The sequence below is a fragment of the Pseudophryne corroboree genome, unplaced genomic scaffold, assembly GCF_028390025.1.
Source record: "Pseudophryne corroboree isolate aPseCor3 unplaced genomic scaffold, aPseCor3.hap2 scaffold_745, whole genome shotgun sequence".
NCBI classification, from domain to species: domain Eukaryota; kingdom Metazoa; phylum Chordata; class Amphibia; order Anura; family Myobatrachidae; genus Pseudophryne; species Pseudophryne corroboree.
Genome location: NW_026970325.1, coordinates 61,784 through 132,649, shown reverse-complemented (window position 1 = coordinate 132,649; position 70,866 = coordinate 61,784). Strand labels below are relative to the sequence as shown.

Genomic DNA, 70,866 nt, shown 5'->3' with positions numbered 1-70,866 from the left:
TGAAAAAAGCGATACACAGCACACAGTGACTCAGTCACATACCATATCTGTGTGCACTGCTCAGGCTCAGGCCAGTGTGCTGCATCATCTATTATCTATATATAATATTATATATATCTGTCTGACTGCTCAGCTCACACAGCTTATAATTGTGGGGGAGACTGGGGAGCACTACTGCAGTGCCAGTTATAGGTTATAGCAGGAGCCAGGAGTACATAATATAATCCGTTCTCTGCCTGAAAAAAGCGATACACAGCACACAGTGACTCAGTCACATACCATATCTGTGTGCACTGCTCAGGCTCAGGCCAGTGTGCTGCATCATCTATTATCTATATATAATATTATATATATCTGTCTGACTGCTCAGCTCACACAGCTTATAATTGTGGGGGAGACTGGGGAGCACTACTGCAGTGCCAGTTATAGGTTATAGCAGGAGCCAGGAGTACATAATATATTATATAGTGAGTTACCACCAGACACACAGTGCAGTTTATTTAATATATCCGTTCTCTGCCTGAAAAAAGCGATACACACAGTGACTCAGTCAGTCACATACCATATCTGTGTGCACTGCTCAGGCTCAGGCCAGTGTGCAGCATCATCTATATATATTATATATCTGTCTGACTGCTCAGCTCACACAGCTTATAATTGTGGGGGAGACTGGGGAGCACTACTGCAGTGCCAGTTATAGGTTATAGCAGGAGCCAGGAGTACATAATATTATATTAAAATTAAACAGTGCACACTTTTGCTGCAGGAGTGCCACTGCCAGTGTGACTAGTGACCAGTGACCTGACCACCAGTATATAATATTAGTAGTATACTATCTCTTTATCAACCAGTCTATATTAGCAGCAGACACAGTACAGTGCGGTAGTTCACGGCTGTGGCTACCTCTGTGTCGGCACTCGGCAGCCCGTCCATAATTGTATATACCACCTAACCGTGGTTTTTTTTTCTTTCTTTATACATACATACTAGTTACGAGTATACTATCTCTTTATCAACCAGTCTATATATTAGCAGCAGACACAGTACAGTGCGGTAGTTCACGGCTGTGGCTACCTCTGTGTCGGCACTCGGCAGCCCGTCCATAATTGTATATACCACCTAACCGTGGTTTTTTTTTCATTCTTTATACATACATACTAGTTACGAGTATACTATCTCTTTATCAACCAGTCTATATTAGCAGCAGACACAGTACAGTGCGGTAGTTCACGGCTGTGGCTACCTCTGTGTCGGCACTCGGCAGCCCGTCCATAATTGTATATACCACCTAACCGTGGTTTTTTTTTCTTTCTTTATACATACATACTAGTTACGAGTATACTATCTCTTTATCAACCAGACTATATATTAGCAGCAGACACAGTACAGTGCGGTAGTTCACGGCTGTGGCTACCTCTGTGTCGGCACTCGGCAGCCCGTCCATAATTGTATATACCACCTAACCGTGGTTTTTTTTTCTTTCTTTATACATACATACTAGTTACGAGTATACTATCTCTTTATCAACCAGTCTATATATTAGCAGCAGACACAGTACAGTGCGGTAGTTCACGGCTGTGGCTACCTCTGTGTCGGCACTCGGCAGCCCGTCCATAATTGTATATACCACCTAACCGTGGTTTTTTTTTCATTCTTTATACATACATACTAGTTACGAGTATACTATCTCTTTATCAACCAGTCTATATTAGCAGCAGACACAGTACAGTGCGGTAGTTCACGGCTGTGGCTACCTCTGTGTCGGCACTCGGCAGCCCGTCCATAATTGTATATACCACCTAACCGTGGTTTTTTTTTCTTTCTTTATACATACATACTAGTTACGAGTATACTATCTCTTTATCAACCAGTCTATATATTAGCAGCAGACACAGTACAGTGCGGTAGTTCACGGCTGTGGCTACCTCTGTGTCGGCACTCGGCAGCCCGTCCATAATTGTATATACCACCTAACCGTGGTTTTTTTTTCTTTCTTTATACATACATACTAGTTACGAGTATACTATCTCTTTATCAACCAGTCTATATATTAGCAGCAGACACAGTACAGTGCGGTAGTTCACGGCTGTGGCTACCTCTGTGTCGGCACTCGGCAGCCCGTCCATAATTGTATATACCACCTAACCGTGGTTTTTTTTTCTTTCTTTATACATACATACTAGTTACGAGTATACTATCTCTTTATCAACCAGTCTATATATTAGCAGCAGACACAGTACAGTGCGGTAGTTCACGGCTGTGGCTACCTCTGTGTCGGCACTCGGCAGCCTGTCCATAATTGTATATACCACCTAACCGTGGTTTTTTTTTCTTTCTTTATACATACATACTAGTTACGAGTATACTATCTCTTTATCAACCAGTCTATATATTAGCAGCAGACACAGTACAGTGCGGTAGTTCACGGCTGTGGCTACCTCTGTGTCGGCACTCGGCAGCCCGTCCATAATTGTATATACCACCTAACCGTGGTTTTTTTTTCTTTCTTTATACATACATACTAGTTACGAGTATACTATCTCTTTATCAACCAGTCTATATATTAGCAGCAGACACAGTACAGTGCGGTAGTTCACGGCTGTGGCTACCTCTGTGTCGGCACTCGGCAGCCCGTCCATAATTGTATATACCACCTAACCGTGGTTTTTTTTTCTTTCTTTATACATACATACTAGTTACGAGTATACTATCTCTTTATCAACCAGTCTATATATTAGCAGCAGACACAGTACAGTGCGGTAGTTCACGGCTGTGGCTACCTCTGTGTCGGCACTCGGCAGCCCGTCCATAATTGTATATACCACCTAACCGTGGTTTTTTTTTCTTTCTTTATACATACATACTAGTTACGAGTATACTATCTCTTTATCAACCAGTCTATATATTAGCAGCAGACACAGTACAGTGCGGTAGTTCACGGCTGTGGCTACCTCTGTGTCGGCACTCGGCAGCCCGTCCATAATTGTATATACCACCTAACCGTGGTTTTTTTTTCTTTCTTTATACATACATACTAGTTACGAGTATACTATCTCTTTATCAACCAGTCTATATTAGCAGCAGACACAGTACAGTGCGGTAGTTCACGGCTGTGGCTACCTCTGTGTCGGCACTCGGCAGCCCGTCCATAATTGTATACTAGTATCCAATCCATCCATCTCCATTGTTTACCTGAGGTGCCTTTTAGTTGTGCCTATTAAAATATGGAGAACAAAAATGTTGAGGTTCCAAAATTAGGGAAAGATCAAGATCCACTTCCACCTCGTGCTGAAGCTGCTGCCACTAGTCATGGCCGAGACGATGAAATGCCAGCAACGTCGTCTGCCAAGGCCGATGCCCAATGGCATAGTACAGAGCATGTCAAAACCAAAACACCAAATATCAGTAAAAAAAGGACTCCAAAACCTAAAATAAAATTGTCGGAGGAGAAGCGTAAACTTGCCAATATGCCATTTACCACACGGAGTGGCAAGGAACGGCTGAGGCCCTGGCCTATGTTCATGGCTAGTGGTTCAGCTTCACATGAGGATGGAAGCACTCAGCCTCTCGCTAGAAAACTGAAAAGACTCAAGCTGGCAAAAGCACCGCAAAGAACTGTGCGTTCTTTGAAATCCCAAATCCACAAGGAGAGTCCAATTGTGTCGGTTGCGATGCCTGACCTTCCCAACACTGGACGTGAAGAGCATGCGCCTTCCACCATTTGCACGCCCCCTGCAGTCCAGTTCCTGATAGTCAGATTGAAGATGTCAGTGTTGAAGTACACCAGGATGAGGAGGATATGGGTGTTGCTGGCGCTGGGGAGGAAATTGACCAGGAGGATTCTGATGGTGAGGTGGTTTGTTTAAGTCAGGCACCCGGGGAGACACCTGTTGTCCGTGGGAGGAATATGGCCGTTGACATGCCAGGTGAAAATACCAAAAAAATCAGCTCTTCGGTGTGGAGGTATTTCACCAGAAATGCGGACAACAGGTGTCAAGCCGTGTGTTCCCTTTGTCAAGCTGTAATAAGTAGGGGTAAGGACGTTAACCACCTCGGAACATCCTCCCTTATACATCACCTGCAGCGCATTCATAATAAGTCAGTGACAAGTTCAAAAACTTTGGGTGACAGCGGAAGCAGTCCACTGACCAGTAAATCCCTTCCTCTTGTAACCAAGCTCACGCAAACCACCCCACCAACTCCCTCAGTGTCAATTTCCTCCTTCCCCAGGAATGCCAATAGTCCTGCAGGCCATGTCACTGGCAATTCTGACGAGTCCTCTCCTGCCTGGGATTCCTCCGATGCATCCTTGCGTGTAACGCCTACTGCTGCTGGCGCTGCTGTTGTTGCCGCTGGGAGTCGATGGTCATCCCAGAGGGGAAGTCGTAAGCCCACTTGTACTACTTCCAGTAAGCAATTGACTGTTCAACAGTCCTTTGCGAGGAAGATGAAATATCACAGCAGTCATCCTACTGCAAAGCGGATAACTGAGTCCTTGACAACTATGTTGGTGTTAGACGTGCGTCCGGTATCCGCCGTTAGTTCACAGGGAACTAGACAATTTATTGAGGCAGTGTGCCCCCGTTACCAAATACCATCTAGGTTCCACTTCTCTAGGCAGGCGATACCGAGAATGTACACGGACGTCAGAAAAAGACTCACCAGTGTCCTAAAAAATGCAGTTGTACCCAATGTCCACTTAACCACGGACATGTGGACAAGTGGAGCAGGGCAGGGTCAGGACTATATGACTGTGACAGCCCACTGGGTAGATGTATGGACTCCCGCCGCAAGAACAGCAGCGGCGGCACCAGTAGCAGCATCTCGCAAACGCCAACTCTTTCCTAGGCAGGCTACGCTTTGTATCACCGCTTTCCAGAATACGCACACAGCTGAAAACCTCTTACGGCAACTGAGGAAGATCATCGCGGAATGGCTTACCCCAATTGGACTCTCCTGTGGATTTGTGGCATCGGACAACGCCAGCAATATTGTGTGTGCATTAAATATGGGCAAATTCCAGCACGTCCCATGTTTTGCACATACCTTGAATTTGGTGGTGCAGAATTTTTTAAAAAACGACAGGGGCGTGCAAGAGATGCTGTCGGTGGCCAGAAAAATTGCGGGACACTTTCGGTGTACAGGCACCACGTACAGAAGACTGGAGCACCACCAAAAACTACTGAACCTGCCCTGCCATCATCTGAAGCAAGAAGTGGTAACGAGGTGGAATTCAACCCTCTATATGCTTCAGAGGTTGGAGGAGCAGCAAAAGGCCATTCAAGCCTATACAATTGAGCACGATATAGTAGGTGGAATGCACCTGTCTCAAGTGCAGTGGAGAATGATTTCAACGTTGTGCAAGGTTCTGATGCCCTTTGAACTTGCCACACGTGAAGTCAGTTCAGACACTGCCAGCCTGAGTCAGGTCATTCCCCTCATCAGGCTTTTGCAGAAGAAGCTGGAGGCATTGAAGGAGGAGCTAAAAGGGAGCGATTCCGCTAGGCATGTGGGACTTGTGGATGCAGCCCTTAATTCGCTTAACAAGGATTCACGGGTGGTCAATCTGTTGAAATCAGAGCACTACATTTTGGCCACCGTGCTCGATCCTAGATTTAAAGCCTACCTTGGATCTCTCTTTCCGGCAGACACAGGTCTGCTGGGGTTGAAAGACCTGCTGGTGACAAAATTGTCAAGTCAAGCGGAACGCGACCTGTCAACATCTCCTCCTTCACATTCTCCCGCAACTGGGGGTGCGAGGAAAAGGCTCAGAATTCCGAGCCCACCCGCTGGCGGTGATGCAGGGCAGTCTGGAGCGACTGCTGATGCTGACATCTGGTCCGGACTGAAGGACCTGACAACGATTACGGACATGTCGTCTACTGTCACTGCATATGATTCTCTCAACATTGATAGAATGGTGGAGGATTATATGAGTGACCGCATCCAAGTAGGCACGTCACACAGTCCGTACTTATACTGGCAGGAAAAAGAGGCAATTTGGAGGCCCTTGCACAAACTGGCTTTATTCTACCTAAGTTGCCCTCCCACAAGTGTGTACTCCGAAAGAGTGTTTAGTGCCGCCGCTCACCTTGTCAGCAATCGGCGTACGAGGTTACATCCAGAAAATGTGGAGAAGATGATGTTCATTAAAATGAATTATAATCAATTCCTCCGCGGAGACATTGACCAGCAGCAATTGCCTCCACAAAGTACACAGGGAGCTGAGATGGTGGATTCCAGTGGGGACGAATTGATAATCTGTGAGGAGGGGGATGTACACGGTGATATATCGGAGGGTGAAGATGAGGTGGACATCTTGCCTCTGTAGAGCCAGTTTGTGCAAGGAGAGATTAATTGCTTCTTTTTTGGGGGGGGTCCAAACCAACCCGTCATATCAGTCACAGTCGTGTGGCAGACCCTGTCACTGAAATGATGGGTTGGTTAAAGTGTGCATGTCCTGTTTTGTTTATACAACATAAGGGTGGGTGGGAGGGCCCAAGGACAATTCCATCTTGCACCTCTTTTTTCTTTTCTTTTTCTTTGCATCATGTGCTGATTGGGGAGGGTTTTTTGGAAGGGACATCCTGCGTGACACTGCAGTGCCACTCCTAGATGGGCCCGGTGTTTGTGTCGGCCACTAGGGTCGCTAATCTTACTCACACAGCTACCTCATTGCGCCTCTTTTTTTCTTTGCGTCATGTGCTGTTTGGGGAGGGTTTTTTGGAAGGGCCATCCTGCGTGACACTGCAGTGCCACTCCTAGATGGGCCCGGTGTTTGTGTCGGCAACTAGGGTCGCTGATCTTACTCACACAGCTACCTCATTGCGCCTCTTTTTTTCTTTGCGTCATGTGCTGTTTGGGGAGGGTTTTTTGGAAGGGACATCCTGCGTGACACTGCAGTGCCACTCCTAGATGGGCCCGGTGTTTGTGTCGGCCACTAGGGTCGCTTATCTTACTCACACAGCGACCTCGGTGCAAATTTTAGGACTAAAAATAATATTGTGAGGTGTGAGGTATTCAGAATAGACTGAAAATGAGTGTAAATTATGGTTTTTGAGGTTAATAATACTTTGGGATCAAAATGACCCCCAAATTCTATGATTTAAGCTGTTTTTTAGTGTTTTTGGAAAAAAACACCCGAATCCAAAACACACCCGAATCCGACAAAAAAAATTCGGTGAGGTTTTGCCAAAACGCGTTCGAACCCAAAACACGGCCGCGGAACCGAACCCAAAACCAAAACACAAAACCCGAAAAATTTCAGGCGCTCATCTCTAGTGTGTGTGTGATATACACACAGACACACATACTGTATTTCTTTATATAATGGACACCTCAGTTTCTATTCATTCATGTCCTGCCCCCTACTCTGTCACTTTCCCTGTCACCCCTGCCTCAGATACCCACTATCTCCCAGTCACCGCTGCCTCAGTCAACCACTATATCTGCGATCCCTGCCTCAGTCACCCACTATACCAGTCACCCCTGCTTTAGTCACCCACTGTCACCCTATCACCCCTGCTTCAGTCACCCACTATCCCTGTCAACCCTGCCTCAGTCACCCACTATCTCCCAGTCACCCCTGCCTCAGTCAGCCACTATCCCTGTCACCCCTGCCTCAGTCTCTTACTGTCCCTGTCACCCCTGCCACAGTCATCCACTATCTCCCTATCACCCCTGCCTTAGTCATTTATTATACCTGTCACCCACTTTCTTCCCATACTTACCCAACCCCTTCCTATCACCCCTCCCTCAGTAACCCACTATCTCCCTGTCACCCACTATCTCCCAGTCACCCCGGCCTCAGTCACCCACTATCTCCCACTCATACATGCTTCAGTCACCCACTATCTCCCAGTCATCCCTGCCTCAGTCACCTACTGACACCAGTGCAGACATTTCTGCTGCGGCCTCTCCACTCTCCAGCGTGAACGTCCTGACGACTGAGGAAATCCGCTTCCTAGTTGAGGACTCCGGGAATGAACACTGCCGATATTGCTGTCAGATGACTTTCTACCTAACGGAGGATTTTTGATACTTCCAGCTTTGCCATGCAGTTTCGAGTGCCGCCTTGATGATTTGTGTACACTACCGTGGTGGCGTTGTCAGATTGTACTTGAACAGGCCTGTTCTGTACTAGAGGCAGGGCCAGTGTCAATTAATTGAACACTGCCTGCAATTCCAGAATGTATATCAGGAGGAGAGATTCCTCCCTGGTCCACCGACCCTGGAGAAAGTGTTGCTCCAACACCATGGCCCAGCCCAAAAGACTGGCATCCATTGTCAGGAGGACACAGTTGGAGATCCAGAAGGGATGGCCCCTGCTCAACTGTTGGTCCTGTAGCCACCAGCTCAGTGTCAGACGAACCTCCGGAGTCAAGGAGATCATTTGAGACATCATCCGATGAGGCAGGCCGTCCCACTTGGAGAGGATTAACCTCTGCAGAGGGCGGTAATGAAATTGAGCGTACTCTACCATATCGAAAGCCGACACCATGAGGTCTAGTACTTGCATCGCTGTGTGTATCAACACTCTTGGGCGAGAGAGGACGATACTGTCCTGAATTTTCAGGACTTTCTCTGGAGACAGAAACAATTGTTGGCTGTGTGTGTCCAGCAGTGCCCCTAGGTGCACAATGTTCCGAGCAGGGACCAGCGAGGACTTTTTTCAGTTGATGAGCCACCCGTGGACTTTTAGGAATTGGACCGCCAGTTCCAGATAACTGTGGAGAACCTCTTGGGAGTTCACCAGGATCAGCAAGTCGTCCAGATTCGGCAGGATCCTGATTCTCTGATGGTGAAGGGTCGTCATCACGGCCATGACCTTGGTGAATATCCGAGGTGCCGTGGCCAAACCAGAAGGCAGGACTTGAAATCCAAAAACAAACCAGGCACAACACTGCTTAGCTTCCATCATCAGATGAGATTGGACCAGTGGCGTAACTACTGCCCCCGCAGTCCTCGCGGTGGCGCCACTGATTTACAGCAGACTGACATGCGGACGAGCGTCCGCATGTCAGTCTGCAGTCTCCTTCCCTCCGCCGCTTTTTGGAGGGACACGGAGGGCACACAGCGCGCCTCCCTGTGTCCCTCCTGCTGCATCATCTCCGGCGGCCGCGGGACTAATAGGGGGAAGTGCCGTCCGTGAGCTCTAATTGGCTCACGAACCGGCACTTCCCCCTATTAGACCCGCGGCCGCCGGAGATGATGCAGCAGGAGGGACACAGGAGAGACGAGCTGTGCCCTCCGTGTCCCTCCAAAAAGCGACGGCGGGGGGGGGGGTAAATATCTGGCACAGGGGGCATATATGGCACGGGGGGGGGAGGGAGGAATATCTGGCACTGGGGCATTTCTGGCACTGGGGGGAATATCTGGCACTGGGGGCATATCTGGCACTGGGGGGGATATCTGGCACTGGGGCATATATGGCACTGGGGGGAATATCTGGCACTGGGGGCATATATGGCACTGGGGGGGTATCTGGCACTGGGGGCATATATGGCACGGGGGGCATATATGGCACTGGGGGGAATATCTGGCACTGGGGGCATATATGGCACTGGGGGGGAATATCTGGCACTGGGGGCATATGTGTACCTGGCACATGGGGGGGACGACTATATTTGGCACTGGGGCATGTAAGTACCTGGCACCGTGGGGGAATATCTGGCACTGGGGACATATGTGGCACTGGGAGCACAGCCCTAGCAACAAGGACTACCTCCTAGCAACGAGCATGACACCCAGTGCATGAAACATCTGGCAACGAGCATGACACCCAGTGCATGAAACACCTGGCAACGAGCATGACACCCAGTGCATGAAACCCCTGGCAACGAGCATGACACCCTGAGCATGAAAACCCCTGGCACCGTGCATGGAACCAAGAGCATGAAACCCCTGGCAACGAGCATGACACCCAGTGCATGAAACCCCTGACAACGAGCAGGTAATTGAAAAGTAATTAGAAGCCTTACTGTAGGACTTAATGTGTAATGGGCATTACGGTGTGTGGCATAATGTATCACGGACATTGCGGTGTGTGTCATAATGTGTCGCAGGCATTACGGTGTATGGTATACTATATCGCGGGCATTGTGATATGTGGTATAATGTCTCAGGGTCATTGCAGTGTGTGGCATAATGTATCACGGACATTGCGGTGTGTGTCATAATGTGTCAGGCATTACGGTGTGTGGTATACTATATCACGGGCATTGTGGTATGTGGTATAATGTCTCAGGGTCATTGCAGTGTGGCATAATACATAACGGGCATTGCGATGTGTGGCATAGGGTATAACGGGCAGGGCATTGCGGTATGTGTCACAGGCATTACGGTGTATGGTATACTATATCACGGGCATTGTGGTATAATGTCTCAAGGTCATTGCAGTGTGTGGCATAATGTGTCACAGGCATTGTATGTGCTATAATGTATCGGGCATTGCAGTGTGTGGCATAATGTATCACGGACATTGCGGTGTGTGTCATAATGTGTCACAGACATTGTATGTGCTATAATGTATCAGGGGCATTGCAGTGTGTAGCATAATGTATAACGGGCATTGCGATTCCTGTCATAATGTGTCACAGGCATTACGGTGTGTGGCATAATGTGTCACAGACATTACGGTGTGTGGCATAATGTGTCGGGGGCATTACAGTGTGTGCATATTGTGTCGTGCATTATTGTGTGCGGCATAATGTCTAAGGGCCATTGCAGTATGAGGCATAATGTATACTGGGCATTACTATAAGGAGGAAAAATGACAAATAATGTAAGGGGCATGAATCAGGATTATTTTTCTTTCCTGTGGTGGCCAACGTATGGGCGTGCAGGTTGCAAAACTGGGGTATAAGGTAGTCTTTTCCTGCAATGCCACGCCCCTTTATGCAAAACCACGCCCACTCCAACAAAACCATGCCCCTTTTTTGACGCGCGCGCCTTAGGCGCGCGCATATTTATCCCTTTCTTGCTCCCAATTATGGAGCATGAAGGGGGGGGGGGGGGGGGCGCCGAAGAATTTTTTGGCTTGGGGGAGAAAAATTTCTAGTTACGCCACTGGATTGGACATATCCAGTGTGATGCGGCTGTAGATGATTTTTGCTGTTTCTAACTTCTACATCAATGAATAAGTTTCAAAATAGAATGCATCAAGAGAACGGTGTTGGTAGTATAAAACTACCTACAGCACCTGGTATTCCCAGGTGGTCTCACATCCAAGAACAAACCAGGCCTAAGATCAGGTGATATTGGGCATATACAGTGTGGTGTGGCTGTAGATGAGCTTAGTGGTTTCTGTTAGAGTTCTTCTACTTCTAACTACTCGTACATAAATGAATAAGCGGACGATTTATTAAACCTGGTGAAATGATAATTTGCATGGTGATAAAGTACCAGCCAATCAGCTCCTAATTGCCATGTCACAGGCTGGGTTTGAAAAATGACAGTTAGGAGCTGACTGGCTGGTACTTTATCACCTTGCACTTTATCAGTTCACCAGGCTTAATAGATCTGCCCCAATGTTTCAAAATGGAATGCATCAAGAGAACGGTGTTGCTATTGTAAAAATACACACAGCTCCTGGTATTTCCTGGTGGTCTCCCATCCAAGTACTAAAACCAGGACCAACACTGCTCAGCTTCCATGATCAGGAGAGATTGGGCAAATCCAGTGTGCTGTGGCTGTAGATGAGCTCGTGGTTTCTGTTAGAGCTCTTCTACTTCTAACTTCTGGTACATAAAAGAATATGTGTAAAAATTAAATGTACAGTACCAAGAAAAGGGTGTTGGTAGTTTAAAAACACCTAAAGAATCTGATAATACATGGATGGGAGACTGCTTGGTAGTAACAAAGTCCAATACTGCTTTGCTTCAAAGATCAAATGAGATTGGGCATATCCAGTGTGGTGTGGCTTTAGATAAGCTTTGTGGTTTCTGTTAGAGCTCTTCTACTTCTAACTACTGGTACATTAATGAATATGTATAAGGTTGTAGTTTATCCAATATCCCTTTACTACCTTACCTCCCACCCCCTCCCCTCCCCTCCCCTCCTTATAGCTTCCTTTGTTCTCTCCTCCTCGTGTGTGCGTTATTTGTTTTCTCATACGTCCTAGAGGATGCTGGGATCACATTAAGAACCATGGGGTATAGACGGGATCCGCAGGAGACATGGGCACTTTAAGACTTTCAAAGGGTGTGAACTGTCTCCTCCCTCTATGCCCCTCCTCCAGACTCCAGTTTTAGAATTGTGCCCAGTGAGACTGGATGCACTACAGGGGAGCTCTACTGAGTTTCTCTGAAAAGACTTATGTTAGTTTTTCTTATTTTCAGGGAGGCTGCTGGCAACAGTCTCCCTGCTTCGTGGAACTTAGGGGAGAGAAGTATGACCAACTTCTAGTGAGTTCAATGGCTCTGCTTCTGGCTGACAGGACACCATTAGCTCCTGAGGGTGCTGATCGCTGGGTACGCCTAGATGCCCACTCCCGTAGCCTGCCATCACCCCCTTACAGAGCCAGAAGTCAGAAGACAGGCGAGTAGCAGAAGAACAGAAGACTTCTTCTCCAGTGACGGCATTCTGAGGTACCACGCAGCGAGCGGAATGCTGTGCGCCATGCTTCCACACAAACACAGGCACTGCAGGGTGCAGGGCATGTGGGTGGGTGGGGGGGGGGGGGGCACCCTGGGCAGCATAAATTCCTCACAAAAGGCTGGCAAAAGTGGACATTAGTGCCTGGGCACTGTCCTTACCCCGCCAGCGTAATTAATTATTTGTTTCTGAGCGGGACAGAAGCGTGCCATTACAGCGGCGGGGCTTCTTCCTCACCTCACCAGCACATCTATAGAGCGTTACAAGTCTATCACTATAGAGTTTATTATTTCCCAGACTGTGTACTTTTGGTGCTGGGTTGTGAGCTGAAAAATCCTCTCTGTCCCTCTGACAGATTTACTGTAGGTCTATCCCCCATAAGCCGATGTGTCTGTGGGTACTTGGTACATGTGTGTCAACATGTCGGTGGCTGAATGTTTTTCCCAAGAGGAAACTATATTAGGAATGCAGACATATGATGGTGGCCCTGTTGGCACCACCAATAACTGACTGGGTGAAAGTTTCAATAATATCAGAGTGAGGTTGGATAAATCTGTGTCCCAGACACAGACGTAGAGAATAGATGTGATGATCATGGCTATGCTTCTTTTCCCTCAGGCCCGCAAAAATGTTACTACACACTGATACTGACTCGGATACTGATTCCTATGTCGACCATAATATTTCCTGATTAGATCCAATATTGGCAAGGAGCATTCAGTACATGATTGTGGATATTAAGGACATATTAACATCACTGAGGACCCTGCTGTTCCTTACAAAGGGGTCTATATGTATGTATATATAGATATATAATGAAAGCTGATGTAACGTTCCTCCATCTCTGTTTGAGAAAGTCTGGGCCAGCTCGACAAGATGGTTTCAAATCCCCAAAAGGTTTCCGATTGTTTATTCATTTCCTGCTGCGGACAGAATAAAGTGGGAGTCACCCCCTGTTCTGCACGGGGCCCTGTCACAAATCCAGCGGATCATATGCAGGAAGCTACATTATTTCTAGTTATGTAACCACGGGTACATTACTTAGACCTGCCATTACATGCGCATGGGTGAGTAGTAGTATTCAAGAATTGGTCGAATACCTTGTCTTCCGATATAGATATCTTGGAGAGATAGGATACTCCTTACGTTGGATCATATCAAGGACACTGCAGCATACTTACGACTGCAAGGGATATAGGACTCTTGAGTTCACGGGCCAATTTCATGGCAGTCTCGGATAGGAGGGCATTGTGGATTCACCAAGGAAATGCTGATGCTGACTCCAAGAAGAAAGGGAGTCTCTTCCCTATGAAGGTGAAGCCTTGTTTGGCAACGGCCTAGTTAATTTGATCTCGGCAGCTCCCGCAGGTAAGTCAACCTTCTTGCCCTATGTTCCCTCTCAACGGATGAAGACCCATCATTGTCTAACGCAGTCATTTTGTCGCAATAGATATGCAAGAAGTTAAGATTCCCCTTTCTTTGCAGGTAGAGGAAGGAGAAGAGGGAAGAGGTCTGTAGCCTCTTCAAGATTGCAGGAGCAGAGATCGTCCTCTGCTTCTGCCAAATCCACTGCATGACGCTGGGGCTCTCTTGCAGGAGCCCACACCAGTGGGGGCACGTCTAAAACACTTCAGTCAGTTCTGGATTAATTTGGACATGGACTCGTGGGTTTTGCAAATAGTGTCACAAGGGTACAAACTGGGGTTTCAAGACGTTCCCCCTCACCGATTGTTCAAATCGGCCTTAGTCAGCAGGGAGAAGGTTTTTATTCAAGCCTCTTCGTGCTCCCGAAGCCGGACGGCTCAGTCAGACCAATCTGAAATCTGAAATCCCTCAATTTCTACCTAAAGAAATTAAATTTCAAGATGGAATCTCTCAGGGTAGGGATCTCCAGTCCGGAGGAAGGAGATTTCATGGTTTTGGTAGACATAAGGATGCCTAATTACATGTTCCCGTTTAGCCACTGCATCAAGCTACCTGAGGTTTGCAATTCAGGATTGTCATTACCAATTTCAGACGTTGCCGTTTGGTCTGTCCACGGCTCCGAGGATTTTCACCAGGGTGATGGTGGAAATGATGGTTCTCCTTCGCAAGCAAGGAGTCACAATTATGCCGTACTTGGATGATCTCCTGATAAAGGCGAGATCCAGGGACCAGTTGGTGCAAAACATCTACTCTCCCTGACAGTTCTTCAACAACATGGTTGGCTCCTAAACTTGCCAAAATCGCAGTTGGTCCCAATGACGCGGTTGTTGTTTCTGGGAGTCATACTGGACACAGAAGAGGCTTTCTTCCAGTGGAAAGGCTATGGAGTTCCAGAGTCTGGTCAAACAAATTCTGAAACCAGCAAGAGTGTTAATCCATCAATGCATTCTGTTGCTGGGGAAGATGGTTGCGGCCTACGAGGCCATTCAGTTTTGCAGGTTCCATGCCAGAGTGTTCCAGTGGGACCTGTTGGACAAGTGGTCCGGATCCCACCTACACATGCACCGGAGGATAATCCTGTCTTCCAAGACCAGAATCTTACTCCATTGGTGGCTGCACAGTTCTCACCTCCTAGAGGGGCGATGGTTCGGGATCCAGGACTGGATCCTAGGGACCATGGATGCAACCCTCCGAGGCTGGGGAGCAGTCACACAGGGGGAAAACATCCAAGGAAGATGGTCTAGTCAGGAAAGTTTTCTCCACATAAATGTTCTGGAGTTAAGGGCCATTTAATAACTGCAGACACAGTACGCACTGGGACGGGTGCCCAGCATCCTCTACGGACTAAGAGAAAAGGATTTACCGGTAGGTATTAAAATCCTATTTTCTCTAACGTCCTAGAGGATGCTGGGGACTCCGTAAGGACCATGGGGATAGATAGGCTCCGCAGGAGACATGGGTACTTTAAGAAAGACTTTAGTTCTGGGTGTGCACTGGCTCCTCCCTCTATGCCCCTCCTCCAGACCTCAGTTTGATACTGTGCCCAGTGGAGACTGGGTGCTTTTCAGGAGCTCTCCTGAGCTTTCTGACAGAAAGTATTTTGTTAGGTTTTTAATTTTCAGAGAGCACTGCTGGCAACAGACTCCCTCATCGAGGGACTGAGGGGAGAGAAGCAGCCCTACTCTCTGAGTTGCAAGGTCCTGCTTCTTAGGCTACTGGACACCATTAGCTCCAGAGGGATTGGTATGCAGGATCTCACCCTCGCCGTCCGTCCCAGAGCCGCGCCTCCGTCCCCCTTGCAGAGCCGGAAGATAGAAGCCGGGTGAGTATGAGAAGAAAAGAAGACTTCAGAGGCGGCAGAAGACTTCATGATCTTCACTGAAGTAACGCACAGCACTGCAGCTGTGCGCCATTGCTCCCATACACCTCACACACTCCGGTCACTGTAAGGGTGCAGGGCGCAGGGGGGGGGGGGGGGGGGGGGGCACCCTGGGCAGCAATATAAACCTCTTTTTGGCAAAAATATAACACATATACAGCGGGGCACTGTATATATGTATGAGCCCCCGCCAATTTTACAGTTTAAGCGGGACAGAAGCCTGCCGCCGAGGGTGCGGGGCTTCTCCCTCAGCACTCACCAGCGCCATTTTTTCTTCACAGCACCGCTGAGAGGAAGCTCCCCGGACTCTCCCCTGCTTATACCACGGTAGACAAGAGAGTTGAAAAGTGGGGGGGGGGGCACATAATTTGGCGCAAATTACATACAGCAGTACTACTGGGCAAACATTAAGTTACTGTGTATTCCTGGGTTATATAGCGCTGGGGTGTGTGCTGGCATACTCTCTCTCTGTCTCTCCAAAGGGCCTTGTGGGGAAACTGTCTTCAGAAAAAGCATTCCCTGTGTGTGTGGTGTGTCGGTACACGTGTGTCGACATGTCTGAGGAAGAAGGCTATATTAGAGAGGAGCAGGAGCAAATGAATGTGGTGTCTCCGCCGACAGCTGATTGGATGGATATGTGGAATGTTTTAAATGCTAGTGTAAACTCATTGCACAAAAGATTAGACAAGGCTGACGCTTTGGGACAGTCAGGGTCTCAACCCATGCCTGATCCTATGTTGCAGGGACTGTCAGGGTCTCATAAGCGCCCACTATCCCAGATTGTTGACACAGATACAGACACAGATTCTGACTCCAGTGTCGATTACGATGATGCAAAGTTACAGCCAAAATTGGCAAAATCCATTCGATATATGATTATGGCAATAAAAGATGTTTTGCACATCAGAGAGGAACCCCCTGTCCCTGACAAGAGGGTACATATGTACAAGGTGAAAAAGCCTGAGGTAACCTTTGAGGGGGTCACACGAGCTGAACGAGTTATGTGAAAAAGCTTGGGAATCTCCAGATAAAAGACTGCAGATTTCCAAAAGGATTCTTATGGCGTATCCTTTCCCATCAATGGATAGGTTACGATGGGAATCCTCCCCTAGGGTGGACAAAGCATTAACACGCTTATCCAAGAAGGTAGCCCTCCCGTCCCAGTATACGGCTACCCTCAAAGAGTCTGCTGACCGCAAACAGGAGATTACCCTGAAGTCCATTTATACACATTCAGGTACCTTACTCAGACCGGCAATTGCGTCGGCCTGGGTGTGTAGTGCTGTAGCGGCATGGACGGATACCTTATCTGAGGGGATGGATACCCTAGATAAGGATACTATTTTATTGACCCTGGGGCATATAAGAGATGCTGTCCTATATATGTGTGTATGCAAACTACAGGTGGTGCTGCAGGGCTCACACCCTTTTACTTGTCTTGTAGAGCAACTCTGGAGCTGTTTCTGGGTCCAGCTGCTGCAAGAAATCAGCTTGAATGCTTCAGGGGCTGGGGCATGGCCAACATGAGCCCACACTGATGGGGGGTGGGGGTGTATAAAGCGATTTAGGGGTCATCCAAGCGCAACCCCACAAAGGCCACCATGCCCTGCGTGACCCTTTTCTCTTTTCATATGCAGACGAGGGTTGCAGCCAACTATGCCCACTGCTTGGATGACATCACTATATGCAAATCCATCTGCTGCAGGCCTTCCCCCAGGAATGCTTGCAGTAGTTGTTGCATTTGGTTTGTTGTTTGGGGGTGCTTCAGTATTAGGCAGCCTTCTGCCCTCCCACATTCGTCTGAAAATGTGTTCTCCCTGCAGTTGTTGTTCCCAGATGAGAGTTCCCTTGTGCTTCCTCAGTTGAATCTCCTTAACTTGACAGGGGTGTGCCCGAGCAGCCGCCCTCCACAGCCCTATCCCAACACATACTTATCTTGCATATGAGATCTCTTGATCATGAAGATAGTTCTCACAGGGTGAGGTTCATCCATTACATTTTAAAGTAGGAAGGTACAAATTACATATTCAAATTACATATATGTGCTGGATTCAAATGTTTTCCCCCTTTCCTTTCTCAATTGTGCCCATCAGCAGCTATTCTAATGTTGCTGCCAATGGGTGTGACGCATTCATTTCTTCTGTGGGGTACACTGGACTCCACAAGGATTCACATTGTATATGTACACCAGAGTAGGATCTTGATCTGAGGCACCAACAGGCTCAAAGCTTTTGACTGTTCCCAAGATGCTCAGCGCCCCCTCCTCTATAACCTCGCTTCCATGAACAGGGAGCTCAGTTTGTAGTTGGTGCCTTCAGTAGCAGGCCACTTAACAGGGGGCTGCCTCAGGCAGCCTATTCTTAGCTATTAATTTTGGCATGAAAAGAAGAACTTTTTTTATAAGAATCTACAAGGGCTGCAGCAGGCTAGGTCTAATAGACCTCTTTACTGCAGCTCCATCACTCCCAGTGGCGCAGTATACTCCCGTGCCCCGGTTGCTGGGTCACTGCAGCGGAGGCTCCGGTTTCTTCCTAAGGTCAGTCACACACACACCGCCCTCCGGGATCACGAGGCCGCTGATGGGGGCGGGCCGTGTGCGCACTGGCGTGGACACTGATTACTGGGCAGCCGCTCCACTAGCCACCAGGGACAGTTAAGGAGCACAGCTCTGGGGTTTTTTCTCCTATATTAACCCCATTTTGTACTACCCGCAGTGCATTGTGATAGGTAATGGGGCCTGATTCAGGTTGGATCGCAATCCAACTGCAAAAACTGCTAAGAGCATACGCATCCGCCTGCATTTTCTGCGGCACCCCGCAGATAATGCGATCACCTCTGACTGTGAATCAGTGAAGGGGGGGGGGGGAGGGGGGTCAACAACACTCCATTTCCAAGTCGGAGATGGAGCGGTGCGGGGGCACGGTTTCAAAATGGGGTCGGCAACGGAGAAACAGGAGGCGTGGTCAGAGCAGCTGCATGACATCACATGGGCCGGACTCTGCCAGTGGAGCCCCAGCGTCATGAGGTAGATTTTGTAGAGGCCGGGGAGGACTTCTGTTCCTGGGAACTAGCTGTGTTGTGCAGCTTTATTCCTCTGCCCCTACCTCTGGCAAGAAAGGACGCACCTCGCACTTTCTTGTTTCTTTGTGACCGAAAGGACTGCATTTGATAATGCGGAGCTTTCTTATGCTGTGAGGGAACATAAGGTAAAAAATTTGATTTTCCAACTGTAGCTGTGCGTGTTAATGCTTTGTCCATCCTACGGGAGGATTTCCATCGTAACCTATCCGTTGATGGAAAAGGATACGCCATAAGAATCCTTTTGGAAATCTGCAGTCTTTTATCTGGAGATTCCCAAGCTTTTTCACATAACTCGTTCAGCTCGTGTGACCCCCTCAAAGGTTACCTCAGGCTTCTTTCCCTTGTACATATGTACCCTCTTGTCAGGGACAGGGGGTTCCTCTGTGATGTGCAAAACATCTTTTATTGCCATAATCATATATCGAATGGATTTTGCCAATTTTGCCTGTAACTTTGCATCATCGTAATCGACACTGGAGTCAGAATCCGTGTCGGTATCTGTGTCAACAATCTGGGATAGTGGGCGCTTATGAGACCCTGACAGTCCCTGCAACATAGGATCAGGCATGGGTTGAGTCCCTGACTGTCCCAAAGCTTCAGCCTTGTCTAATCTTTTGTACAATGAGTTTACACTAGCATTTAAAACATTCCACATATCCATCCAATCAGGTGTCAGCGGAGACACCACATTCATTTGCTCCCGCTCCTCTCTAATATAGCCTTCTTCCTCAGACATGTCGACACACGTGTACCGACACACCACACACACAGGGAATACTTTTTCTGAAGACAGTTTCCCCACAAGGCCCTTTGGAGAGACAGAGAGAGAGTATGCCAGCACACTCACCAGCGCTATATAACCCAGGAATAACACAGTAACTTAATGTTTGTCCAGTAGCGCTGCTGTATGTAATTTGCGCCGAATTATGTTCCCCCCCCCTCTCTTTTCAACCCTCTTCTCTACCGTGGTATAAGCAGGGGAGAGTCCGGGGAGCTTCCTCTCAGCGGTGCTGTTGAGAAAAAATGGCGCTGGTGAGTGCTGAGGGAGAAGCCCCGCCCCCTCGGCGGCGGACTTCTGTCCCGCTTAAACTGTAAAATTGGTGGGGGCTCATACATATATACAGTGCCCAGCTGTATATATGTTATATTTTTGCCAAAAAGAGGTTTATATTGCTGCCCAGGGTGCCCCCCCTGCGCCCTGCACCCTTACAGTGACCGGAGTATGTGAGGTGTATGGGATCAATGGCGCACAGCTGCAGTGCTGTGCGCTACCTCAGTGAAGATCATGAAGTCCTCTGCCGCCTCTGAAGTCTTCTTTTCTTCTCATACTCACCCGGCTTCTATCTTCCGGCTCTGCGAGGGGGACGGACGGCGAGGGTGAGATCCTGCGTACCAATCCCTTTGGAGCTAATCCCTTTGGAGCTAATGGTGTACAGTAGCTTAAGAAGCAGGACCTTGCAACTCGGAGAGTAGGGCTGCTTCTCTCCCCTCAGTCCCTCGATGCAGGGAGTCTGTTGCCAGCAGTGCTCCCTGAAAATTAAAAACCTAACAAAATACTTTCTGTCAGAAAGCTCAGGAGAGCTCCTGAAAAGCACCCAGTCTCCACTGGGCACAGTATCAAACTGAGGTATGGAGGAGGGGCATAGAGGGAGAAGCCAGTGCACACCCAGAACTAAAGTCTTTCTTAAAGTGCCCATGTCTCCTGCGGAGCCCGTCTATCCCCATGGTCCTTACGGAGTCCCCAGCATCCTCTAGGACGTTAGAGAAAATAGGATTTTAATACCTACCGGTAAATCCTTTTCTCTTAGTCCGTAGAGGATGCTGGGCACCCGTCCCAGTGCGTACTGTGTCTGCAGTTATTAAATGGCCCTTAACTCCAGAACATTTATGTGGAGACAACTTTCCCGACTTGACCATCTTCCTTGGACGTTTTCCCCCTGTGTGACTGCTCCCCAGCCTCGGAGGGTTGCATCCATGGTCCCTAGGATCCAGTCCTGGATCCCGAACCTTCGCCCCTCTAGGAGGTGAGAACTGAGTGTGCAGCCACCAATGGAGTGAGATTCTGGTCTTGGAAGACAGGATTATCCTCCGGTGCGTGTGTAGGTGGGATCCGGACCACTTGTCCAACAGGTCCCACTGGAACACTCTGGCATGGAACCTGCCAAACTGAATGGGCTCGTAGGCCGCAACCATCTTCCCCAGCAACCAAATGCATTGATGGATTAACACTCTTGCTGGTTTCAGAATTTGTTTGACCAGACTCTGGATCTCCAGAGCCTTTCCACTGGAAGAAAACCTCTTCTGTGTCCAGTATCACTCCCAAAAACAACAACCGCGTCATTGGGACCAACTGCGATTTTGGCAAGTTTAGGAGCCAACCATGTTGTTGAAGAACTGTCAGGGAGAGTGCAATGTTTTGCACTAACTGGTCCCTGGATCTCGCCTTTATCAAGAGATCATCCAAGTACGGGATAATTGTTACTCCTTGCTTGCGATCACCCTGGTGAAAATCCTCAGAGCCGTGGACAGACCAAACGGCAATGTCTGAAATTGGTAATGACAATACTGAATTGCAAACCTCAGGTAGCTTGATGCAGAGGCTAAATGGGAACATGTAAGTAGGCATCCTTTATGTCTACTAAAACCATGAAATCTCCTTCCTCCGGACTGGAGATCACTGCACTGAGAGATTCCATCTTGAAATTGAATTTCCTTAGGTAGAAATTGAGGGATTTCAGATTTCAGATTGGTCTGACTGAGCCGTCCGGCTTAGGGACCACGAAGAGGCTTGAATAAAAACCTTCTCCCTGCTGACTAAGGCCGATTTGAACAATCGTTGAGGGGGAACATCTTGAAACCCCAGTTTGTACCCTTGGGACACTATTTGTAAAACACACGAGTCCATGTCCGAATGAATCCAGAACTGACTGAAGAGTTTTAGACGTGCCCCCACTGGTGCGGGCTCCTGCAAGAGAGCCCCAGCGTCATGCAGTGGATTTGGCAGAAGCAGAGGATGATCTCTGCTCCTGCGATCTTGAAGAGGTTGCAGACCTCTTCTCTCTTCTCCCTCCTCTACCTGCAAAGAAAGGGGAATCTTAACTTCTTGCATATCTATTGGGCCGAAATGACTGCATCAGATAATGATGCGTCTTCATCCGTTGGGAGGGAACATAGGGCAAGAAGGTTGACTTACCTGCGGGAGCTGCCGAGATCAAATTAACTAGGCAGTCACCAAACAAGGCTTCACCTTCATAGGGAAGAGACTCCCTTTCTTCTTGGAGTCAGCATCAGCATTCTCCTGGTGAATCCACAATGCCCTCCTATCCGAGACTGCCATGAAATTGGCCCGTGAACTCAAGAGTCCTATATCCCTTGCAGTCTCACGTAAGTATGCTGCAGTGTCCTTGATATGATACAACGTAAGGAGTATCCCATCTCTCCAGGGTATCTATATCGGATGACAAGGTATTCGACCAATTCTTGAATACTACTACTCACCCATGCACATGTAATGGCAGGTCTAAGTAATGTACCCGTGGTTACATAACTAGAAATAATGTAGCTTCCTGCATACGATCCGCTGGATTTGTTAGAGGGCCCCGTGCAGAACAGGGGGTGACTCCCACTTTATTCTGTCCGCGGCGGGAAATGAATAAACAACCAGAATCCTTTTGGGGATTTGAAACCATCTTGTCGAGCTGGCCCAGACTTTCTCAAACAGAGATGGAGGAACGTTACATCAGCTTTCATTATATATCTATATATACATACATATAGACCCCTTTGTCAGTAACAGCAGGGTCTTCAGTGATTTTAATATGTCCTTAATATCCACAATCATGTACTGAATGCTCCTTGCCAATATTGGATCTAATCAGGAAACATTATGGTCGACATAGGAATCAGTATCCGTGTCAGTATCAGTGTGTAGTAACTGGGCAAAATAACATTTTTGCGACCCCGCGGGGCCTGAGGGAAAAGAAACATAGCCATGAACATCACATCTATTCTCTACGTCTGTGTCTGGGACACAGATTTATCCAACCTTACTCTGATATTACTGAAACATTTACCCAGTCAGTTATTGGTGGTGCCAACAGGGCCACCATCATATGTCTGCATTCCTAATATAGTTTCCTCTTGGGAAAAACATTCAGCCACTGACATGTTGACACACATGTACCAAGTACCCACAGACACACCGGCTTATGGGGGACAGACCGTCAGTAAATCTGTCAGAGGGACACAGCACGAGTGGAGAGGCCGCAGCAGAAATGTCTGCACTGGTGTCAGTAGGTGACTGAGGCAGGGATGACTGGGAGATAGTGGGTGACTGAAGCATGTATGAGTGGGAGATAGTGGGTGACTGAGGCCGGGGTGACTGGGAGATAGTGAGTGACAGGGAGATAGTGGGTTACTGAGGGAGGCGTGATAGGAAGGGGTTGGGTAAGTATGGGAAGAAAGTGGGTGACAGGGATAATAAATGACTAAGGCAGGGGTGATAGGGAGATAGTGGATGACTGTGGCAGGGGTGACAGGGACAGTAAGAGACTGAGGCAGGGGTGACAGGGATAGTGGCTGACTGAGGCAGGGGTGACTGGGAGATAGTGGGTGACTGAGGCAGGGTTGACAGGGATAGTGGGTGACTGAAGCAGGGGTGATAGGGTGACAGTGGGTGACTCAAGCAGGGGTGACTGGTATAGTGGGTGACTGAGGCAGGGATCGCAGGTATAGTGGTTGACTGAGGCAGCGGTGACTGGGAGATAGTGGGTAACTGAGGCAGGGGTGACAGGGAAAGTGTGTGACTCAGGCAGGGGTGATAGGGAGATAGTGGGCAGCATATCTCTGCGTCACTGCAGCAGCACATTCCTGCTTCAATGACAGCAGCACATCCCTGCCTCACTTATAGCAGCACATCCCTGCCTCGCTGACAGCAGCACATCCCTGCCTCGCTGACAGCAGCACATCCCTGCCTCGCTGACAGCAGCACATCCCTGCTTCGCTGACAGCAGCACATCCCTGCTTCGCTGACAGCAGCACATCCCTGCCTCGCTGACAGCAGCACATCCCTGCCTCGCTGACAGCAGCACAGCACTGCTTCGCTGACAGCAGCACATCACTGCTTCACTACCAGCAGCACATCCCTGCCTCACTGGCAGCAGCACATCCCTGCCTTACTGACAGCTGTATATAGGGCCTAATTCAGACCTGATCCCTGCTGTGCATATTCACACAACAGGAGATCAGGTCTGAAGTGCGTGTGTGCTGGTGCCGCAGTGCACCGGCACATGCCAGAGATGCGATCAGCATCTCTGCCCAGTGAGCGCCTCTGCCTGATTGACAGGCAGAGGCGGTCACTGGGCAGGAGGAGTCGGGCCAGCGGCGTTGTGCCGCCATTTTGGGGGCACAGTCAGGACAACGCAGACATGACCGGACCGTATGGGGGCGGGCCGTGACGGCTGCGTGACCCGGACAGCAACGGGCCTTATTTACTAAAATCTCAGATAAATTTTATGGCATTTATGTGCAGTCTAGTTTGCACAGTTGATAGAGTGTTGATCTTGCACTATCAATGTAAGCCTCACATAGGTTTGATACACATGTAAGTTTGTTTTTATTTTACTACATTGTGGTTTGTGGCTCTATACCATGTAATGCATGTCTTTTAACAGTAGTCAAGTCTTCCAATGTGCTTGTTAGTGAAACCCAATAGATAGCTTTATTTTATTTTGTTTCTTCAAATATTGAATGCATATGTCTTATAACTTTTTTTTTTAAATATATATACATTTTTATTATAAGATTTTCAATGACACAAGTACATACAAGTTGCAGATTATGGATTGTGAAGGACAAATCAACCATATAAACAATTTAAGCAATTTAAATTACATGCAGGTAGTAGAATATCAAACTCCTTGGATGAGAGTTGGTCGTAATAAACTAGGATAGAAAAGAATAAAGTAGAAAATAAGATTTTAAACCTACCGGTAAATCTTTTTCTCGTAGTCCGTAGAGGATGCTGGGGACTCCGTAAGGACCATGGGGATAGACAGGCTCCACAGGAGACACGGGCACTTTAAGAAAGACTTTAGTTCTGGGTGTGCACTGGCTCCTCCCTCTATGCCACAGTTAGAGAAACTGTGCCCAGAGGAGACGGACAGTATGAGGAAAGGATTTTGTTAATCCAGGGCAAGATTCATACCAGCCACACCAATCACACCATATAACTTGTGATAAACTACCCAGTTATCAGTATGAAAAAACAACATAGCATCAGTGCAGGACCGATGCAACTATAACATAACCCTTATTGAAGCAATAACTATATACAAGTATTGCAGAAGTAGTCCGCACTTGGGATGGGCGCCCAGCATCCTCTACGGACTACGAGAAAAAGATTTACCGGTAGGTTTAAAATCTTATTTTCTCTAACGTCCTAGAGGATGCTGGGGACTCCGTAAGGACCATGGGGATTATACCAATGCTCCAAAACGGGCGGGAGAGTGCGGATGACTCTGCAGCACCGATTGAGCAAACATGAGTTCCTCCTCAGCCAGGGTATCAAACTTATAGTATTTTGCAAAGGTGTTTGAACCCGACCAAGTAGCAGCTTGACAAAGCTGTAGTGCCGAGACCCCTCGGGCAGCCGCCCAAGAAGAGCCCACTTTCCTCGTGGAATGGGCCTTGACCGATTTCAGTAACTGCAATCCAGCCATAGAATGCGCTTGCTGAATCGTGTTACAAATCCGGCGAGCAATAGCCTGTTTTGAAGCAGGGGCACCAATCTTGTTGGTTGCATACAGGACAAACAGCGCTTCAGTTTTCCTGACTCTAGCCGTCCTGGCCATGTAAATTTTCAAAGCCCTGACCACATCAAGTAACTCGGAATCCTCCAAGTCACGCGTAGCCACAGGCACCACAATAGGTTGGTTCATATGAAAAGATGAGACCACTTTTGGTAGGAATTGAGGACGGGTCCGCAATTCCGCTCTATCCACATGGAATACCAAATATGGGCTTTTATGTGACAAAGCCGCTAATTCCGACACTCGCCTAGCCGAAGCCAAGGCTAATAACATGACCACCTTCCATGTGAGATATTTTAACTCCACTGTTTTAAGTGGTTCAAACCAGTGTGATTTTAGAAAACTTAACACCACGTTAAGGTCCCAAGGTGCCACCGGAGGCACAAAAGGAGGCTGAATATGCAGCACTCCTTTTACAAAAGTCTGAACTTCTGGAAGAGAAGCCAATTCTTTTTGAAAGAAAATGGATAAGGCCGAAATCTGGACCTTAATAGAGCCTAATTTTAGGCCCAAATTCACTCCAGTTTGTAGGAAGTGAAGGAAACGGCCCAGATGGAATTCTTCCGTAGGAGCATTCCTGGCCTCACACCAAGAAACATAATTTCGCCATATACGGTGTAATGTTTTAACGTTACATCCTTCCTAGCCTTTATCAGCGTAGGGATGACCTCAACCGGAATGCTAGGATCCGGCATTCAACCGCCATGCCGTCAAACGCAGCCGCGGTAAGTCTTGGAACAGACAGGGCCCCTGATGCAACAGGTCCTGTCTTAGAGGGAGAGGCCACAGATCTTCTGTGAGCATTTCCTGCAGATCCGGATACCAGATGGCCAATACTCCGGATACTCCGTGGCCAATCTGGAACAATGAGGATTGTTCTCACTCCTCTTTGTCTTATTATCCTCAACACCTTGGGTATGAGAGGAAGAGGAGGAAATACATAGACCGACCGGAACACCCACGGTGTCACTAGGGCGTCTACAGCTACTGCCTGAGGGTCTCTTGACCTTGCGCAATACCTCTGTAGCTTTTTATTGAGCCGGGACAACATCATGTCTATCTGTGGCAGTTCCCACTGACTTGTAATCTGTGCAAAGACTTCCTGATGAAGTCCCCACTCTCCCGGATGTAGGTCGTGTCTGCTGAGGAAGTCTGCTTCCCAGTTGTCCACTCCCGGAATGAACACTGCTGACAGTGCGCTTGCGTGATTCTCCACCCAGCGAAGAATTCTGGTGGCTTGTGCCATCGCCACTCTGCTCCTTGTGCCGCCTTGGCGGTTTACATGAGCCACTGCGGTGACGTTGTCTGACTGGATCAGAACCGGTTGGTCGCAAAGTAAGGTCTCCGCTTGACGTAGGGCATTGTATATGGCCCTTAGATCCAGGATGTTGATGTGAAGACAAGTCTCTTGACTTGACCAAATACCTTGGAAATTTCTTCCCTGTGTGACTGCTCCCCAACCTTGGAGGCTTGCGTCTGTGGTCACCAGGATCCAGCCCTGAATGCTGAATCTGCGTCCCTCGAGAAGGTGAGCACTCTGCAGCCACCACAGGAGTGATACCCTGACCCTGGGGGACAGGGTGATCAACCAATGCATCTGTAAATGTGACCCGGACCACTTGTCCAGTAGGTCCCATTGGAAAGTCAGCAAAAAGAAAAAGAGAAAAGGACTGTATTTGTCGATGCACAGGAAGAAGGGTGACCTGATTATCACAATCTTCTGGAGAATTATTAAAATTTAACTTTTATTAGTGTCAAATTAAAATAGTGTGATGATAACTGACAACAAACTACGAGTATAGACGAAACATAAAGGTTAAAATCAAGACGTATACAACATATACCACAAGTGCAATGAAATAATAAGTGTGATTAAAGATTAAAATATGTGTCCGCGTGTCTGTTCTTATATCCAATTATATAATATTGCTCACAATATTTACTCAGTCTGATAATAGTTGTCAGCAATTGGTCTTCATATGTTCACATGACCATTTGTCAGTATTTATAATATCTGGAGTATTATAATATCTCACACTATTTTAATTTGACACTAATAAAAGTTAAATTTTAATAATTCTCCAGAAGATTGTGATAATCAGGTCACCCTTCTTCCTGTGCATCGACAAATACAGTCCTTTTCTCTTTTTCTTTTTGCTGACTAACCTTAGCTGTAGTCGATAGCACCCCCACAAATAATTGTGAATACTTGAATGCAATAGGGGTTATTTTGGAGCTGTATATAGTTCCAAATCTGATATAATACAATTGTGTGTGTGCAGATACAATCCCACCCCCCATTGGAAAGTCCTCGCATGGATCCTGCCGAATGGAATGGCCTTGTATGATGCCACCATCTTTCCCAGGACTCGAGTGCAGTGATGCACTGACACCTGTTTTGGTTTCAATAGGTTCCTGACAAGAGTCATGTGTTCCTGGGCCTTTTCTATCAGGAGATAAACCCTCTTCTCGTCCGTGTCCAGAATCATGCCCAAGAAAGACAGACGAGTAGTAGGAATCAACTGCGACTTCGGGATATTGAGAATCCAGCCGTGTTGCTGTAACACTTTCAGTGAAAGTGATACGCTGTTCAGCAACTGCTCTCTTGATCTCGCTTTTATGAGATCGCCCAAGTACGGGATAATTGTGACACCTTGCTTGCACAGGAGCACCATCATTTCCGTCATTACCTTGGTGAAAATTCTCAGGGCCATGGAGAGACCAAACAGCAACGTCTGAAATTGGCAATGACAGTCCTGTACCGCAAATCTGAGGTACGCCTGATGAGGTGGATAAATGGGGACATGAAGGTATGCATCCTGTACACAAATGCGGACAACAGGTGTCAAGCCGTGTGTTGCCTTTGTCAAGCTGTAATAAGTAGGGATAAGGACGTTAACCACCTCGGAACATCCTCCCTTATACGTCACCTGCAGCGCATTAATCATAAGTCAGTGACAAGTTCAAAAACTTTGGATGACAGCGGAAGCAGTCCACTGACCACCTTCCTCTTGTAACCAAGCTCCTGCAAACCACACCACCAACTCCCTCAGTGTCAATTTCCTCCTTAGACAGGAGAGCCAATAGTCCTGCAGGCCATGTCACTGGCAAGTCTGACGAGTCCTCTCCTGCCTGGGATTCCTCCGATGCATCCTTGAGTGTAACGCCTACTGCTGCTGGCGCTGCTGTTGTTGCTGCTGGGAGTCGATCGTCATCCCAGAGGGGAAGTCGGAAGACCACTTGTACTACTTCCAGTAAGCAATTGACTGTCCAACAGTCCTTTGCGAGGAAGATGAAATATCACAGCAGTCATCCTGCTGCAAAGCGGATAACTCAGGTCTGGGTGGTGAGAAACGTGGTTCCGGTATCCATCGTTAATTTAGAGGCAACTAGAGACTTGATTGAGGTACTGTGTCCCCGGTACCAAATACCCTCTAGGTTCCATTTCTCTAGGCAGGCGATACCGAAAATGTACACAGACCTCAGAAAAAGAGTCACCAGTGTCCTAAAAAATGCAGTTGTACCCAATGTCCACTTGTCTGTGGTTAAGTGGAGCAGGGCAGACTCAGGACTATATGACTGTGACAGCCCACTGGGTAGATGTATTGCCTCCCGCAGCAAGAACAGCAGCGGCGGCACCAGTAGCAGCATCTCGCAATTGCCAACTCGTTCCTAGGCAGGCTACGCTTTGTATCACCGCTTTCCATAAGAGGCACACAGCTGACAACCTCTTACGGAAACTGAGGAACATCATCGCAAAATGGCTTACCCCAATTGAACTCTCCTGGGGATTTGTGACATCGGACAACGCCACCAATATTGTGCGTGCATTACATCTGGGCAAATTCCAGCACGTCCCATGTTTTGCACATACATTGAACTTTGTGGTGCAGAATTATTTAAAAAACGACAGGGGCGTGCAAGAGATGCTGTCGGTGGCCCGAAGAATTGCGGGCCACTTTCTGCATTCAGCCACCGCATGCCGAAGACTGGAGCACCACCAAACATTCCTGAACCTGCCCTGCCATCATCTGAAGCAAGAGGTGGTAACGAGGTGGAATTCAACCCTCTATATGCTTCAGAGGATGGAGGAGCAGCAAAAGGCCATTCAAGCCTATACATCTGCCCACGATATAGGCAAAGGAGGGGGAATGCACCTGACTCAAGCGCAGTGGAGAATGATTTCAACGTTGTGCAAGGTTCTGCAACCCTTTGAACTTGCCACACGTGAAGTCAGTTCAGACACTGCCAGCCCTAGTCAGGTCATTCCCCTCATCAGGCTTTTGCAGAAGAAGCTGGAGACATTGAAGGAGGAGCTAAAACAGAGCGATTCCACTAGGCATGTGGAACTTGTGGATGGAGCCCTTAATTCGCTTAACCAGGATTCAATCTGTTGAAATCAGAGCACTACATTTTGGCCACCGTGCTCGATCCTAGATTTAAAACCTACATTGTATCTCTCTTTCCGGCAGACACAAGTCTGCAGAGGTTCAAAGACCTGCTGGTGAGAAAATTGTCAAGTCAAGCGGAACGTGACCCGTCAACAGCTCCTCCTTCACATTCTCCCGCAACTGGGGGTGCGAGGAAAAGGCTAAGAATTCCGAGCCCACCCGCCTGCAATAAGCAATCCAACTGCAAAAATTGCTAAGAGCATACGCATGCGCCTGCATTTTCTGTGGCACCCCGCAGATAATGCGATCGCCTCTGACTTTCAATCGGTGCGGGGGGGGGGGGTCAGCAACACTCCATTTCAAAGTCGGAGATGGAGCGGTGCGGGGGCAGGGCTTCAACGGAGAAACAGGAGGCGTGGTCAGAGCGGCTGCATGACATCACATGCAGCCGCTGCGATCACAAAAATGGTGGCGGCTTCCTGCGCACACGTACAGTCTGCACCAACAGGAGGCTAAACCATTTTTTATGATCACGCTGAACTGCACTGAGACTGCAATTTCAGCGTGGTCAAGAAGGGAGGCGGCATACTGGGTGGCCATGCCCTGTGATGGGTGGCCCCAGCATGCGAACCAAAGGATTGCAAATTCTGTTACTTAGCAGAATGTGCAATCCTTACTGAATTAGGCCCATTGATTACAAAATTATAAACAATATTTGAAGTTTTTCTTCAGGGACTAACACAAAAGATGCTTGGGGCTACTAACACATGGGTAAGCCACGTAAAGCTTCCCATGGGTCAGTGGCATCACAACGGGGTTGCGGCACACACCCGAGTGTCACCCGCCAAGGGGGGTGACACCAAAGTGCCGGCTCTTCTTCAGTGACAGAATATGGGTGTTTCACTGTGACATTACGTGCAACACCCAGTTTCTGTCACTGTGCAGGAGCCAGCACTACTCACACACTAGTCCCCGGGTGCAGCCCCCAACCCCCGGGATACCCGCAGCAACAAAATGGTGATTCAGGCCACGCCCCTACCTATGAGACCATGCCTCCTTTTTACCATTGCCCTGCTTATCTGCGCGCACTGCATTACAATCTCCCTCGCCGCCTCTCTGGGTGTCACCAGTGATAGTGACACCTCTGCCATGCTTGTAGCAGCTGGTCCTAAGATCTACGCCTCCAGCCCTGAGTGTTTTCCCTTGTGACGTGTTGATCATCATAGCGAAGCAGATGCTTACAGAAAACTGCTGGTGCTTAGATTGAAAAGAAAAACATTGACGAACCCATCATTTCAGCGACAGGGTCTGCCACACGACTGACTGAAATGACTGGTTGGTTTGGGCCCCCACCAAAAAAGAATCAATCAATCTCTCCTTGCACAAACTGGCTCTACAGAGGCAAGATGTCCTCCCTTGTGCTGCCTCAGTTGAATCTCCTTTACTTGACAGAGATGTGCCTGAGCAGCGGCCCTCCCCAGCCCTATCCCAAATCATACTTATTTTGCATAGGAGATACCATGGTCATGAAGATTGTTCTCCCAGGGTGAGGTTCATTCATTGCATTCTGGGTATGCTGACCCCTGTGATTTCCCCAAATGTGGGAAACTCAATTGCATTATTTGTGGTAGTGGGGGACAGTGTTTGTGCTTTCTTCTGGTCAACTCTGGTAAAAATCAGATTTCTTTGTCTCAGATCTTCCTCTAGCCTTGTTCCTCTTTCGAGAGTTCCCTTGTGCTGCCTCAGTTGGATCTCCTTCACTTGACAGGGGGGTACCCGAGCAGCGACCCTCCCCAGCTCTAGCCCAACTCCTACTTACCTGCCAGGTGAGATACTATGATCATGTAGGTGCTTCTCCCAGGGCAAGGCTCACCCATTGCACTCTGGGTGTGCTGCCCCTGTGATTTCCCCAAATGTTGGAAACTTGACTGCATAATTTGTGTTTCCCCTGGTCGGCTCTCGTATAATTCAGATCTCTTTGTCTCAGGTCTCTCTCCAGCCTAGTTTGCTGTCTGTTTCCACTTCTCTTTTCTTGAGCCGCTCCCTTCTATGCCCTTGCGCACTATCCTAACTTCTCCCGTCTGCTTACTTTGTGCCTTCCAACACACAATGCAAACTTCAGGTAGTGCTGCAGGGCCCTCACCCTTTTAACTGCCTCACAGAGCAGCTCTGGAGCTGTTACAGTGCCCAGCTGCTGCAGAGAAATCAGCTTGAATGCTTCAGGGGCTGGGGCATTGCCAACATGAGCCCCACACCGAAGGAGGGTGGGGGTGTTTAATGCGAACTAAGGGTCATCCAAGCGCTGCAAAAGGCCGCCATGCCCTGCATACCCCTTTTCTCTTTTCATATGCAGATGAGGGTTCCAGCCAACTTTGGCCCACTGCTTGGATGACATCACCATATGCAAATCCATCTGCTGTAGGCCTTCCCCCAGGAATGCTTGCACTAGTTGTTGCATTTGGTTTGTTGTTTGGGGGTGCTTCAGTATTAGGCAGCCTTCTGCCCTCCCATGTTCATCTGAAAATATGTGTTCTCCCTGCAGTTGTTGTCCCCAGATGAGAGTTCCCTTGTGCTGCCTCAGTTGAATCTCCTTTACTTGACAGAGATGTGCCTGAGCAGCGGCCCTCCCCAGCCCTATCTCAAATCATACTTATTTTGCATAGGAGATACCATGGTCAAGAAGATTGTTCTCCCAGGGTGAGGGTCATTCATTGCATTCTGGGTATGCTGACCCCTGTGATTTCCCCAAATGTGGGAAACTTGGCTGCATTATTTGTAGTAGTGGGGGACTGTGTTTGTGCTTTCCTCTGGTCAGCTCTGGTAAAAGTCAGATTTTTTTGTCTCATTTCTTCCTCTAGCCTTATTCTTCTTTTGAGAGTTCCCTTGTGCTGCCTCAGTTGGATCTCCTTCACTTGACAGAAGGGTGCTTGAGCAGCGACCCTCCCCAGCTATAGCCCAACTCCTACTTACCTGCCAGGTTAGATACTATGATCATGAAGCTGCTTCTCCCAGGGCAAGGCTCACCCATTGCACTCTGGGTGTGCTGCTCCTGCGATTTCCCCAAATGTGGGACACTTGACTGCATAATTTGTGTTTCCCCTGGTCGGCTCTCGTATAATTCAGATCTCTTTGTCTCAGGTCTCTCTCCAGCCTAGTTTGCTGTCTGTTTCCACTTCTCTTTTCTTGAGCCGCTCCCTTCTATGCCCTTGCGCACTATCCTGACTTCTCCCGTCTGCTTACTTTGTGCCTTCCAATGCACAATGCGAACTACAGGTAGTGCTGCAGGACCCACACCCTTTTACTTGCCTTACAGAGCAGCTCTGGAGCTGTTACAGTGCCCAGCTGCTGCAAGAAATCAGCTTGAATGCTTCAGGGGCTGGGGCATTGCCAACATGAGCCCCACACCGAAGGAGGGTGGGGGTGTTTAATGCGAACTAAGGGTCATCCAAGCGCCACAAAAGGCCGCCATGCCCTGCATACCCCTTTTCTCTTTTCATATGCAGATGAGGGTTCCAGCCAACTTTGGCCCACTGCTTGGATGACATCACTGTATGCAAATCCGTCTTCTGCAGACCTTCCCCCAGGAATGCTTGTACTAGTTGTTGCATTTGGTTTGTTGTTTGGGGGTGCTTCAGTATTAGGCAGCCTTCTGCCCTCCCATGTTCATTTGAAAATATGTGTTCTCCCTGCAGTTGTTGTCCCCAGATGAGAGTTCCCTTGTGCTGCCTCAGTTGAATCTCCTTTACTTGACAGAGATATGCCTGAGCAGCGGCCCTCCCCAGCCCTATCCCAAATCATACTTATTTTGCATAGGAGTTACCATGGTCATGAAGATTGTTCTCCCAGGGTGAGGTTCATTCATTGCATTCTGGGTATGCTGACCCCTGTGATTTCCCCAAATGTGGGAAACTCGACTGCATTATTTGTGGTAGTGGGGGACTGTGTTTGTGCTTTCCTCTGGTCAGCTCTGGTAAAAGTCAGATTTCTTTGTCTCAGATCTTCCTCTAGCCTTGTTCTTCTTTCGAGAGTTCCCTTGTGCTGCCTCAGTTGGATCTCCTTCACTTGACAGGGGGGTGCCCGAGCAGCGACCCTCCCCAGCTCTAGCCCAACTCCTACTTACCTGCCAGGTGAGATACTATGATCAGGAAGGTGCTTCTCCCAGGGCAAGGCTCACCCATTGCACTCTGGGTGTGCTGCTCCTGCGATTTCCCCAAATGTGGGACACTTGACTGCATAATTTGTGTTTCCTCTGGTCGGCTCTCGTATAATTCAGATCTCTTTGTCTCAGGTCTCTCTCCAGCCTAGTTTGCTGTCTGTTTCCACTTCTCTTTTCTTGAGCCGCTCCCTTCTATGCCCTTGCGCACTATCCTGACTTCTCCCGTCTGCTTACTTTGTGCCTTCCAACGCACAATGCGAACTACAGGTAGTGCTGCAGGGCCCACACCCTTTTAGTTGCCTTACAGAGCAGCTCTGGAGCTGTTACAGTGCCCAGCTGCTGCAAGAAATCAGCTGGAATGCTTCAGGGGCTGGGGCATTGCCAACATGAGCCCCACACCGAAGGAGGGTGGGGGTGTTTAATGCGAACTAAGGGTCATCCAAGCGCAGCAAAAGGCCGCCATGCCCTGCATACCCCTTTTCTCTTTTCATATGCAGATGAGGGTTCCAGCCAACTTTGGCCCACTGCTTGGATGACATCACTGTATGCAAATCCGTCTTCTGCAGACCTTCCCCCAGGAATGCTTGTACTAGTTGTTGCATTTGGTTTGTTGTTTGGGGGTGCTTCAGTATTAGGCAGCCTTCTGCCCTCCCATGTTCATTTGAAAATATGTGTTCTCCCTGCAGTTGTTGTCCCCAGATGAGAGTTCCCTTGTGCTGCCTCAGTTGAATCTTCTTTACTTGACAGATATATGCCTGAGCAGCGGCCCTCCCCAGCCCTATCCCAAATCATACTTATTTTGCATAGGAGATACCATGGTCATGAAGATTGTTCTCCCAGGGTGAGGTTCATTCATTGCATTCTGGGTATGCTGACCCCTGTGATTTCCCCAAATGTGGGAAACTCGACTGCATTATTTGTGATAGTGGGGGACTGTGTTTGTGCTTTCCTCTGGTCAGCTCTGGTAAAAGTCAGATTTCTTTGTCTCAGATCTTCCTCTAGCCTTGTTCTTCTTTCGAGAGTTCCCTTGTGCTGCCTCAGTTGGATCTCCTTCACTTGACTGGGGGGTGCCCGAGCAGCGACCCTCCCCAGCTCTAGCCCAACTCCTACTTACCTGCCAGGTGAGATACTATGATCAGGAAGTTGCTACTCCCAGTGCAAGGCTCACCCATTGCACTCTGGGTGTGCTGCTCCTGCGATTTCCCCAAATGTGGGAAACTTGACTGCATAATTTGTGTTTCCCCTGGTCGGCTCTCGTATAATTCAGATCTCTTTGTCTCAGGTCTCTCTCCAGCCTAGTTTGCTGTCTGTTTCCACTTCTCTTTTCTTGAGCCGCTCCCTTCTATGCCCTTGCGCACTATCCTGACTTCTCCCGTCTGCTTACTTTGTGCTTTCCAATGCACAATGCAAACTACAGGTAGTGCTGCAGGGCCCACACCCTTTTACTTGCCTTACAGAGCAGCTCTGGGGATGTTACAGTGCCCAGCTGCTGCAAGAAATCAGCTTGAATGCTTCAGGGGCTGGGGCATAGCCAACATGAGCCCCACACCGAAGGAGGGTGGAGGTGTTTAATGCGAACTAGGGGTCATCCAAGCGCCGCAAAAGGCCGCCATGCCCTGCACGCACCTTTTCTCTTTTCATATGCAGACGAGGGTTGAAGCCAACTTTGACCCACTGCTTGGATGGCATTACCATATGCAAATCAATCTGCTGCAGGCCTTCCCCCAGGAATGCTTGCACTAGTTGTTGCATTTGGTTTGTTGTTTGGGGGTGCTTCAGTATTAGGCAGCCTTCTGCCCTCCCATGTTCATCTGAAAATATGTGTTCTCCCTGCAGTTGTTGTCCCCAGATGAGAGTTCCCTTGTGCTGCCTCAGTTGAATCTCCTTTACTTGACAGAGATGTGCCTGAGCAGCGGACCTCCCTAGCCCTATCTCAAATCATACTTATTTTGCATAGGAGATACCATGGTCAAGAAGATTGTTCCCCCAGGGTGAGGGTCATTCATTGCATTCTGGGTATGCTGACCCCTGTGATTTCCCCAAATGTGGGAAACTTGACTGCATTATTTGTAGTAGTGGGGGACTGTGTTTGTGCTTTCCTCTGGTCAGCTCTGGTAAAAGTCAGATTTCTTTGTCTCATTTCTTCCTCTAGCCTTATTCTTCTTTTGAGAGTTCCCTTGTGCTGCCTCAGTTGGATCTCCTTCACTTGACAGAGGGGTGCTTGAGCAGCGACCCTCCCCAGCTATAGCCCAACTCCTACTTACCTGCCAGGTGAGATACTATGATCATGAAGGTGCTTCTCCCAGGGCAAGGCTCACCCATTGCACTCTGGGTGTGCTGCTCCTGCGATTTCCCCAAATGTGGGACACTTGACTGCATAATTTGTGTTTCCCCTGGTCGGCTCTCGTATAATTCAGATCTCTTTGTCTCAGGTCTCTCTCCAGCCTAGTTTGCTGTCTGTTTCCACTTCTCTTTTCTTGAGCCGCTCCCTTCTATGCCCTTGCGCACTATCCTGACTTCTCCCGTCTGCTTACTTTGTGCCTTCCAATGCACAATGCGAACTACAGGTAGTGCTGCAGGACCCACACCCTTTAACTTGCCTTACAGAGCAGCTATGGAGCTGTTACAGTGCCCAGATGCTGCAAGAAATCAGCTTGAATGCTTCAGGGGCTGGGGCATTGCCAACATGAGCCCCACACCGAAGGAGGGTGGGGGTGTTTAATGCGAACTAAGGGTCATCCAAGCGCCGCAAAAGGCCGCCATGCCCTGCATACCCCTTTTCTCTTTTCATATGCAGATGAGGGTTCCAGCCAACTTTGGCCCACTGCTTGGATGACATCACTGTATGCAAATCCGTCTTCTGCAGACCTTCCCCCAGGAATGCTTGTACTAGTTGTTGCATTTGGTTTGTTGTTTGGGGGTGCTTCAGTATTAGGCAGCCTTCTGCCCTCCCATGTTCATTTGAAAATATGTGTTCTCCCTGCAGTTGTTGTCCCCAGATGAGAGTTCCCTTGTGTTGCCTCAGTTGAATCTCCTTTACTTGACAGAGATGTGCCTGAGCAGCGGCCCTCCCCAGCCCTATCCCAAATCATACTTATTTTGCATAGGAGATACCATGGTCATGAAAATTGTTCTCCCAGGGTGAGGTTCATTCATTGCATTCTGGGTATGCTGACCCCTGTGATTTCCCCAAATGTGGGAAACTCGACTGCATTATTTGTGGTAGTGGGGGACTGTGTTTGTGCTTTCCTCTGGTCAGCTCTGGTAAAAGTCAGATTTCTTTGTCTCAGATCTTCCTCTAGCCTTGTTCTTCTTTCGAGAGTTCCCTTGTGCTGCCTCAGTTGGATCTCCTTCACTTGACAGGGGGGTGCCCGAGCAGCGACCCTCCCCAGCTCTAGCCCAACTCCTACTTACCTGCCAGGTGAGATACTATGATCATGAAGGTGCTTCTCCCAGGGCAAGGCTCACCCATTGCACTCTGGGTGTGCTGCCCCTGTGATTTCCCCAAATGTGGGAAACTTGACTGCATAATTTGTGTTTCCACTGGTCGGCTTTCATATAATTCAGATCTCTTTGTCTAAGGTCTCTCTCCAGCCTAGTTTGCTGTCTGTTTCCACTTCTTTTTTTTTGAGCCCCTCCCTTCTATACCCTTGTGCACTATCCTGACTTCTCCTGTCTGCTTACTTTGTGCCTTCCAATGCACAATGCAAACTACAGGTAGTGCTGCATGGCCCACAACCTGTTACTTGCCTTACAGAGCAGCTCTGGAGCTGTTACAGTGCCAAGCTGCTGCAAGAAATCAGCTTGAATGCTGGGGCATTGCCAACATGAGCCCCACACCGAAGGAGGGTGGGGGTGTTTAATGCGAACTAAGGGTCATCCAAGCGCCGCAAAAGGCCGCCATGCCCTGCATACCCCTTTTCTCTTTTCATATGCAGATGAGGGTTCCAGCCAACTTTGGCCCACTGCTTGGATGACATCACTGTATGCAAATCCGTCTTCTGCAGACCTTCCCCCAGGAATGCTTGTACTAGTTGTTGCATTTGGTTTGTTGTTTGGGGGTGCTTCAGTATTAGGCAGCCTTCTGCCCTCCCATGTTCATTTGAAAATATGTATTCTCCCTGCAGTTGTTGTCCCCAGATGAGAGTTCCCTTGTGCTGCCTCAGTTGAATCTCCTTTACTTGACAGAGATATGCCTGAGCAGCGGCCCTCCCCAGCCCTATCCCAAATCATACTTATTTTGCATAGGAGATACCATGGTCATGAAGATTGTTCTCCCAGGGTGAGGTTCATTCATTGCATTCTGGGTATGCTGACCCCTGTGATTTCCCCAAATGTGGGAAACTCGACTGCATTATTTGTGGTAGTGGGGGACTGTGTTTGTGCTTTCCTCTGGTCAGCTCTGGTAAAAGTCAGATTTCTTTGTCTCAGATCTTCCTCTAGCCTTGTTCTTCTTTCGAGAGTTCCCTTGTGCTGCCTCAGTTGGATCTCCTTCACTTGACAGGGGGGTGCCCGAGCAGCGACCCTCCCCAGCTCTAGCCCAACTCCTACTTACCTGCCAGGTGAGATACTATGATCATGTAGGTGCTTCTCCCAGGGCAAGGCTCACCCATTGCACTCTGGGTGTGCTGCCCCTTTGAATTCCCCAAATGTGGGAAACTTGACTGCATAATTTGTGTTTCCCCTGGTCGGCTCTCATATAATTCAGATCTCTTTGTCTCAGGTCTCTCTCCTGCCTAGTTTGCTGACTGTTTCCACTTCTCTTTTCTTGAGCCGCTCCCTTCTATGCCCTTGCGCACTACCCTGACTTCTCCCGTCTGCTTACTTTGTGCCTTCCAACGCACAATGCGAACTACAGGTAGTGCTGCAGGGCCCACACCCTTTTAGTTGCCTTACAGAGCAGCTCTGGAGCTGTTACAGTGCCCAGCTGCTGCAAGAAATCAGCTTGAATGCTTCAGGGGCTGGGGCATGGCCAACATGAGCCCCACACCGAAGGAGGGTGGGGGTGTTTAATGCGAACTAGGGGTCATCCAAGCGCAGCAAAAGGCCGCCATGCCCTGCATACCCCTTTTCTCTTTTCATATGCAGATAAGGGTTCCAGCCAACTTTGGCCCACTGCTTGGATGACATCACCGTATGCAATTCCATCTTCTGCAGACCTTCCCCAAGGAATGCTTGTACTAGTTGTTGCATTTGGTTTGTTGTTTGGGGGTGCTTCAGTATTAGGCAGCCTTCTGCCCTCCCATGTTCATCTGAAAATATGTGTTCTCCCTGCAGTTGTTGTCCCCAGATGAGAGTTCCCTTGTGCTGCCTCAGTTGAATCTCCTTTACTTGACAAGGGAGGCATTTTGGATTTTTTCTTTGGGTACCCCTACACCTGATGGTCTGATTGAGAGCATCGAACTGAACAACATTGGCAGTCTCTGAAGATTTTATCTATTGATTTACCTAATATATTATTTATTGAATATCCATTTATTGTATGTTTAATAAATAAACAAAATTATTAGAAGTAGCTATTTTGGGAACAGCATTCCTCTTAGTATGAAACTGTATAATCCTGTTGTGTGTGTTCCTTTAAAGTTCTTTAGTAAAATCCACTAGTAATGATGAACATCAGATTTCTTCCTCCATCCTCTTTTTACACTTTCTCTTGGTTCTATATATATATATATTTTTTATTTTTTTATTTTTTTTCCCTCCTTCTCCCAAAAGGCCCCCCTCCCTCCCCCCCCCCCCCTCCCTGTTTTAAATTTTTACATCTTTAAATCTTTAAATCTTCGAATCCTTAAATTGTCTGTTTAATAATTATTCTTTCTTCAATTCTTTTTGTTGTTTAAGCAGCAATGTAATTATTCCAGGGGTTAAAATAATGAAATATAGAAATAATATTAACAAAAATTAAAGGTAAAAATGAATTGATAGAATGATCCCATTAAAAGTAAATAAATAATATGGATGTTAAGCTGAGCGGGTTGGATTCGAACATGGGACTCGCTGCATAGAGTGCAGGTGATGTTTCCCCTGCGCCACAAGAGCTGCTTTAGTAGTGTGTTGGATTTATGTTACCCTAAAAGGTTTTATATAAGTAAATGGGGATCCTTAGTGCTGGGTCTCTGAATTATGTGTATGTGATTATAGAGATGAGGTATTGATTGAAAGATTAGAGGTTAATCTGTATATAGATTATATATTTTCTGTTATTTTTTAAACCACCTTGTTGCTTATTTTATTATTATTTTTAATCACCATGTTGCTTATTTTTATATTATGAAATGCCTTTATATGTGCAATTGCAATTAGAAAGTTGTTCCATATGTGAGTCATTACATGTATGCATCCAATTAGTACATGTATATATCCAATCAACTAATTAGTAATGCTATTGGTCCGGTGCATTTTAAAAAGAGCCTGCTAGGCTGCTGATGTATCCTCTGACGAAACCGCTCTTGGATAACAGCGGAGAAACGCGTAAGGAAGGTGACTACCAGACACTCTGATTGCTGAGATATAAGCCCATTCATGAACGAGCTACATCACGGCGGACGTCTGATGTAAAGACAGCGGTGAAGGGGAAAAAGCAATTTGAGACCGAGCAAAAGGAGGTCTCTACCCCACGGCAGGGAGGAATATCCCGACCGCGAGTGCCAATAAGATCCAGCCACGGTTAACGACTGAGGCAGCATAAGGAAACTCTCATCTGGGGACAACAACTGCAGGGAGAACACATATTTTCAGATGAACATGGGAGGGCAGAAGGCTGCCTAATACTGAAGCACCCCCAAACAACAAACCAAATGCAACAACTAGTGCAAGCATTCCTGGGGGAAGGCCTGCAGCAGATGGATTTGCATATGGTGATGTCATCCAAGCAGTGGGTCAAAGTTGGCGTCAACCCTCGTCTGCATATGAAAAGAGAAAAGGGGCGTGCAGGGCATGGCGGCCTTTTGCGGCGCTTGGATGACCCCTAGTTCACATTAAACACCTCCACCCTCCTTCGGTGTGGGGCTCATGTTGGCTATGCCCCAGCCCCTGAAGCATTCAAGCTGATTTCTTGCAGCAGCTGGGCACTGTAACAGCTCCAGAGCTGCTCTGTAAGGCAAGTAAAAGGGCGTGGGCCCTGCAGCACTACCTGTAGTTTGTATTGTGCGTTGGAAGGCACAAAGTAAGCAGACTGGAGAAGTCAGGATAGTGAGCAAGGGCATAGAAGGGAGTGGCTCAAGAAAAGAGAAGTGGAAACAGACAGCAAACTAGGCTGGAGAGAGACCTGAGACAAAGAGATCTATATTATACGAGAGCCGACCAGGGGAAACACAAATTATGCAGTCAAGTGTCCAACATTTGGGGAAACCGCAGGAGCAGCACACCCAGAGTGCAATGGGTGAGCCTTGCCCTGGGAGAAGCACCTTCATGATCATAGTATCTCACCTGGCAGGTAAGTAGGAGTTGGGCTAGAGCTGGGGAGGGTCGCTGCTCGGGCACCCCCCTGTCAAGTGAAGGAGATCCAACTGAGGCAGCACAAGGGAACTCTCGAAAGAAGAACAAGGCTAGAGGAAGATCTGAGATAAAGAAATCTGACTTTTACCAGAGCTGACCAGAGGAAAGCACAAACACAGTACCTCACTACCACAAATAATGCAGTCCAGTTTCCCACATTTGGGGAAATCACAGGGATCAGCATACCCAGAATGCAATGAATGAACCTCACCCTGGGAGAACAATCTTCATGACCATGGTATCTCCTATGCAAAATAAGTATGATTTGAGATAGGGCTGGGGAGGGCTGCTGCTCAGGCACATCTCTGTCAAGAATTTATAAAGTCTATACATATATATAACCAAATGTCAATATATATATATATATAGAACCCAGCGCTCCTATCAAAACTTATCTATTTCACCAATTTGTTGCTTATTTAATCTTTATACATCTATTAATTTTTACCATATATTATAAAATGCTGCTCCCATAGTTAGTACTGTTCTACCAATAATAAACCAAATTTTAAAGATAATCACACTTGTTATCAAGGGAGCGCAAAAAATAGAATATACAAGCTCTTTATTTTAAAAAAAATATATATAGACAGAAGAAACCCACATTCAACAAAATACAATGGAGTCAACATATATAGGCACCACTATCCATATCTAAATGTAATCAGTATCTATTTCATATTGCCCTTGATGACAACGGAATGTCTATTAAAGTGTCCAAAAAATCCTCCTGGATACAGCTGTTGTAATTAAATCGTTACTTTCCAATTGTAATTGATACATTAAATTCCTTCTTGTGGATGAACAGCAACAGTTGTAACCAACGCCTCTTATTTACTGCAGTTAAAGTTCATATGTAACTCACGTGAGTAATGAAAGAAAACAGGGGGAGAGCGCTGTGATGGTTGGTGAAACACAGCGGTATGCTACAACGTACCCACATTTGCATCCATGCATATATAGATGTAGGTGTGTGTACGTCGGTGTGCGTCCAGGTGTCAACGCGTGTATGTATAGATACAGGTGAGGGTACGTCTGTGTATGTCCAGGTGTCAGAATGTGTATGTATAGATGCAGGTGTGGGAACGTCAGTGTAGGTTCAGATGTCAGCGCGTGTATGTATAGATGCAGGTGCTTGTATGTCCAGATGTCAGTGCATGTATGTATAGATGCAAGTGTGGGTACGTCGGTGTATGTCCATTTGTCAGCGCGTGTATATATAGATGCAGGTGCTTGTATGTTGGTGTATGTCCAGGTGTCAGCGTGTGTATGTATAGATGCAGGTGTGGGAATGTTAGTGTATGTCCAGGTGTCAGGGTGTGTATGTATGGATATTAGGTGTGGGTACATCAGTGTATGTCCAGGTGTCAGCGCATGTATGTATAGATGCAGGATAATAATCACACAGCGTGCCCCCCACCAACCACAAACCTCCCCCACCCCCCTGTATGACATAAACACCGCTAATTACACTTACACACAATAATTTCAGTTTGCGACCAGGAGCCGGCAATGTATGTGCACCCAAATGAAGCCACTGTACATGCCCTGCAGGCTGCTATGTACTGCACAGGTGCAACAAATTTAAATGCCCTATCTTTAAAATGGGGCATATTTTACTAAATTAAAAAAACCTGTAACTTTCTGTAAAACCTTAACCCCAAAAGGCACTACACTAACATAGGGGTGTAGAGTTGGATCTTGATCCAAGGCACCAACAGGCTAAAGCTTTGACTGTTCCCAGGATGCCTTGCACCGCCTCCTCTATAACCCTGCCCAGTGACGTAACTAGACCTTTGTGGTCCCCATAGCAAAATTCTGAATGGGCCCACCAGCACTCAACAAGAATGAGTGGCGTTTGGGGTCAGAAAAGTAGAGGGGAAGGGGTCTGACAGAGTAGGGGGCAGGACATGAATGAATAGAAACTGAGGTGTCCATTATATAAAGAAATATAGGCCCTCATTCCGAGTTGATCGGTCGCAAGGCGAATTTAGCAGAGTTACACACGCTAAGCCGCCGCCTACTTCCGTGGCGCTCACCTGATTGGCTGTGCGCTGTCTGTGCTGTGACAGCGCATCGCACAGCTCGGTCCATTAGTTTCAATGGTGGGAACTTTGCCGTCAGCGGTGGGGTTACCCGCGGTCAGCCGCTGACCGGCGGGTGACCTCACCGCTAGCCGCTAAGTTCCCACCATTGAATATAATGGACGGAGCTGTGCGATGCGCTGTCACAGCACAGACAGCGCACAGCCAATCAGGTGAGCGCCACGGAAGTAGCGCTTCCTGATTGGCTGAAGGGACTTCAGTGACAGGAGTCACGTGGTGTCCCGGCATTCGGGGTAAGGGGTCTCATGTGTCAGCATGGGACCCCTTTCAGTCCGGTGGTCCGTGTGTCCGTTTTCTTTTTTTGCCAAGTACGTGGATGTATCTCTGGACGTGGATGTACCTCTGGACGCTGGAAGGTGAGTATAATTTTTTTCACAGGTACCCTCGGATCGTCGGAGACCGTGGCAGTCGGCGTGTCAACATAGGTAAGTATGAATGTGTCGGCAGTGTGTAATAAAGTTTTACTGTCACGGTGTCTGTGTCCTGTTTTTATTTGGGTATTTTTTCCCCAGTAGAACTACAGGTACCAGCGGGCCCGTTTTTCTCCCGCATGCTGGTACTTGTGGTTCTCCAAGTACCAGTATGCGGGGGAGGCTTGCTGGGACTTGTAGTTCTTCTGGAAAAAACAATATTCTTGTCATTTTACTCTAGGCTATCAGCCTCCCATCCGCAGCCATTGGATGGGGGGGACAGCCTCGGGCTTCACCCCTTGCCCTTGGGTGGCTGGGGACCCCTTGATTGAAGGGGTCCCCACTCCCCCAGGGTACCCCGGCCAGGGGTGACTAGTTGGATATTTAATGCCACGGCCGCAGGGCACTGCATAAAAGTGACCCCCGGCTGTGGCATTATCTGTCCAGCTAGTGGAGCCCGATGCTGGTGTAAAAAATACGGGGGACCCCTACTCTTTTTGTCCCCCGTATTTTTTGCACCAGCACCAGGCGCAGAGCCCGGTGCTGGTTTTAAAAATACGGGGGATCCCTGCCCAATTTTCCCCCCGCATTTTTGGAACCAGGACCAGCTCGAAGAGCCCGAGGCTGGTTATGCTTTGGAGGGGGGACCCCACGCCATTTTTTTTTCCGTGTTTTTTCCGTTTTTTCCCGTTTTTTTAATTCGCGGCAAAATACGTCAAATTGTCCGTTTTTCGCCCGCGGGACTGTCGAATCCGTTTTTCATTGAATATGGTGAATTCCGGCAGCCACCTGCCGGAATTCACATGTCGAATTGTGTCGAATTTAAAAACGGCCATAATTTGCCGCGATTCGCCGTGAATTGCATATACCCCAAAGTAGCTTTTATGTAACCTTTTTAAACCTATTAGCATAGACCGAATCTCATCGTGTGTATAGGCCTTTAGTTCAACAACAGCATGGGACCAGTTAGTGTGTTTTGACCACTGCACAGCACCTGGTGTTATATAGTAAGCACCACTATGGCATAGTATACAGCATTATGGGCCTGATATGAGTGTGACCAGCGGTGATGTGGAATGCAGTAGGAGGTGCTGTTTAGCAAGCACCACTTCTATATTCACCATGCAGTATATTGTGTGAATATAGAAGTGTTGGTTGTGTTATGTATTAGAGTAATTATTGCAGCTCCCAGCTAAAATTGCCACAATGTAATTTAGTGACAAGCTGCAGAGATTAACCCTTTCTGTGGCTGCTGCACAACCTCTATTCATATCGCTGAATTAAATTAGGGAGATGTTCTCACCCCGCGAGCAAGCGCAGGTATATGCCACACTTATGGTAACATTGGATTTGCAGATATTTTCTTGCAGGGGTGTTTCTAAACAATTTGGCTTCAAATGCGAGATTTAAAAATGCGTGCCCCCCGCCACCATTGGCATTAAAAATTGTGCCCCTCCCCCATATATATATATATAAAAAAAACTATATTTGCATGAGCGCTCCGGACGGGATGGGGGGGCGTGACCTCGCAAAAATGGGTATGGTCTCCATAAAATGGGCGTAGCCTTTCAGGCAAAGACTACCTTACACCCCAGTTCTTGACCCTGCACCAACAGACCTCGGCCACCACAGGGAAAAAAGTACAGTCATTTCCACCATGTTAAGCCCCACACATTAATGCCCTTTGGAACATATTATGTCACTCACCACAATATCTGTGATACACTATGCCCTACAGTAAAGCTTCTAATTACTTTTACAAAAACTGCTCAATGCCAAGAGTTTCACGTGCTGGGTGTCATGCTCATTGCCAGGGGTTTCACTCTCTGGGTGTCATGCTCATTGCCAGGGGGAACGCAGTAGGAGGTGTTATATAGTAAGCACCACTATGGCATAGTATATAGCATTATATATATTGTGAGCACTGGTGATGTTGAGTGCAGTAGAGCTGCTGCTGGGTAATTACAATTGACTACAACCACCAATATATTCTGCTGCACTATATATATGCAAAGCTAATTCTGCTGGGTAATTACAATTGAATACAACCACCAATATATTCTGCTGCACTATATCTATATATGCAAGCTAATTCTGCTGGGTAATTACAATTGACTACAACCACCAATATATTCTGCTGCACTATATCTATATATGCAAAGCTAATTCTGCTGAGTAATTACAATTGACTACAACCACCATTATATTCTGCTGCACTATATCTATATATGCAATGCTAATTCTGCTGGGTAATGCAAATTGAAACATTATTGCATAGTATGTGATTTTGAAGTACTTTTTTAAAGTTTTGAATGATATAGACCCAGTTTAATCTTTGTGGAATGCCTGGTTGTTGTTTTTAAGGTAATTTATTGCCTGGCATTTGAGGGGGTGGGGGGTGGTTACAGATTTCAATTATTGGTTTCACTTGTAATAGTCTTCTACTTAAGTCCAATGGTGTAGGCTGTGCAAAGCCATTTGGCTGTGCATTTATTGATCTAAGCGTGCATTTTTATCAAAGCGTGATAAAATTGACACATAACAGCAGCGTTCAATCAGTATCAATTTATCTTCAGCTGATGTCGATTGTGAATTTACGTTTCTTCTCTTCTTGTCACCTACAGGTAATTACAATTGACTACAACCACCAATATATTCTGCTGCACTATATCTATATATGCAAAGCTAATTCTGCTGGGTAATGCAAATTGAAACATTATTGCATAGTATGCAATAATATAGTATGCATATAGCAGAGGATAGTTTCAATCTGCCTACCTCTGGGTTATGGGCCCAGAATGCTTTCATTGCAGTACTCTGCTGCACATGTAAGTGCAAGAAATCCTGAAGCACTCACTCATCATGGGAAAGTACCAATGTGTTTCTTCGTTGATTGATGGAAGAAACATCTTACAAAAACTCTCCAGATTATTGACTTTTAAAGTTTTTCTAGGAAACGTTCTAGATGAATGCTTATTAGCGTTTGTCAGAACATACGTTTGCAAAGTGTCTCTGTGGCGCAATCAGTTAGCGTGTTTGGTTATTAACCAAAAGGTTGGTGGTTCAATCCCACCCAGGGACGTAATTTACCTTGTTATCAGATTTTGGTGATCTTTAAGTAGACAAGTCAAAATTTCAAACCCCCTCTTATGGTGTAGGGTACCTGGCCTTCTCTGATGTAATCAGAGTTAGATTTGATTAAGTGATTTTATAAAAAAAAAACAGCTAGGAAGCACAATTTAGCAGTGGGTTGCAGAGAAAAAGAAATATGCTGGCAAAAAAATCCAATTGAGTGATTAAACAGCTCTTCATTTTCTGGCTTTATTTTTAAGCTAACAAATTTGTTCTCTGAAAAGTGTCCACAAAGCCAAGTATCTGATTAACACCTTTGTAGGGATGGTTTTTCACCTATTACTAAATTAAACTTGCTTCATTGGAAAGGCAGCAAGATGCATCGTCATTTCAATATCTACTGAAATAATACAGGTTGACACCAGGAAACATTAACGCCACTGCATCCTTGCTGCTTTCTCATGTGGAAGTCTGTTTAATGTGAAAACAAGGTGATATCTAATTAGCACACAGGTAAGGAATTAAGAAAATCTTTATTTAAGGGTGAAGATGTTTCTCACAAAATCGTTGCCCCAATGCATCATAGAAATTCAAGCTGGAAAGATGATTTTAATATATCACTTGTACATTTTGTATTCCTCTTCTGGTGACAATGTAGTTTGTTTTTGTCAATTACCATTTTAATAATAGGGTAAAGAAAATTAAGTGGATTTTTGAAAGAAAACAATACTGTCAATATACTATTAAACAAATTAAAATGGTAAAAGTTATTGTACTTTAAGTAAAAATAAAAGAGCTAAAATATCAATCCCAATTTTGGATTACTTTAATTAAAAAAAAATGCATATAGCAGAGGATAGTTTCAATCTGCCTACCTCTGGGTTATCGGCCCAGCATGCTTCCATTGCAGTACTCTGCTGCACATGTAAGTGCAAGAGATCCTGAAGCACTCACTCATCATGGGAAAGTACCAATGTGTTTCTTCGTTGGTTGATGAAAGAAACATCTTACAAAAACTCTCCAGATTATTGACTTTTTTAAGTTTTTCTAGGAAACGTTCTAGATGAATGCTTATTAGCCTTTGTCAGTATGTACTTTTTGCAAAGTGTCTCTGTGGCGCAATCGGTTAGTGTGTTCGGCTATTAACCAAAAGGTTGGTGTTTCAATCCCACCAAGGGACGTAATTGACCTTGTGATCAGATTTTGGTGATATTTAAGTCGACAAGTCAAAATTTCAAACCCCCTGTTATGGTGTGGGTACCTGGCCTTCCCTGATGTAATCAGAGTTAGATTTGATTCAGTGATTTTATAAAAACAGCTAGGAAGCACAATTTAGCAGTGGGTTGCAGAGAAAAAAAATATGCTGGCAGAAAAATCCAATTGAGTGATTAAACAGCTCTTCATTTTCTGGCTTTATTTTTATGCTAACAAATTTGTTCTCTGAAAAGTGTCCACAAAGCCAAGTCTCTGATTAACACCTTTGTAAGGATGGTTTTTCACCTATTACTAAATTAAACTTGCTTCATTGGAAAGGCAGCAAGATGCATCCTCATTTCAATGTCTACTGAAATAATACAGGTTGACACCAGGAAACATTAACGCCACTGCATCCTTGCTGCTTTCTCATGTGGAAGTCTGTTTAATGTGAAAACAAGGTGATATCTAATTAGCACACAGGTAAGGAATTAAGAAAATCTTTATTTAAGGGTGAAGATGTTTCTCACAAAATCGTTGCCCCAATGCATCATTGAAATTCAACCTGGAAAGATGATTTTAATATATCACTTGTACATTTTGTATTGCTCTTCTGGTGACAATGTAGTTTGTTTTTGTCAATTACCATTTTAATAATAGGGTAAAGAAAATTAAGTGGATTTTTGAAATAAAACAATACTGTCAATATACTATTAAAACAAATTAAAATTGTAAAAGTTATTGTACTTTAAGTAAAAATAAAAGAGCAAAAATATCAATCCCAGTTTTGGATTACTTTAATTAACAAAAAAAATGCATATAGCAAAGGATAGTTTCAATCTACCTACCTCTGGGTTATGGGCCCAGCATGCTTCCATTGCAGTACTCTGCTGCACATGTAAGTGCAAGAGATCCTGAAGCACTCACTCATCATGGGAAAGTACCAATGTGTTTCTTCGTTGGTTGATGGAAGAAACATCTTACAAAAACTCTCCAGATTATTGACTTTTTAAAGTTTTTCTAGGAAACGTTCTAGATGAATGCTTATTAGCCTTTGTCAGTACGTACTTTTTGCAAAGTGTATCTGTGGCGCAATCGGTTAGTGTGTTCGGCTATTAACCAAAAGGTTGGTAGTTCAATCCCACCCAGGGACGTAATTGACCTTGTGATCAGATTTTGGTGATATTTAAGTCGACAAGTCAAAATTTCAAACCCCCTGTTATGGTGTGGGTAGCTGGCCTTCCCTGATGTAATCAGAGTTAGATCTGATTCCGTGATTTTATAAAAACAGCTAGGAAGCACAATTTAGCAGTGGGTTGCAGAGAAAAAAAATATGCTGGCAGAAAAATCCAATTGAGTGATTAAACAGCTCTTCATTTTCTGGCTTTATTTTTATGCTAACAAATTTGTTCTCTGAAAAGTGTCCACAAAGCCAAGTCTCTGATTAACACCTTTGTAAGGATGGTTTTTCACCTATTACTAAATTAAACTTGCTTCATTGGAAAGGCAGCAAGATGCATCCTCATTTCAATGTCTACTGAAATAATACAGGTTGACACCAGGAAACATTAACGCCACTGCATCCTTGCTGCTTTCTCATGTGGAAGTCTGTTTAATGTGAAAACAAGGTGATATCTAATTAGCACACAGGTAAGGAATTAAGAAAATCTTTATTTAAGGGTGAAGATGTTTCTCACAAAATCGTTGCCCCAATGCATCATTGAAATTCAACCTGGAAAGATGATTTTAATATATCACTTGTACATTTTGTATTGCTCTTCTGGTGACAATGTAGTTTGTTTTTGTCAATTACCATTTTAATAATAGGGTAAAGAAAATTAAGTGGATTTTTGAAAGAAAACAATACTGTCAATATACTATTAAACAAATTAAAATGGTAAAAGTTATTGTACTTTAAGTAAAAATAAAAGAGCTAAAATATCAATCCCAATTTTGGATTACTTTAATTAAAAAAAAATGCATATAGCAGAGGATAGTTTCTATCTGCCTACCTCTGGGTTATCGGCCCAGCATGCTTCCATTGCAGTACTCTGCTGCACATGTAAGTGCAAGAGATCCTGAAGCACTCACTCATCATGGGAAAGTACCAATGTGTTTCTTCGTTGGTTGATGGAAGAAACATTTTACAAAAACTCTCCAGATTATTGACTTTTTTAAGTTTTTCTAGGAAACGTTCTAGATGAATGCTTATTAGCCTTTGTCAGTATGTACTTTTTGCAAAGTGTCTCTGTGGCGCAATCGGTTAGTGTGTTTGGCTATTAACCAAAAGGTTGGTGGTTCAATCCCACCCAGGGACGTAATTGACCTTGTGATCAGATTTTGGTGATATTTAAGTCGACAAGTCAAAATTTCAAACCCCCTGTTATGGTGTGGGTACCTGGCCTTCCCTGATGTAATCAGAGTTAGATTTGATTCAGTGATTTTATAAAAACAGCTAGGAAGCACAATTTAGCAGTGGGTTGCAGAGAAAAAAAATATGCTGGCAGAAAAATCCAATTGAGTGATTAAACAGCTCTTCATTTTCTGGCTTTATTTTTATGCTAACAAATTTGTTCTCTGAAAAGTGTCCACAAAGCCAAGTCTCTGATTAACACCTTTGTAAGGATGGTTTTTCACCTATTACTAAATTAAACTTGTTTCATTGGAAAGGCAGCAAGATGCATCCTCATTTCAATGTCTACTGAAATAATACAGGTTGACACCAGGAAACATTAACGCCACTGCATCCTTGCTGCTTTCTCATGTTGAAGTCTGTTTAATGCGAAAACAAGGTGATATCTAATTAGCACACAGGTAAGGAATTAAGAAAATCTTTATTTAAGGGTGAAGATGTTTCTCACAAAATCGTTGCCCCAATGCATCATTGAAATTCAAGCTGGAAAGATGATTTTAATATATCACTTGTACATTTTGTATTGCTCTTCTGGTGACAATGTAGTTTGTTTTTGTCAATTACCATTTTAATAATAGGGTAAAGAAAATTAAGTGGATTTTTGAAAGAAAACAATACTGTCAATATACTATTAAAACAAATTAAAATGGTAAAAGTTATTGTACTTTAAGTAAAAATAAAAGAGCCAAAATATCAATCCCAGTTTTGAATTACTTTAATTAACAAAAAAAAATTGCATATAGCAGAGGATAGTTTCAATCTGCCTACCTCTGGGTTATGGGCCCAGCATGCTTCCGTTGCTGTACTCTGCTGCACATGTAAGTGCAAGAGATCCTGAAGCACTCACTCATCATGGGAAAGTACCAATGTGTTTCTTCGTTGGTTGATGGAAGAAACATTTTACAAAAACTCTCCAGATTATTGACTTTTTAAAGTTTTTCTAGGAAAAGTTCTAGATGAATGCTTATTAGCCTTTGTCAGTATGTACTTTTTGCAAAGTGTCTCTGTGGCGCAATCGGTTAGTGTGTTCGGCTATTAACCAAAAGGTTGGTGGTTCAATCCCACCCAGGGACGTAATTGACCTTGTGATCAGATTTTGGTGATATTTAAGTCGACAAGTCAAAATTTCAAACCCCCTGTTATGGTGTGGGTACCTGGCCTTCCCTGATGTAATCAGAGTTAGATTTGATTCAGTGATTTTATAAAAACAGCTAGGAAGCACAATTTAGCAGTGGGTTGCAGAGAAAAAAAATATGCTGGCAGAAAAATCCAATTGAGTGATTAAACAGCTCTTCATTTTCTGGCTTTATTTTTATGCTAACAAATTTGTTCTCTGAAAAGTGTCCACAAAGCCAAGTCTCTGATTAACACCTTTGTAAGGATGGTTTTTCACCTATTACTAAATTAAACTTGTTTCATTGGAAAGGCAGCAAGATGCATCCTCATTTCAATGTCTACTGAAATAATACAGGTTGACACCAGGAAACATTAACGCCACTGCATCCTTGCTGCTTTCTCATGTTGAAGTCTGTTTAATGCGAAAACAAGGTGATATCTAATTAGCACACAGGTAAGGAATTAAGAAAATCTTTATTTAAGGGTGAAGATGTTTCTCACAAAATCGTTGCCCCAATGCATCATTGAAATTCAAGCTGGAAAGATGATTTTAATATATCACTTGTACATTTTGTATTGCTCTTCTGGTGACAATGTAGTTTGTTTTTGTCAATTACCATTTTAATAATAGGGTAAAGAAAATTAAGTGGATTTTTGAAAGAAAACAATACTGTCAATATACTATTAAAACAAATTAAAATGGTAAAAGTTATTGTACTTTAAGTAAAAATAAAAGAGCCAAAATATCAATCCCAGTTTTGAATTACTTTAATTAACAAAAAAAATTGCATATAGCAGAGGATAGTTTCAATCTGCCTACCTCTGGGTTATGGGCCCAGCATGCTTCCGTTGCTGTACTCTGCTGCACATGTAAGTGCAAGAGATCCTGAAGCACTCACTCATCATGGGAAAGTACCAATGTGTTTCTTCGTTGGTTGATGGAAGAAACATCTTACAAAAACTCTCCAGATTATTGACTTTTTAAAGTTTTTCTAGGAAACGTTCTAGATGAATGCTTATTAGCCTTTGTCAGTATGTACTTTTTGCAAAGTGTCTCTGTGGCGCAATTGGTTAGTGTGTACGGCTATTAACCAAAAGGTTGGTGGTTAAATCCTACCCAGGGACGTAATTGACCTTGTGATCAGATTTTGGTGATATTTAAGTAGACAAGTCAAAATTTCAAGCCCCCTCTTATGGTGTAGGGTACCTGGCCTTCTCTGATGTAATCAGAGTTAGATTTGATTCAGTGATTTTATAAAAAACAGCTAGGAAGCACAATTTAGCAGTGGGTTGCAGAGAAAAAAAATATGCTGGCAGAAAAATCCAATTGAGTGATTAAACAGCTCTTCATTTTCTGGCTTTATTTTTATGCTAACAAATTTGTTCTCTGAAAAGTGTCCACAAAGCCAAGTCTCTGATTAACACCTTTGTAAGGATGGTTTTTCACCTATTACTAAATTAAACTTGCTTCATTGGAAAGGCAGCAAGATGCATCCTCATTTCAATGTCTACTGAAATAATACAAGTTGACACCAGGAAACATTAACGCCACTGCATCCTTGCTGCTTTCTCATGTGGAAGTCTGTTTAATATGAAAACAAGGTGATATCTAATTAGCACACAGGTAAGGAATTAAGAAAATCTTTATTTAAGGGTGAAGATGTTTCTCACAAAATCGTTGCCCCAATGCATCATTGAAATTCAAGCTGGAAATATGATTTTAATATATCACTTGTACATTTTGTATTGCTCTTCTGGTGACAATGTAGTTTGTTTTTGTCAATTACCATTTTAATAATAGGGTAAAGAAAATTAAGTGGATTTTTGAAAGAAAACAATACTGTCAATATACTATTAAAACAAATTAAAATGGTAAAAGTTATTGTACTTTAAGTAAAAATAAAAGAGCCAAAATATCAATCCCAGTTTTGGATTACTTTAATTAACAAACAAAAAAATGCATATAGCAGAGGATAGTTTCAATCTGCCTACCTCTGGGTTATGGGCCCAGCATGCTTCCATTGCTGTACTCTGCTGCACATATAAGTGCAAGAGATCCTGAAGCACTCACTCATCATTGGAAAGTACCAATGTGTTTCTTCGTTGGTTGATAGAAGAAACATCTTACAAAAACTCTCCAGATTATTGACTTTTTTAAGTTTTTCTAGGAAACGTTTTAGATGAATGCTTATTAGTATTTGTCAGTATGTACTTTTGGAAAGTGTCTCTGTGGCGCAATCAGTTAGTGTGTACGGCTATTAACCAAAAGGTTGGTGGTTCAATCCCACCCAGGGACGTAATTGACCTTGTATTCAGATTTTGGTGATCTTTAAGTAGACAAGTCAAATTTCATACCCCCTGTTATGGTGTAGGGTACCTGGCCTTCTCTGATGTAATCAGAGTTAGATTTGATTCAGTGATTTTATAAAAACAGCTAGGAAGCACAATTTAGCAGTGGGTTGCAGAGAAAAAGAAATATGCTGGCAAAAAAATCAAATTGCGTGATTAAACAGCTCTTCATTTTCTGGCTTTATTTTTATGCTAACAAATTTGTTCTCTGAAAAGTGTCCACAAAGCCAAGTCTCTGATTAACACCTTTGTAGGGATGGTTTTTCACCTATTACTAAATTAAACTTGCTTCATTGGAAAGGCAGCAAGATGCATCCTCATTTCAATGTCTACTGAAATAATACAGGTTGACACCAGGAAACATTAACGCCACTGCATCCTTGCTGCTTTCTCATGTGGAAGTCTGTTTAATGTGAAAACAAGGTGATATCTAATTAGCACACAGGTAAGGAATTAAGAAAATCTTTATTTAAGGGTGAAGATGTTTCTCACAAAATCGTTGCCCCAATGCATCATTGAAATTCAAGCTGGAAATATGATTTTAATATATCACTTGTACATTTTGTATTGCTCTTCTGGTGACAATGTAGTTTGTTTTTGTCAATTACCATTTTAATAATAGGGTAAAGAAAATTAAGTGGATTTTTGAAAGAAAACAATACTGTCAATATACTATTAAAACAAATTAAAATGGTAAAAGTTATTGTACTTTAAGTAAAAATAAAAGAGCCAAAATATCAATCCCAGTTTTGGATTACTTTAATTAACAAACAAAAAAATGCATATAGCAGAGGATAGTTTCAATCTGCCTACCTCTGGGTTATGGGCCCAGCATGCTTCCATTGCTGTACTCTGCTGCACATATAAGTGCAAGAGATCCTGAAGCACTCACTCATCATGGGAAAGTACCAATGTGTTTCTTCGTTGGTTGATAGAAGAAACATCTTACAAAAACTCTCCAGATTATTGACTTTTTTAAGTTTTTCTAGGAAACGTTTTAGATGAATGCTTATTAGCATTTGTCAGTATGTGCTTTTGGAAAGTGTCTCTGTGGCGCAATCAGTTAGTGTGTACGGCTATTAACCAAAAGGTTGGTGGTTCAATCCCACCCAGGGACGTAATTGACCTTGTATTCAGATTTTGGTGATCTTTAAGTAGACAAGTCAAATTTCATACCCCCTGTTATGGTGTAGGGTACCTGGCCTTCTCTGATGTAATCAGAGTTAGATTTGATTCAGTGATTTTATAAAAACAGCTAGGAAGCACAATTTAGCAGTGGGTTGCAGAGAAAAAGAAATATGCTGGCAAAAAAATCAAATTGCGTGATTAAACAGCTCTTCATTTTCTGGCTTTATTTTTATGCTAACAAATTTGTTCTCTGAAAAGTGTCCACAAAGCCAAGTCTCTGATTAACACCTTTGTAGGGATGGTTTTTCACCTATTACTAAAGTAAACTTGCTTCATTGGAAAGGCAGCAAGATGCATCCTCATTTCAATGTCTACTGAAATAATACAGGTTGACACCAGGAAACATTAACGCCACTGCATCCTTGCTGCTTTCTCATGTGGAAGTCTGTTTAATGTGAAAACAAGGTGATATCTAATTAGCACACAGGTAAGGAATTACGAAAATCTTTATTTAAGGGTGAAGATGTTTCTCACAAAATTGTTGCCCCAATGCATCATTGAAATTCAAGCTGGAAAGATGATTTTAATATATCACTTGTACATTTTGTATTGCTCTTCTGGTGACAATGTAGTTTGTTTTTGTCAATTACCATTTTAATAATAGGGTAAAGAAAATTAAGTGGATTTTTGAAAGAAAACAATACTGTCAATATACTATTCAAACAAATTAAAATGGTAAAAGTTATTGTACTTTAAGTAAAAATAAAAGAGACAAAATATCAATCCCAGTTTTGGATTACTTTAATTAACAAAAAAAAATGCATATAGCAGAGGATAGTTTCAATCTGCCTACCTCTGGGTTATGGGCCCAGCATGCTTCCATTGCAGTGCTCTGCTGCACATGTAAGTGCAAGAGATCCTGAAGCACTCACTCATCATGGGAATGTACCAATGTGTTTCTTCGTTGGTTGATGGAAGAAACATCTTACAAAAACTCTCCAGATTATTGACTTTTTTAAGTTTTTCTAGGAAACGTTTTAGATGAATGCTTATTAGCATTTGTCAGTATGTACTTTTGCAAAGTGTCTCTGTGGCGCAATCAGTTAGTATGTACGGCTATTAACCAAAAGGTTGGTGGTTCAATCCCACCCAGGGACGTAATTGACCTTGTTATCAGATTTTGGTGATCTTTAAGTAGACAAGTCAAAATTTCAAACCCCCTGTTATGGTGTAGGGTACCTGGCCTTCTCTGATGTAATCAGAGTTAGATTTGATTCAGTGATTTTATAAAAACAGCTAGGAAGCACAATTTAGCAGTGGGTTGCAGAGAAAAAAAATATGCTGGCAGAAAAATCCAATTGAGTGATTAAACAGCTCTTCATTTTCTGGCTTTATTTTTATGCTAACAAATTTGTTCTCTGAAAAGTGTCCACAAAGCCAAGTCTCTGATTAACACCTTTTTAAGGATGGTTTTTCACCTATTACTAAATTGCACCTCAATTATTTTCTTTACCCTATTATTAAAATGGTAATTGACAAAAACAAACTACATTGTCACCAGAAGAGCAATACAAAATGTACAAGTGATATATTAAAATCATATTTCCAGCTTGAATTTCAATGATGCATTGGGGCAACGATTTTGTGAGAAACATCTTCACCCTTAAATAAAGATTTTCTTAATTCCTTACCTGTGTGCTAATTAGATATCACCTTGTTTTCACATTAAACAGACTTCCACATGAGAAAGCAGCAAGGATGCAGTGGCATTAATGTTTCCTGGTGTCAACTTGCATTATTTCAGTAGACATTGAAATGAGGATGCATCTTGCTGCCTTTCCAATGAAGCAAGTTTAATTTAGTAATAGGTGAAAAACCATCCCTACAAAGGTGTTAATCAGAGACTTGGCTTTGTGGACACTTTTCAGAGAACAAATTTGTTAGCATAAAAATAAAGCCAGAAATGAAGAGCTGTTTAATCACTCAATTGGATTTTTAGAGCTACGCATTGGAAAATTCAGGGCTATACCGTGTAGATGAAGCACTAACAGGAGGTTTTAAAATTTTCATTCTAGTGTCCTTCGTTTGGGAGAAAAATGCAAAGGTACAAGACAGCTTTTCCTTGCCAATATCTCTCTTTTGCAAAGAGCTACGCATTGGAAAATTCAGGGCTATACCGTGTAGATGAAGAACTAACAGGAGGCTTTAAAATTTTCATTCTAGTGTCCTTCGTTTGGGAGAAAAATGCAAAGGTACAAGACAGCTTTTCCTTGCCAATATCTCTCTTTTGCAAAGAGCTACGCATTGGAAAATTCAGGTCTATGTCGTGTAGATGATGGCCTAACAGGTGGCTTTAAAATTTTCTTTCTAGTGTCCTTCGTTTGGGAGAAAAATGCAAAGGTACAAGACAGCTTTTCCTTGCCAATATCTCTCTTTTGCAAAGAGCTACGCATTGGAACATTCAGGGCTATGTCGTGTAGATGATGGCCTAACAGGAGGCTTTAAAATTTTCTTTCTAGTGACCTTCGTTTGGGAGAAAAATGCAAAGGTACAAGACAGCTTTTCCTTGCCAATATCTCTCTTTTGCAAAGAGCTGCGCATTGGAAAATTCAGGACTATGTCGTGTAGATGATGACCTAACAGGATGCTTTAAAATTTTCTTTCTAGTGTCCTTCGTTTGGGAGAAAAATGCAAAGGTACAAGACAGCTTTTCCTTGCCAATATCTCTCTTTTGCAAAGAGCTGCGCATTGGAAAATTCAGGGCTATGTCGTGTAGATGATGGCCTAACAGGAGGCTTTACAATTTTCTTTCTAGTGTCTTTCGTTTGGGAGAAAAATGCAAAGGTACAAGACAGTTTTTCCTTGCCAATATCTCTCTTTTGCAAAGAGCTACACATTGGAAAATTAAGGGCTATGTCGTGTAGATGATGGCCTAACAGGAGGCTTTAAAATTATCTTTCTAGTGTCCTTCGTTTGGAAGAAAAATGCAAAGGTACAAGACAGCTTTTCCTTGCCAATATCTCTCTTTTGCAAAGAGCTACGCATTGGAAAATTCAGGGCTATGTCGTGTAGATGATGGCCTAACAGGAGGCTTTAAAATTATCTTTCTAGTGTCCTTCGTTTGGAAGAAAAATGCAAAGGTACAAGACAGCTTTTCCTTGCCAATATCTCTCTTTTGCAAAGAGCTACGCTTTGGAAAATTCAGGGCTATGTCGTGTAGATGATGGCCTAACAGGAGGCTTTAAAATTTTCTTTTTAGTGACCTTCGTTTGGGAGAAACATGCAAAGGTACAAGACAGCTTTTCCTTGCCAATATCTCTCTTTTGCAAAGAGCTGCGCATTGGAAAATTCAGGGCTATGTCGTGTAGATGATGGCCTAACAGGAGGCTTTAAAATTTTCTTTCTAGTGTCCTTAGTTTGGGAGAAAAATGCAAAGGTACAAGACAGCTTTTCCTTGCCAGTATCTCTCTTTTGCAAAGAGCTGCGCATTGGAAAATTCAGGGCTATGTCGTGTAGATGATGGCCTAACAGGAGGCTTTAAAATTATCTTTCTAGTGTCCTTCGTTTGGGAGAAAAATGCAAAGGTACAAGACAGCTTTTCCTTGCCAATATCTCTCTTTTGCAAAGAGCTACGCATTGGAAAATTCAGGGCTATGTCGTGTAGATGATGGCCTAACAGGAGGCTTTAAAATTTTCTTTCTAGTGTCCTTCGTTTGGGAGAAAAATGCAAAGGTACAAGACAGCTTTTCCTTGCCAATATCTCTCTTTTGCAAAGAGCTGCGCATTGGAAAATTCAGGGCTATGTCGTGTAGATGATGGCCTAACAGGAGGCTTTAAAATTTTCTTTCTAGTGACCTTCGTTTGGGAGAAAAATGCAAAGGTACAATACAGCTTTTCCTTGCCAATATCTCTCTTTTTTGCAAAGAGCTGCGCATTGGAAAATTCAGGACTATGTCGTGTAGATGATGGCCTAACAGGAGGCTTTAAAATTTTCTTTCTAGTGTCCTTCGTTTGGGAGAAAAATGCAAAGGTACAAGACAGCTTTTCCTTGCCAATATCTCTCTTTTGCAAAGAGCTGCGCATTGGAAAATTCAGGACTATGTCGTGTAGATGATGGCCTAACAGGAGGCTCTAAAATTTTCTTTCTAGTGTCCTTCGTTTGGGAGAAAAATGCAAAGGTACAAGACAGCTTTTCCTTGCCAATATCTCTCTTTTGCAAAGAGCTACGCATTGGAAAATTCAGCTAGCTGTTTTTATAAAATCACTGAATCAAATCTAACTCTGATTACATCAGAGAAGGCCAGCTACCCTACACCATAACAGGGGGTTTGAAATTTTGACTTGTCTACTTAAAGATCACCAAAATCTGATAACAAGGTCAATTAGGTCCCTGGGTGGGATTGAACCACCAACCTTTTGGTTAATAGCCGCACATACTAACTGATTGCGCCACAGAGACACTTTGCAAAAGTCCATACTGACAAAGGCTAATAAGCATTCATCTAAAACGTTTCCTAGAAAAACTTTAAAAAGTCAATAATCTGGAGAGTTTTTGTAAGATGTTTCTTCCATCAACCAACGAAGAAACACATTGGTACTTTCCCATGATGAGTGAGTGCTTCAGGATCTCTTGAACTTACATGTGCAGCAGAGTACTGCAATGGAAGCATGCTGGGCCCATAACCCAGAGGTAGGCAGATTGAAACTATCCTCTGCTATATGCATTTTTTTTTGTTAATTAAAGTAATCCAAAACTGGGATTGATATTTTGGCTCTTTTATTTTTACTTAAAGTACAATAACTTTTACCATTTTAATTTGTTTTAATAGTATATTGACAGTATTGTTTTCTTTCAAAAATCCACTTCATTTTCTTTACCCTATTATTAAAATGGTAATTGACAAAAACAAACTACATTGTCACCAGAAGAGCAATACAAAATGTACAAGTGATATATTAAAATCATCTTTCCAGCTTGAATTTCAATGATGCATTGGGTCAACAATTTTGTGAGAAACATCTTCACCCTTAAATAAAGATTTTCTTAATTCCTTACCTGTGTGCTAATTAGATATCACCTTGTTTTCACATTAAACAGACTTCCACATGAGAAAGCAGCAAGGATGCAGTGGCGTTAATGTTTCCTGGTGTCAACCTGTATTATTTCAGTAGACATTGAAATGAGGATACATCTTGCTGCCTTTCCAATGAAGCAAGTTTAATTTAGTAATAGGTGAAAAACCATCCCTACAAAGGTGTTAATCAGAGACTTGGCTTTGTGGACACTTTTCAGAGAACAAATTTGTTAGCATAAAAATAAAGCCAGAAAATGAAGAGCTGTTTAATCACGCAATTTGATTTTTTTGCCAGCATATTTCTTTTTCTCTGCAACCCACTGCTAAATTGTGCTTCCTAGATGTTTTTATAAAATCACTGAATCAAATCTAACTCTGATTACATCAGAGAAGGCCAGGTACCCTACACCATAACAGGGGGTATGAAATTTGACTTGTCTACTTAAAGATCACCAAAATCTGATAACAAGGTCAATTACGTCCCTGGGTGGGATTGAACCACCAACCTTTTGGTTAATAGCCGTACACACTAACTGATTGCGCCACAGAGACACTTTGCAAAACTACATACTGACAAATGCTAATAAGCATTCATCTAAAACGTTTCCTAGAAAAACTTTAAAAAGTCAATAATCTGGAGAGTTTTTGTAAGATGTTTCTTCTATCAACCAACGAAGAAACACATTGGTACTTTCCCATGATGAGTGAGTGCTTCAGGATCTCTTGCACTTACATGTGCAGCAGAGTACAGCAATGGAAGCATGCTGGGCCCATAACCCAGAGGTAGGCAGATTGAAACTATCCTCTGCTATATGCATTTTTTTGTTTGTTAATTAAAGTAATCCAAAACTGGGATTGATATTTTGGCTCTTTTATTTTTACTTAAAGTACAATAACTTTTACCATTTTAATTTGTTTTAATAGTATATTGACAGTATTGTTTTCTTTCAAAAATCCACTTAATTTTCTTTACCCTATTATTAAAATGGTAATTGACAAAAACAAACTACATTGTCACCAGAAGAGCAATACAAAATGTACAAGTGATATATTAAAATCATCTTTCCAGCTTGAATTTCAATGATGCATTGGGGCAACGATTTTGTGAGAAACATCTTCACCCTTAAATAAAGATTTTCTTAATTCCTTACCTGTGTGCTAATTAGATATCACCTTGTTTTCACATTAAACAGACTTCCACATGAGAAAGCAGCAAGGATGCAGTGGCGCTAATGTTACCTGGTGTCAACCTGTATTATTTCAGTAGACATTGAAATGAGGATGCATCTTGCTGCCTTTCCAATGAAGCAAGTTTAATTTAGTAATAGGTGAAAAACCATCCTTACAAAGGTGTTAATCAGAGACTTGGCTTTGTGGACACTTTTCAGAGAACAAATTTGTTAGCATAAAGATAAAGCCAGAAAATAAAGAGCTGTTTAATCACTCAATTGGATTTTTCTGCCAGCATATTTTTTTTCTCTGCAACCCACTGCTAAATTGTGCTTCCTAGCTGTTTTTATAAAATCACTGAATCAAATCTAACTCTGATTACATCAGAGAAGGCCAGGTACCCTACACCATAACAGGGGGTTTGAAATTTTGACTTGTCTACTTAAAGATCACCAAAATCTGATAACAAGGTCAATTAGGTCCCTGGGTGGGATTGAACCACCAACCTTTTGGTTAATAGCCGTACACACTAACTGATTGCGCCACAGAGACACTTTGCAAAAAGTCCATACTGACAAAGGCTAATAAGCATTCATCTAAAACGTTTCCTAGAAAAACTTTAAAAAGTCAATAATCTGGAGAGTTTTTGTAAGATGTTTCTTCCATCAACCAACGAAGAAACACATTGGTACTTTCCCATGATGAGTGAGTGCTTCAGGATCTCTTGAACTTACATGTGCAGCAGAGTACTGCAATGGAAGCATGCTGGGCTCATAACCGAGAGGTAGGCAGATTGAAACTATCCTCTGCTATATGCATTTTTTTTTTGTTAATTAAAGTAATCCAAAACTGGGATTGATATTTTGTCTCTTTTATTTTTACTTAAAGTACAATAACTTTTACCATTTTAATTTGTTTTAATAGTATATTGACAGTATTGTTTTCTTTCAAAAATCCACTTCATTTTCTTTACCCTATTATTAAAATGGTAATTGACAAAAACAAACTACATTGTCACCAGAAGAGCAATACAAAATGTACAAGTGATATATTAAAATCATCTTTCCAGCTTGAATTTCAATGTTGCATTGGGTCAACAATTTTGTGAGAAACATCTTCACCCTTAAATAAAGATTTTCTTAATTCCTTACCTGTGTGCTAATTAGATATCACCTTGTTTTCACATTAAACAGACTTCCACATGAGAAAGCAGCAAGGATGCAGTGGCGTTAATGTTTCCTGGTGTCAACCTGTATTATTTCAGTAGACATTGAAATGAGGATACATCTTGCTGCCTTTCCAATGAAGCAAGTTTAATTTAGTAATAGGTGAAAAACCATCCCTACAAAGGTGTTAATCAGAGACTTGGCTTTGTGGACACTTTTCAGAGAACAAATTTGTTAGCATAAAAATAAAGCCAGAAAATGAAGAGCTGTTTAATCACGCAATTTGATTTTTTTGCCAGCATATTTCTTTTTCTCTGCAACCCACTGCTAAATTGTGCTTCCTAGATGTTTTTATAAAATCACTGAATCAAATCTAACTCTGATTACATCAGAGAAGGCCAGGTACCCTACACCATAACAGGGGGTATGAAATTTGACTTGTCTACTTAAAGATCACCAAAATCTGATAACAAGGTCAATTACGTCCCTGGGTGGGATTGAACCACCAACCTTTTGGTTAATAGCCGTACATACTAACTGATTGCGCCACAGAGACACTTTGCAAAAGTACATACTGACAAATGCTAATAAGCATTCATCTAAAACGTTTCCTAGAAAAACTTAAAAAAGTCAATAATCTGGAGAGTTTTTGTAAGATGTTTCTTCTATCAACCAACGAAGAAACACATTGGTACTTTCCCATGATGAGTGAGTGCTTCAGGATCTCTTGCACTTACATGTGCAGCAGAGTACAGCAATGGAAGCATGCTGGGCCCATAACCCAGAGGTAGGCAGGTTGAAACTATCCTCTGCTATATGCATTTTTTTGTTTGTTAATTAAAGTAATCCAAAACTGGGATTGATATTTTGGCTCTTTTATTTTTACTTAAAGTACAATAACTTTTACCATTTTAATTTGTTTTAATAGTATATTGACAGTATTGTTTTCTTTCAAAAATCCACTTAATTTTCTTTACCCTATTATTAAAATGGTAATTGACAAAAACAAACTACATTGTCACCAGAAGAGCAATACAAAATGTACAAGTGATATATTAAAATCATATTTCCAGCTTGAATTTCAATGATGCATTGTGGCAACGATTTTGTGAGAAACATCTTCACCCTTAAATAAAGATTTTCTTAATTCCTTACCTGTGTGCTAATTAGATATCACCTTGTTTTCATATAAAACAGACTTCCACATGAGAAAGCAGCAAGGATGCAGTTTCGTTAATGTTTCCTGGTGTCAACTTGTATTATTTTAGTAGACATTGAAATGAGGATGCATCTTGCTGCCTTTCCAATGAAGCAAGTTTAATTTAGTAATAGGTGAAAAACCATCCTTACAAAGGTGTTAATCAGAGACTTGGCTTTGTGGACACTTTTCAGAGAACAAATTTGTTAGCATAAAAATAAAGCCAGAAAATGAAGAGCTGTTTAATCACTCAATTGGATTTTTCTGCCAGCATATTTTTTTTCTCTGCAACCCACTGCTAAATTGTGCTTCCTAGCTGTTTTTATAAAATCACTGAATCAAATCTAACTCTGATTACATCAGAGAAGGCCAGGTACCCTACACCATAACAGGGGGTTTGAAATTTTGACTTGTCTACTTAAAGATCACCAAAATCTGATAACAAGGTCAATTAGGTCCCTGGATGGGATTGAACCACCAACCTTATGGTTAATAGCCGTACATACTAACTGATTGCGCCACAGAGACACTTTGCGAAAGTCCATACTGACAAAGGCTAATAAGCATTCATCTAAAACGTTTCCTAGAAAAACTTTAAAAAGTCAATAATCTGGAGAGTTTTTGTAAGATGTTTCTTCCATCAACCAACGAAGAAACACATTGGTACTTTCCCATGATGAGTGAGTGCTTCAGGATCTCTTGAACTTACATGTGCAGCAGAGTACTGCAATGGAAGCATGCTGGGCCCATAACCCAGAGGTAGGCAGATTGAAACTATCCTCTGCTATATGCATTTTTTTTTTGTTAATTAAAGTAATCCAAAACTGGGATTGATATTTTGTCTCTTTTATTTTTACTTAAAGTACAATAACTTTTACCATTTTAATTTGTTTTAATAGTATATTGACAGTATTGTTTTCTTTCAAAAATCCACTTCATTTTCTTTACCCTATTATTAAAATGGTAATTGACAAAAACAAACTACATTGTCACCAGAAGAGCAATACAAAATGTACAAGTGATATATTAAAATCATCTTTCCAGCTTGAATTTCAACGATGCATTGGGTCAACAATTTTGTGAGAAACATCTTCACCCTTAAATAAAGATTTTCTTAATTCCTTACCTGTGTGCTAATTAGATATCACCTTGTTTTCACATTAAACAGACTTCCACATGAGAAAGCAGCAAGGATGCAGTGGCGTTAATGTTTCCTGGTGTCAACCTGTATTATTTCAGTAGACATTGAAATGAGGATACATCTTGCTGCCTTTCCAATGAAGCAAGTTTAATTTAGTAATAGGTGAAAAACCATCCCTACAAAGGTGTTAATCAGAGACTTGGCTTTGTGGACACTTTTCAGAGAACAAATTTGTTAGCATAAAAATAAAGCCAGAAAATGAAGAGCTGTTTAATCACGCAATTTGATTTTTTTGCCAGCATATTTCTTTTTCTCTGCAACCCACTGCTAAATTGTGCTTCCTAGATGTTTTTATAAAATCACTGAATCAAATCTAACTCTGATTACATCAGAGAAGGCCAGGTACCCTACACCATAACAGGGGGTATGAAATTTGACTTGTCTACTTAAAGATCACAAAAATCTGATAACAAGGTCAATTACGTCCCTGGGTGGGATTGAACCACCAACCTTTTGGTTAATAGCCGTACACACTAACTGATTGCGCCACAGAGACACTTTGCAAAACTACATACTGACAAATGCTAATAAGCATTCATCTAAAACGTTTCCTAGAAAAACTTTAAAAAGTCAATAATCTGGAGAGTTTTTGTAAGATGTTTCTTCTATCAACCAACGAAGAAACACATTGGTACTTTCCCATGATGAGTGAGTGCTTCAGGATCTCTTGCACTTACATGTGCAGCAGAGTACAGCAATGGAAGCATGCTGGGCCCATTACCCAGAGGTAGGCAGATTGAAACTATCCTCTGCTATATGCATTTTTTTGTTTGTTAATTAAAGTAATCCAAAACTGGGATTGATATTTTGGCTCTTTTATTTTTACTTAAAGTACAATAACTTTTACCATTTTAATTTGTTTTAATAGTATATTGACAGTATTGTTTTCTTTCAAAAATCCACTTAATTTTCTTTACCCTATTATTAAAATGGTAATTGACAAAAACAAACTACATTGTCACCAGAAGAGCAATACAAAATGTACAAGTGATATATTAAAATCATCTTTCCAGCTTGAATTTCAATGATGCATTGGGGCAACGATTTTGTGAGAAACATCTTCACCCTTAAATAAAGATTTTCTTAATTCCTTACCTGTGTGCTAATTAGATATCACCTTGTTTTCACATTAAACAGACTTCCACATGAGAAAGCAGCAAGGATGCAGTGGCGTTAATGTTTCCTGGTGTCAACCTGTATTATTTCAGTAGACATTGAAATGAGGATGCATCTTGCTGCCTTTCCAATGAAGCAAGTTTAATTTAGTAATAGGTGAAAAACCATCCTTACAAAGGTGTTAATCAGAGACTTGGCTTTGTGGACACTTTTCAGAGAACAAATTTGTTAGCATAAAAATAAAGCCAGAAAATAAAGAGCTGTTTAATCACTCAATTGGATTTTTCTGCCAGCATATTTTTTTTCTCTGCAACCCACTGCTAAATTGTGCTTCCTAGCTGTTTTTATAAAATCACTGAATCAAATCTAACTCTGATTACATCAGAGAAGGCCAGGTACCCTACACCATAACAGGGGGTTTGAAATTTTGACTTGTCTACTTAAAGATCACCAAAATCTGATAACAAGGTCAATTAGGTCCCTGGGTGGGATTGAACCACCAACCTTTTGGTTAATAGCCGTACACACTAACTGATTGCGCCACAGAGACACTTTGCAAAAAGTCCATACTGACAAAGGCTAATAAGCATTCATCTAAAACGTTTCCTAGAAAAACTTTAAAAAGTCAATAATCTGGAGAGTTTTTGTAAGATGTTTCTTCCATCAACCAACGAAGAAACACATTGGTACTTTCCCATGATGAGTGAGTGCTTCAGGATCTCTTGAACTTACATGTGCAGCAGAGTACTGCAATGGAAGCATGCTGGGCTCATAACCGAGAGGTAGGCAGATTGAAACTATCCTCTGCTATATGCATTTTTTTTTTGTTAATTAAAGTAATCCAAAACTGGGATTGATATTTTGTCTCTTTTATTTTTACTTAAAGTACAATAACTTTTACCATTTTAATTTGTTTTAATAGTATATTGACAGTATTGTTTTCTTTCAAAAATCCACTTCATTTTCTTTACCCTATTATTAAAATGGTAATTGACAAAAACAAACTACATTGTCACCAGAAGAGCAATACAAAATGTACAAGTGATATATTAAAATCATCTTTCCAGCTTGAATTTCAATGTTGCATTGGGTCAACATTTTTGTGAGAAACATCTTCACCCTTAAATAAAGATTTTCTTAATTCCTTACCTGTGTGCTAATTAGATATCACCTTGTTTTCACATTAAACAGACTTCCACATGAGAAAGCAGCAAGGATGCAGTGGCGTTAATGTTTCCTGGTGTCAACTTGTATTATTTCAGTAGACATTGAAATGAGGATGCATCTTGCTGCCTTTCCAATGAAGCAAGTTTAATTTAGTAATAGGTGAAAAACCATCCTTACAAAGGTGTTAATCAGAGACTTGGCTTTGTGGACACTTTTCAGAGAACAAATTTGTTAGCATAAAAATAAAGCCAGAAAATGAAGAGCTGTTTAATCACTCGATTGGATTTTTCTGCCAGCATATTTTTTTTCTCTGCAACCCACTGCTAAATTGTGCTTCCTAGCTGTTTTTTATAAAATCACTGAATCAAATCTAACTCTGATTACATCAGAGAAGGCCATGTACCCTACACCATAAGAGGAGGTTTGAAATTTTGACTTGTCTCCTTAAATATCACCAAAATCTGATCACAAGGTTAATTACGTCCCTGGGTGGGATTGAACCACCAACATTTTGGTTAATAGCCAAACACACTAACCGATTGCGCCACAGAGACACTTTGCAAAAGTCCATACTGACAAAGGCTAATAAGCATTCATCTAAAACGTTTCCTAGAAAAACTTTAAAAAGTCAATAATCTGGAGAGTTTTTGTAAGATGTTTCTTCCATCAACCAACGAAGAAACACATTGGTACTTTCCCATGATGAGTGAGTGCTTCAGGATCTCTTGCACTTACATGTGCAGCAGAGTACTGCAATGGAAGCATGCTGGGCCCATAACCCAGAGGTAGGCAGATTGAAACTATCCTCTGCTATATGCATTTTTTTTGTTAATTAAAGTAATCCAAAACTGGGATTGATATTTTGTCTCTTTTATTTTTACTTAAAGTACAATAACTTTTACCATTTTAATTTGTTTTAATAGTATATTGACAGTATTGTTTTCTTTCAAAAATCCACTTCATTTTCTTTACCCTATTATTAAAATGGTAATTGACAAAAACAAACTACATTGTCACCAGAAGAGCAATACAAAATGTACAAGTGATATATTAAAATCATCTTTCCAGCTTGAATTTCAATGTTGCATTGGGTCAACATTTTTGTGAGAAACATCTTCACCCTTAAATAAAGATTTTCTTAATTCCTTACCTGTGTGCTAATTAGATATCACCTTGTTTTCACATTAAACAGACTTCCACATGAGAAAGCAGCAAGGATGCAGTGGCGTTAATGTTTCCTGGTGTCAACTTGTATTATTTCAGTAGACATTGAAATGAGGATGCATCTTGCTGCCTTTCCAATGAAGCAAGTTTAATTTAGTAATAGGTGAAAAACCATCCTTACAAAGGTGTTAATCAGAGACTTGGCTTTGTGGACACTTTTCAGAGAACAAATTTGTTAGCATAAAAATAAAGCCAGAAAATGAAGAGCTGTTTAATCACTCGATTGGATTTTTCTGCCAGCATATTTTTTTTCTCTGCAACCCACTGCTAAATTGTGCTTCCTAGCTGTTTTTTATAAAATCACTGAATCAAATCTAACTCTGATTACATCAGAGAAGGCCATGTACCCTACACCATAAGAGGAGGTTTGAAATTTTGACTTGTCTCCTTAAATATCACCAAAATCTGATCACAAGGTTAATTACGTCCCTGGGTGGGATTGAACCACCAACATTTTGGTTAATAGCCAAACACACTAACCGATTGCGCCACAGAGACACTTTGCAAAAGTCCATACTGACAAAGGCTAATAAGCATTCATCTAAAACGTTTCCTAGAAAAACTTTAAAAAGTCAATAATCTGGAGAGTTTTTGTAAGATGTTTCTTCCATCAACCAACGAAGAAACACATTGGTACTTTCCCATGATGAGTGAGTGCTTCAGGATCTCTTGCACTTACATGTGCAGCCAGTGGGGACGAATTGATAATCTGTGAGGAGGGGGATGTACACGGTGATATATCGGAGGGTGAAGATGAGGTGGACATCTTGCCTCTGTAGAGCCAGTTTGTGCAAGGAGAGATTAATTGCTTCTTTTTTGGGGGGGGTCCAAACCAACCCGTCATATCAGTCACAGTCGTGTGGCAGACCCTGTCACTGAAATGATGGGTTGGTTAAAGTGTGCATGTCCTGTTTTGTTTATACAACATAAGGGTGGGTGGGAGGGCCCAAGGACAATTCCATCTTGCACCTCTTTTTTCTTTTCTTTTTCTTTGCATCATGTGCTGATTGGGGAGGGTTTTTTGGAAGGGACATCCTGCGTGACACTGCAGTGCCACTCCTAGATGGGCCCGGTGTTTGTGTCGGCCACTAGGGTCGCTAATCTTACTCACACAGTCAGCTACCTCATTGCGCCTCTTTTTTTCTTTGCGTCATGTGCTGTTTGGGGAGGGTTTTTTGGAAGGGACATCCTGCGTGACACTGCAGTGCCACTCCTAGATGGGCCCGGTGTTTGTGTCGGCCACTAGGGTCGCTAATCTTACTCACACAGCTACCTCATTGCGCCTCTTTTTTTCTTTGCGTCATGTGCTGTTTGGGGAGGGTTTTTTGGAAGGGCCATCCTGCGTGACACTGCAGTGCCACTCCTAGATGGGCCCGGTGTTTGTGTCGGCCACTAGGGTCGCTAATCTTACTCACACAGCTACCTCATTGCGCCTCTTTTTTTCTTTGCGTCATGTGCTGTTTGGGGAGGGTTTTTTGGAAGGGACATCCTGCGTGACACTGCAGTGCCACTCCTAGATGGGCCCGGTGTTTGTGTCGGCCACTAGGGTCGCTTATCTTACTCACACAGCGACCTCGGTGCAAATTTTAGGACTAAAAATAATATTGTGAGGTGTGAGGTATTCAGAATAGACTGAAAATGAGTGTAAATTATGGTTTTTGAGGTTAATAATACTTTGGGATCAAAATGACCCCCAAATTCTATGATTTAAGCTGTTTTTTAGTGTTTTTTGAAAAAAACACCCGAATCCAAAACACACCCGAATCCGACAAAAAAAATTCGGTGAGGTTTTGCCAAAACGCGTTCGAACCCAAAACACGGCCGCGGAACCGAACCCAAAACCAAAACACAAAACCCGAAAAATTTCAGGCGCTCATCTCTACTATTTACCCTTGCATAGAAAGGTATAATCTAAGCTAGAGAATTCTAT

The 70,866-nt window shown here is 43.8% G+C and overlaps 18 non-coding genes and 2 pseudogenes across 18 annotated transcripts; 16 read left to right on the top strand and 4 right to left on the bottom strand.

Moving 5' to 3' along the window:
* Nucleotides 1–31,674: 31,674 nt before the first annotated feature.
* On the top strand, nt 31,675–31,838 carry LOC135040563 (U1 spliceosomal RNA). The gene has a single exon (XR_010234453.1). It is a non-coding gene; the product is annotated as a U1 spliceosomal RNA (small nuclear RNA).
* Nucleotides 31,839–31,990: 152 nt separating this feature from the next.
* Nucleotides 31,991–32,153, top strand: LOC135040559 (U1 spliceosomal RNA). Its single transcript, XR_010234450.1, has one exon. It is a non-coding gene; the product is annotated as a U1 spliceosomal RNA (small nuclear RNA).
* Nucleotides 32,154–32,825: 672 nt separating this feature from the next.
* Nucleotides 32,826–32,989, top strand: LOC135040540 (U1 spliceosomal RNA). Its single transcript, XR_010234432.1, has one exon. It is a non-coding gene; the product is annotated as a U1 spliceosomal RNA (small nuclear RNA).
* Nucleotides 32,990–33,141: 152 nt separating this feature from the next.
* On the top strand, nt 33,142–33,304 carry LOC135040573 (U1 spliceosomal RNA). The gene has a single exon (XR_010234457.1). It is a non-coding gene; the product is annotated as a U1 spliceosomal RNA (small nuclear RNA).
* Nucleotides 33,305–33,975: 671 nt separating this feature from the next.
* Nucleotides 33,976–34,139, top strand: LOC135040536 (U1 spliceosomal RNA). The gene has a single exon (XR_010234428.1). It is a non-coding gene; the product is annotated as a U1 spliceosomal RNA (small nuclear RNA).
* Nucleotides 34,140–34,291: 152 nt separating this feature from the next.
* LOC135040550 (U1 spliceosomal RNA) lies at nt 34,292–34,454 on the top strand. The gene has a single exon (XR_010234441.1). It is a non-coding gene; the product is annotated as a U1 spliceosomal RNA (small nuclear RNA).
* A 671-nt stretch (nt 34,455–35,125) lies between these two features.
* LOC135040531 (U1 spliceosomal RNA) lies at nt 35,126–35,289 on the top strand. Its single transcript, XR_010234423.1, has one exon. It is a non-coding gene; the product is annotated as a U1 spliceosomal RNA (small nuclear RNA).
* Nucleotides 35,290–35,441: 152 nt separating this feature from the next.
* Nucleotides 35,442–35,604, top strand: LOC135040564 (U1 spliceosomal RNA). The gene has a single exon (XR_010234454.1). It is a non-coding gene; the product is annotated as a U1 spliceosomal RNA (small nuclear RNA).
* Nucleotides 35,605–36,275: 671 nt separating this feature from the next.
* Nucleotides 36,276–36,439, top strand: LOC135040543 (U1 spliceosomal RNA). Its single transcript, XR_010234435.1, has one exon. It is a non-coding gene; the product is annotated as a U1 spliceosomal RNA (small nuclear RNA).
* Nucleotides 36,440–36,591: 152 nt separating this feature from the next.
* On the top strand, nt 36,592–36,754 carry LOC135040553 (U1 spliceosomal RNA). Its single transcript, XR_010234444.1, has one exon. It is a non-coding gene; the product is annotated as a U1 spliceosomal RNA (small nuclear RNA).
* Nucleotides 36,755–37,425: 671 nt separating this feature from the next.
* Nucleotides 37,426–37,589, top strand: LOC135040534 (U1 spliceosomal RNA). The gene has a single exon (XR_010234426.1). It is a non-coding gene; the product is annotated as a U1 spliceosomal RNA (small nuclear RNA).
* A 152-nt stretch (nt 37,590–37,741) lies between these two features.
* LOC135040556 (U1 spliceosomal RNA) lies at nt 37,742–37,904 on the top strand. The gene has a single exon (XR_010234447.1). It is a non-coding gene; the product is annotated as a U1 spliceosomal RNA (small nuclear RNA).
* Nucleotides 37,905–38,566: 662 nt separating this feature from the next.
* On the top strand, nt 38,567–38,730 carry LOC135040530 (U1 spliceosomal RNA). The gene has a single exon (XR_010234422.1). It is a non-coding gene; the product is annotated as a U1 spliceosomal RNA (small nuclear RNA).
* A 152-nt stretch (nt 38,731–38,882) lies between these two features.
* LOC135040567 (U1 spliceosomal RNA) lies at nt 38,883–39,024 on the top strand (annotated as a pseudogene).
* A 2,612-nt stretch (nt 39,025–41,636) lies between these two features.
* LOC135040570 (U1 spliceosomal RNA) lies at nt 41,637–41,778 on the bottom strand (annotated as a pseudogene).
* A 152-nt stretch (nt 41,779–41,930) lies between these two features.
* LOC135040547 (U1 spliceosomal RNA) lies at nt 41,931–42,094 on the bottom strand. The gene has a single exon (XR_010234438.1). It is a non-coding gene; the product is annotated as a U1 spliceosomal RNA (small nuclear RNA).
* A 5,261-nt stretch (nt 42,095–47,355) lies between these two features.
* Nucleotides 47,356–47,429, top strand: TRNAN-AUU (transfer RNA asparagine (anticodon AUU)). The gene has a single exon. It is a non-coding gene; the product is annotated as a tRNA-Asn (tRNA).
* Nucleotides 47,430–50,857: 3,428 nt separating this feature from the next.
* Nucleotides 50,858–50,931, top strand: TRNAN-AUU (transfer RNA asparagine (anticodon AUU)). Its single transcript has one exon. It is a non-coding gene; the product is annotated as a tRNA-Asn (tRNA).
* Nucleotides 50,932–68,192: 17,261 nt separating this feature from the next.
* Nucleotides 68,193–68,266, bottom strand: TRNAN-AUU (transfer RNA asparagine (anticodon AUU)). Its single transcript has one exon. It is a non-coding gene; the product is annotated as a tRNA-Asn (tRNA).
* Nucleotides 68,267–69,360: 1,094 nt separating this feature from the next.
* Nucleotides 69,361–69,434, bottom strand: TRNAN-AUU (transfer RNA asparagine (anticodon AUU)). The gene has a single exon. It is a non-coding gene; the product is annotated as a tRNA-Asn (tRNA).
* Between the last annotated feature and the right edge of the window lie 1,432 nt (nt 69,435–70,866).